At 43.8% G+C, this 72,089-nt stretch overlaps 1 protein-coding gene across 3 annotated transcripts; it reads right to left on the bottom strand.

Annotated features, from left to right (window-relative positions):
• Nucleotides 1–41,299: 41,299 nt before the first annotated feature.
• Aldh8a1 (aldehyde dehydrogenase 8 family member A1) lies at nt 41,300–63,675 on the bottom strand. 3 transcript variants are annotated; one of them, XM_004651182.2, is made up of 7 exons: nt 63,494–63,675; nt 61,182–61,329; nt 58,167–58,322; nt 55,494–55,643; nt 49,876–50,132; nt 45,498–45,659; nt 41,300–42,432 (listed from the first exon to the last, which is right to left on the bottom strand). In XM_004651182.2, the coding sequence occupies exons 1-7, from the start codon at nt 63,629–63,631 to the stop codon at nt 41,980–41,982; spliced, it is 1,464 nt and encodes a 487-aa protein (XP_004651239.2). In that variant the 5' UTR covers nt 63,632–63,675; the 3' UTR covers nt 41,300–41,979. The 3 variants fall into 3 exon arrangements, with proteins under 3 accessions (XP_004651239.2, XP_004651240.2, XP_045014912.1); XM_004651183.2 differs by lacking the exon at nt 45,498–45,659; XM_045158977.1 differs by lacking the exon at nt 58,167–58,322.
• Between the last annotated feature and the right edge of the window lie 8,414 nt (nt 63,676–72,089).

Genomic DNA, 72,089 nt, shown 5'->3' with positions numbered 1-72,089 from the left:
GATTGGCTTGTGGATTTGGAGGGCAGACCCCAGAGCCAGCCTTCTTGGTAGTATGCCTGACTGTGAGCAGCAGGGGCAACTGTGGCCAGTTGTAGATGAGTCTTGACCAGACACTAGTTCCACTCCTGCCAAGGAGGGTTGAGATGCGAGGTGTCATCTCCTGGTTCTCTCTGGGCCTCAAGCTCTAACTGAAGCAGCCTAAACTAAGCTAACTTTCTTTTATTTCTCTTTCACTTCTTCCACAGGGTTCCATGAGCAGATGTTTCTGTATCAGAGTCTGCTGTACCTATGATCTCACAATTATGCTCACAATAGGTGATTTTCCTTTAAACAATGTATGTATGCAACACTATAATCACAAAGAAGGAACAGTATGGGGTGATGATATAAAATAATTCACCACGGATACCTCAAATTATTGTAACTATCTACCTAGAGTTTTGCCCAGCTCACATAGCCACAATCTAGCTTTAAATAAAACAGTGAAATGGGACTGGGGAGATGGTCCAGCAGTTGACAGCGCTTGTTGCCTAAGCATGAAGGCCTCTTGGGGTGTAAATAGCCAAGTTCAACTCCCTAGAACCCACATAAAAACCTGGCCCTGGTGTCCATGCACATCTGTATCTATAACCCCAGCCCATGGGAATGTGTGTGGAGACCAGAGAATCACTGAGGCTCACTGATGGACAGCAGCTCTGGGTTGAGGGAATGACTCTGTCTTAAGGAAAGAAATACACTGACAGTGATAAGAGAAGGACACCCAATGATTCCTCTACACACACACACACACACACACACAGGCCACACATCATACACACCACATAATGCTCTATATGCACACATGTGCATGCCAAAAAATGAAATGAGGTAAATAATAACAGAAATAAATCCAGGCAGTTAAACTTGAATAAGAGAATTTAATATATAAGAGTTAAATATCTATAAGAGTTAAAATTTAGGTGACTTCTAACTCATACAATTAATGTAATATTTTATTTTATTTTTTTAGTTTTAAGACAATTAACAAAAGAATCATTTCTATTTGAAAGAGTGAATCAAATTTGGAAATTGTGATTGTGTAGAAATTAGATTATACTAAAAGCATTGTTTTCATTATTTTTAATCTAAACACAAAAGTGTTCACAAAAAGTGAAGAATGAACTTAACTCAAGTTCTTTTTATCAATTTTATAATCTTGGTACTGTCTTGCTTATTTCAAATCTACTACTTAAATGCACGAATGTCTATTATCTCAAAGTTTGGCAATATAAATATCTTGTTGTAGAGATATAAATGTTGTCCAAACTGAGCTTGAGTGTTCTATTATGAACTTGTCCTGACTATAAGTTTATGTGGTAAATCCCTGTGGGTTGGGAGACAATTGGATAATTGAGAATTTTCCAAATTAACTTCTGCATAGAATACAATGTTTATTAAATGACTTAGTAATAACCATAAAACTTGTTTGGCGCTTAAACAAATAGCAGATTTTCATCAAAAACTATTTCATTCCTGACATGGTTTAAGATTGCCAGTGCCAGGCTGGAGAGATGGCTTAGCAGTTAAGGCACTTGCCTACAAAGCCAAAGGACCATGTTCTACTCTTCAAATTCCATGTAAGCCAGACACACAAAAGTGAGGCAGGTGCAAGGTCATAAATGCCCACTAGATGGTGGAAGCACCTGGAGTTTGAATACAGTGGCTGATGTCCTGGCATGCCAATTCTCTCTCCCTCCCCATCCTCTCTAAAATATTTTTTAGAAAGATTGCCACCAAATGAGCCAACAGGTGCAATAGTGGCACATTTGTCATGGTGGAAACCAACTGCCCTCTAATTGGACTGGAGGCCCGCTCCATGGGAGGGAAAACATCTGTGATACAGAAAACCTACAACAAGGGTAGTCATGAGCCCTAGGGGAGTAACATCTGCTGCTATCTGGCTAAATGTACATACTATGCTTATCAAACTTCCCAGTAAGCACTTCTCTCTTTTTTTTTTTTTTTTTTTAGTTTTTCGAGGTAGGGTCTCACTCTATCCCAGGCTGACCTGGAATTCACTATGAAGTCTCAGGGAGGCCTCGAAATTATGGTGATCCTGCTACCTCTGCCTCCTGAGCTCTGGGATTAAAGGTGTGCACCACCACACCCAGCCCAGTAAGCACTTCTGTTAATGTTCATACCCATATATTAATGCTACTGTCACTTTTGGTAGAGAATCTTCTCTTTTCAGATGACAGTGACCTTGGGATGACTCAGAAGGCATCATGGTGCTGGAAATAAGTGACAGAGGAGTGCTCAGCACTGTAATATTTCTATCACACCTTCCAAGGCTCAGGGTCCGTTGTAGAAGAGGTGGTGGAAAGAATGTCAGAGCCAAAGGAAGGGTAGGACTCCTTACAACATGCTTCTCCAGACACAAAATGACCTGAATATCCATGGCCTCACAGTGCCTGACACTACCTACACAAGACCGTCATAATAGGAGGAAAAGACCATGACTTCAAAATAAAAGAGAGACTGATTGAGAGGGGAAGGGGCTATGGAGAGTGGCATTTCAAAGGGGGAAGTGGGGGGAGAGAGGGAATTACCATGGGATATGTTTACAGTCATGTTTACAATTAATAAAAAAATTTAAAAATAAAATGTTTTTTTTTTAAAAAAGAAAGATTGCCAGTGCCTATTGATGATAGAAAGCAGATTGGCTTGCACTCCCTTTTTATTACTGCTTTCAAATTTGTCTCCATGACGCATCTTCATATCGCTGCACAGAGAGCCAACCCCTCCTCGAGCCCCTACCCTCTATCCACCGACACCTTCTACTAATGGACGTCCAAATACAATATGCACACAGCTTAAAATACTGGAAGGAATTCCTATCCCACTGGAGTTTGGCGGTTTCATTTGCTGCCCCTGTGCGTTTCTCTTTGCATATTCACATGATCCCGGGTAGATGCACATGTGCCACACGTGCAGGTACAGGTCAGAGGACAAACTTGGGTGCCTGTTCTCGCCTTTTCCCTTGTTTGAGGCAGGGTCTCTTGTTCATCACTACCTATTCCAGGCTAGCTGGCCTGTGAGCTAGTCTCCTGCCTCTGCACGCCCCTCAGTGCACTGGGCTTACAGATGTGTGCTGCATACATCTGTATGTCTGGCTTTATGTGGGTTCTGGTGACCCTAACTCAGATTATCACACTTGCACAAAAGGAGCTTTTACTCACTGAGCCATCTCTCAGCTCAATAGCTTCATTTAAATATACAGCATTACAGGGCTGGAGAGATGGCTTAGTGGTTAAGCGCTTGCCTATGAAGCCTAAGGACCCCGGTTCGAGGCTCGGTTCCCCAGGTCCCACATTAGCCAGATGCACAAGGGGGCGCACGCGTCTGGAGTTCGTTTGCAGAGGCTGGAAGCCCTGGCACGCCCATTCTCTCTCTCTCCCTCTATCTGTCTTTCTCTCTGTGTCTGTTGCTCTCAAATAAATAAATAAATAATTTAAAAAATATATACAGCATTACGGGATTATAGTCAACACATTCCACTTCAGAACATTTGCTATTATTTTGAACTTTAACTACTTTGCCATAAAAAAACTTCCAATGCTCCTTCTAGTCATACCTTCTCTGACCAATTTTGTAATATGTGTGTGTGTTTGTGTGTGTGCGTGTGTGTGTGTGTGTGTGTGTGTGTGTGTGTGTATAAATAGTATTTTTTATGAGTGAGAGAGAGAGAGAGAATTGGCATGCCAGGGTCTATAGCCACTGCCATTGAACTCCAGATCATCTGTCACCTTGTATGTCTGGCTTGCGTGGGATCATTTTTCTTTCAAGCATTAAAGGCTCCAATTGCCAGATTCTACATTTTAGATAACTAACTTTGGTCCCATTTCATAAATATATTCAGAACACTTCAATGGTACCAAGTTGTTGTTCTATTGCATTTCACTAATATAGTCAACCCTGCCTCAGAGTTGCTAATTAGATATAAAACTGATTTAAGCACAGCAAAAATAAGCCTTCAGCTCTAACTGAAACTTTATTTGCACGTTACAAAACAACACACCCAGTAGTTGAGCAACTGTGGGCCTGTGGTGTGTACAAGGACTCTAGAGTCACAAGGTTGCCTTCGTTCTGCCTTTGAGAGCTGGAATGACTAACAGCCGGACGGCCACCCATCAAGAACACAAACACACCTGTGTTTCCTACTCCCAGGCACCTGCCGACTAAGTATTACCCCATGCTACGCCATGGCGACCAACAGATGACTTTACTGTAATGTTTTATCTCAATCTGTTCAATCCTCACGGTGGTATAAATGCCTGCGTTTCAACCTGTTGTATATTCCTGTAAGCAGTGGTGCTCTGGAACCAGCTTGTACCAGCTTTCAAGAGCTGGTGCTTAGGTAGCCTGTCTTCTCATGTGTATTTAACAGTGTCATATCCATGATTTGAAATCAGCATTATAAAAACATTTGCTCCATAGAGAATGACCAATGTCACAATGCAGGATTTCCCGCCCCATTCCGCTATACAACTGGCACTTACACATTGTCCAGAGAGCCACTGGAAATGCATATCTGATCTCACCTCACATCCACACTCTTTTCTCTCCCAGCTCGAGTGCTGGGAATGCCACAACACACACACATCTGGATCATCCAGGAGGTACAAGGGTTCACTTAGAGATCTGGGATGGAGACCTAACCTATATTCTTTCTGTATAAAGTGGACAGAAGGAAAAAGGTGTCCAAGTACTAGGCCAAACAATAACTGCCTTCAATGTCTAGGATATGAGAGTAAATGTCCTTTGAGCCTTGAATCAATACATGTCAGAATCCCAACAGTTCAACTCAAAGTTTAAAGTGAGAGGAATGTCATGAAAGATGTGCGCAGACATGAGAGAGACAAGGATCGTGAACTAGCAACAGAGCAGCCATTCCAGCCGTGGTCCTGCAGGGCTAAAGGTGCTGTTCATGGAGTCAAACGTCAGGAGCTCAGGCTATGGAGAGATATCCAGAAGGAAAGCAGGACATGCAGGAGGAGGGCAAGATAAAGACCCAGAAGTTTTTCTCTGCCTCCCTCACCCCACTGGTACCTCCCTTGGGCCAGCTAACCAGAAGCAAGAGTTCAGGTGATGGGGACATTGTGATCAGCTCTCAGGGTGCATGACAGGGCACCCCAGTGAGGAGAGATGGAGCTGGGCAACAGAGAAAAAAAGAACCCACCCGAGTTTGTACACTTTCCTTCCCCTTCAGTCTTATTCTGTCTCCACATAGTCTTAAGAACAGATGGAGAACCGAATCACTGATATTAACACGAAAAAAAAAACAGATTGCTTGAGTCTGAGGAAAAGGAGGGTTATGAGATAGGAACATAGTACTTGGTGGAGGTTAGCCTGTTGTGACTCAGGTTGTAAGCAGAGCTAAAATTGCAAGGCATTTTTCATAGTTTATGTAAAAATCCATCTATATGTAAAAATAGAAGAATGGTACAAGTGTACTCTGGAATTATCTTTAACAGGCAAAAAGGAAGCTGAGACCTACCTTTGTTTTGACACAGAAAGGTAGGGTCATTCTAACAATTTTGTCAGCCTGCCAAATGGATAATTAAGCCAAAGATTCTCAGCCACTTGCTTGAGCGTGTTCAGGCGGCTTTCTTACACACATCACTCTGCAGCCCTTCCACGTTTCAGCTTCCATGTTCCCTCTACATGCACAGAGATAAAGGAAGTGCATTTGGATGCAGTAAAAGTTGCTCCAATGCCATAGCCTTAATGTACTCAGTCAAGTTATAATAGCTACTAACTCCTGCCCAGAGAATCACTGTGTAATAGGCATCTCGTCTCAGGCTTTGGCAAGATGCCACAGGCTGGATGGCTTAAGCAGCAGGAAATCATTTCTGTATGGTTCTGAAGACCATAAGTCCAAGGCCAAGGCTCAAGGGTTTCCCGACGCTCCCCACTTGGCTGGTTACAGTAGCTTAGGTATGGTCAACATGATCCCAAGTATGGCGGTGTTAACAGGTGGTAGAACCGTGTTGCCTTTACTTTCATGTTGCTGGTGTGAAACCCCTGACAAGAGCAGCTGATGGGGGGAAAGGTGTTTGTTTGAGCTTCCAGTCTCAAAGGGAAGAGCCATGAGGTAAGGGAAAGCATGGCATGAGCAGAGGCTGGACATCACCTCTGCAGGTGGAAATAACAGCAGAAGAGCAAGCTAAGATCCGGCAATGGGAAGCTGCCTATCATATCCTTAAACCCAACCCCCCCCCAACAACACACCTCCTCCAGTAGGCCCTACCTGCCAAATTACCATCAGCTATGGATCAAACATTCAAAACACATGAGTTTACAGGGGACCCAATTCAAAGCACCACAGAATCTTTAAGATGTGGGGTCTAGTGGAAGCCTACTAGGTCACTGGAAGATGACTTGGCATAGTTCTCTTTACAAGGTCCCATCTCACCATGTCATCTTTCTGTCTCACACACTCCTACCTCTGTGATACTATCAACAATGAAAACATCACTGAGCCAAACAGAAGATAAGACCATGCCTGTAAGACTCCAGAACTCTGAGCTAAGTATACCAAGTCTCTCTTCTCTCTCTCTCCCTTTCTCTCTCTCCCTCTCTCCCTCTCTCCCTCTCTCTCTCTCTCTCTCTCTCTCTCTCTCTCTCTCTCTCTCTCTCTCTCTCTCGGTATGATTTCACTCTAGACCAGTAGTCTCAGACTGGCCTTAATATGACAGCAGCCCTCCTATCTCTGCCTCCAAATGCTGGGATTGAAGGCATGCACCATTATGCCCGGCCCCAAATCTCTTTTTTAAAGAGTCCAGCCTTAAGCATTTTGCTATAGTAACTGAACATAGGCCAATGTACTGGTAGCTGGTTGCTTCCTCCCTGGATCTTCACACACTCTTTCCCATGTACTAATATTCTCATCTCCAATGCTTACATTGGCATCAGTCATTTTAGATTAGGGTCCACCCTTTGAACTCATAAATTTATCACTTCTTAAAAGACCATGCCAGGATTATTAATATGGAAATTATTAATGGGAGAAGAGTTTCAGGAAAAATCAACATTAAGCAAACTTGGAACTTAATGTGTATTTAAGCATGGGCCTTAAGGGTGAGAGACATGCAGGAAAAGCACCTGTGGATCCTAGAGTGGTGTGGGCTTCTCTAGAGAAAGTTGGATTTAAGTATCTTAGCCATAATACACAATTTTGGCAGCTTTTGAAGTTATATTGTTCAAAAGATTAAAGCATTTTGATATACTCACTGTTATGTAAAGAACTTTTATTTAGTAAATGAGACTATAAGGTGGTTTATGAAGTACACTATATAGGCTTATAAGGCTGATAAGATAAAAACATAGGGAAAAAAGATCAAAGGAATTCCTATTCTACCCAGGTCACAAGGAAGTCAAGGTGTATGATTTGACTGGAACTTGGAAGTTTTGGATTTGAGAGGAAGAAGAATGATACAGGCAGCTTCTTGAGCTCAAGATTTTGATTTAACACTGGGAGAAAATGGTAGGATCCGGAGAGCAAGGGAATGAAGCTTTGGAATACTGGGTAAGGGGCTGGGAGGTCCTTAAAGGTTTTGGAGAGGGGAGAAGAGGGAAACGCTCTTTGACGGAAAGGCCTTGCATGGGATGTGTGGGGCTCTAGAAGGGGATTGTTGACCCATGACTCACGCCTACATGATCAGGTTATCTGGACCACCTATTGATCTTCTTTGGGGAAGTTGACTTGGAGTGTCCTCTCCTTCCTGGGCCTGAGATGGGGCAGTAGGACTTTATCAATTTCCTTACTAGTACGTATCTGGTCTTGAGCACAGCTGTTGGGGCAGGGATAAGAAAGGCAGCTTTCTTGAAATTTAATAGAAACATGCTTCATAATCTTGTTTGTGAGATTCTCTTGATTCTTGGCCAGAAGGGTAATAAACTCTTTTTCCCTTCCATGTCCCCTTCATTTCCCCTGTCTTTCTCTCCTACCTTACACTGAATAGAGATCTACCCTGCTTCTGACCTCACTTGCTTACTTAGCTGACCACATAACCTCCAGTAGGCATCAAGTTCTTCACTTAAAACAGTAGAGAAGTTGATACTATTAAAGTCTTTCCCATAAACCCAGGAACGTGTCCCAAATAACAACAGTGATGAACTAGAAGTTGTAAACCTGACTAGAATGCATGGTGAGGTTTGAGAGCCATGACTTACTCCAATCTTTAGAGTTTAAACTTCAGGAAAATGCACCCCAGTGATGTGGCCTGGCTTTTCTAGAAGCCTAGCCACAAAGTCAGGACTAGAATACAGCCCATTACCACCTGACCCATCAAGAATGGACATCTCCTGGGTGTACAACTTCTGTTGGGCTCCTGGAGATGAAGAGTCCAGAAGGCTAAGCAAAGACTACCCTGAGCCTCTCTTGATCTTAGATCACAAGACCAGATGTTTTTGCAAACACTCTCACCCCACCACTACACCAGTATGTACACAGCTTTTCCACAGTGCCATCCTTGCTACTGGTACCAAGAGGCAGCTATTGTAGGATGGTTTACAAATGCAAATAGAGATCACTCTGGGAAAAAGGTAAGAAGAGGGCAGGATTGCTACATTCTGGTGGAAAGCTCCAAGGAATCCCAAACTGAAATTGAATCTTGTCCTTCAAGATCATTCTGATGGTATACATCTGATGCAAAAAGAGAATATAATAATACAATACAATATACTCTATTTAGCAATTGTCCTGACTAACAATTTTTAAAACTTACAACAAAGCCATGTCAGTCTCCAAATACGTACCTTTCCCTGGGCTTTCAATGAATCAGAAGTCAGCCTGTCTAGAAGGCTGAATTTCATTGTAACAGGAACTGGGCTTTGCTAGACATCATTCATGTCTGTCATATCCTGAGACTAGACTATCTTGCAGTGGATTAAAGCAGTAGAACATCTTCTAACAATGATATATTGTTATATATACCACTGGTTCTTACATACTTGACGTGGCTTCAGAGTTTCTTTTAATGGATTGCTTTTTATCTTACTATGTGTTCTTATAAGGTACTATTGTCCAAATAATTTTATCTCCTCAAATTTTCATATACTAATATCTAATCCCAAATGCAATAATATTAAGAGGTAGAATCATGCAACTATGAATGGATCATAAGGCTGCAGCCCTCATAAATTGGATCAGTGTCCTACAAAAAGAGGCTTAAGGAAGCTTTTACATCCCTTCTACCATGTGAGGATGCCACAAGAAAATCCAACTTCGTTTTGCTTTTTGAATGAGAACATGACAGGGCCTTGCCACATAGTCCAGGCTGGCCTTGAACTTGTGTCGCTCTTGCCTTAGCCTCCAGGGTGCTAGGATTACAAACATACACAAATCAAATATCCACCAAAAAGGTGACATCAAACAAACAGCAAGTGGTTACTGCTGCTCTCAGTGTTCAGAAGTCAGTGGACACTAAGAATGGCATATAGCCTGAACCAGCCAGAAAAAGGAGGGAAGGAAGGAAGGGAGTGAGAAAGGGAGAAAGGAAGGAGGAGAAAAGCATCATCTCTGAAGCAGACAGCAAGTGCTCACCAGTCTGCTAGAATCTGCTCTAGCTTTGATCGACTTTCCTGCTTCCAGAAATGTGAGTGATAAATTTCTGTAATTCTTGTATCATCTTGTCTAAGGCATTATGTTTTAACAATCCAAACACTCTAGGGCACAAGACAAACACAATATTTAGAATTTTGTTTCTAGGTCTTCCTTTAGATCAGGGCTGAGCAGTAGGTTCTGAAATGTGATGCCTGGTGATCACTCAGCAATCCAACAAAGCTATGTGAAGAACATACGTGCCTTGCTATGCAATGTAACTATCAGTTGAATTGCTCCATTTATTTCTTCTTGGGTGATGTTTATACAGTGAAGGCCTTTGTCTTAAGTAAAAGAGAAATTAAAGGCACAAGCATGTTCCAAACTTTGATTCAATTGTAAATACACATCATTCCTACAAATTCCTTCTTAGTAATATGCTGCACTCTTCACTAAAAGAGGAGCACTCTAAAACAGGGGCAGGACCCCAGAAATTCTACTTTGACTCCATTGTCATCATTAATGAGTCCCAGAGTAAGTTGCTGGAAAGACTGTTGAAGGATGATCACTCTGAATCATGTTGCATGCAGTACAGACCAAGAGCATTTGAGAATAGCTAAATACCACCTACTATCTCTCATTCAGGTGTCCAGTGCAATACAATACAACCTGGGGAACACCAAGAGCTCAGTTTTGCTGATCATCACTTTTGCTTGCTTGCTTTTGTATTTAGTTCAGCATAAGGTTGGGGACTATTGAGAAGTTTACAGCTCTTATATGCTCTGCACAGAGTCCGTTGAATCCAGACAGATGGCAATGTTGACAATAATAATAGTCTTCCAGTTCCAATACCTCCAAATGCTCATCAGTCTTGAAGATTTATCAGAACAGGAATGCCATGGGGCTTGTTGGAAGATTATATCTGTAGATGTCACAGAAAATGATGTGAGGCTCAATCTGGACCCTAAGAGGTATGAGTGAATTTCATTTCTTGCCTGCTTGGTTATAGAAATTCAGTGATGAGGATGATTGAGGAAGGTGCCACTGAGATTTTTCTCATAGTACAAGTTACTCTGTTTATGCTATCTGTGTGTTTAGATGTCTATATGGTCCTTATCTGTATAGTTTTCCATAGTCATAAGAGCTTGAAAGGCAAGGACTCTTGCATACTGTATGAACAGAAAACCAAGACTGCAGTAATTGGAATTTTACGACTATGTTAAGACATTAGCGTGTGCTCAATTCTTAGCAGGTATCAATGAGATCTGGTAAGGCTTATGTTCACATAGCAGTTACTTTCTTGTTTCTTATATAAAACATTCACCCAAAAGCAGATGATGGAAGTATAGAATTTACTTTGGCTTACAGTCTCAAGGGGAAACTTCATCACGGTAAGGAAAGCATGGCAGAGCAGGCAAGTGGCATCACATCTTGTCATGGCAGCAGCAAGAAGTAGTCTGAGTAGACTAGCTTCCAAACATCCACTGAAGCTGGACTAATAAACTTCAATACCCACCTCCAATGACATACCTCCCCCAGCAATGCTCCACTTCCCAAAGGCTCTATCAGCTGGAGATTGAGTATGAAGCTTAATCATAAACACATGAGACTATTGGGGACATTTTACATTCAAACTACCACAACCTCTTTAAGCTCAAAGTCATTGTAGTTCCCCAAACTAAGTCCTATACCTGTCCCCCAGCACACTCAAATCTTCATGTACAACCATATAATGCTCACACCCCATTTACTTAGAGATTATACTTTAATCTACTCAGCTGGTTTCCAAAGCAAACTTTCTTTCTTTCCTCTGCCTCTCCATCAGGATTGGGAGCCACCATCTGCAGCAGTCACCCTCCTTAAAAACCATGATACCCCCCTTCCTCCCTCAGTATCACCTGCTATTCTGTTGTAACCTTCATCCCTCTCTCTCCTTAAAATCACAAACCTCTCTTCTCATATCTTTAGGCACTAGCTCACACAGTGCCTGGGCAATTTGTAGGACCTCGACTGAATTTGTTATATGAATGCCATTCTTATACAACTTCTTATTTAATTTGCAAGAACATATTGCTGCCCAGGTGTAGTATTGATGGCAGGCAACCAAGTGGAGTATGAAGTGACTCATACATGCAGCCCTCTCAATGATATTATGCCAGGAATCTCCACTGACAGAATGGATTTAACTCCTGAGCTAAAGCTCTATGTTTCCAGGAGGACTGTGATGAATAACAACTATATTCTCTAAGAGTTATCACTCCCATTCATATCATTGTACTTGATCAATTCTTGACATCATAATGAAATGGAGCATGACAGGTGAAGTTTTTAGCAGATGAGGTTAAGTGAGATTTCCTAGCACAGGATACTGCCCCATAAAGGGAAGAAGGCTGAAGGAATATAAAAAAATATAACTTGGGGCATTTAGGCCAAACCTCTAGAATCAGATGTATCACAGTGAATGAAAAAAAACAAACAAACAGTAATCTGAACTTAAGTCAGAAATAGGAGGGGCTATCCTTCCTCACTGTTCCATAGCCCCTTCCCTCAACTTCCACTTTGAGTGATAATTCTCATTCTAAACATGGCTCTACTAAACCCATGTGTTTGGATTTCCTGGAATTTTCTGACTGTGTATATGGATGTGTTCCCCAAAACTTCCATCCCCCATCTGCTTTTGGGATGGGCATTTTCAGGATGTCAGAGGAAGAAACACAGGTTCCTTGTGTGATGTCTGCGGGTGGCTGCCAGATTTGACACAGGGACAGGTGAAAATTTATCCTCATTAAGATATATGAACCATGGGCTGGAGAGATGGCTTAGTGGTTAAGCGCTTGCCTGTGAAGCCTAAGGACCCCGGTTCGAGGCTCAGTTCCTCAGGTCCCACGTTAGCCAGATGCACAAGGGGGCGCACGCGTCTGGAGTTCGTTTGCAGAGGCTGGAAGCCCTGGCGCGCCCATTCTCTCTCTCTCCCTCTATCTGTCTTTCTCTGTGTCTGTCGCTCTCAAATAAATAAAAAAAAAAAAATTAAAAAAAAAAGATATATGAACCACCCAGCTGATGGTATAATTGATTGTCTGAGTCAAAACAGGATAAAATAAGAGATAATAAAATAATCCACCTGGCTAAAAATTGTTCTACATCTTATTGCTAATATTACTGAAAGCTGAGAGGAACCATTGAGGATCTGCCAGATGCCACTGACTACTAAGAGTTATGACAAATCACTGAACCACCCCCTCTTTCTTTCTTCCTTGCCTGCTTGCCTGCTTGCTTGCTTGCTTGCTTGCTTGCTTTCTTTCTTTCTTTCTTTCTTTCTTTCTTTCTTTCTTTCTTTCTTTCTTTCTTTCATTCTTTCTTCTTTGTCTCTTCCTTTATTCTTCTTTGTCTTCCTTCCTTTTCTCTTTCTTCCTTTCTTCTCCCTACCTATATTACTTTCTATTACAGATCAACTATGAAATGTTCTCCCACAGGCTCATGTTTGGAAGGTTTCCACGTTATTGACCGTTTTGAAGGCTGTGGAGTGTTTAGGAGGTGGGACCTGGCTAGAGAAGTAGGTCACTAGGGGTGGGATTTTGACGATCATACCCAGCGCTGGCTCTGATTCTATTCTTTCAATTTCTATGTGAGTTCCCCTCCACCACACACTCTTGCTGCCATGAGCTGAGCCACACTCCAACATGTCTTCTCCATTATGATGGAGTGAGATTCCCGATACCATGAGACAAGATAAATCCTTCCCAACTTAAAGTTTTTCTAGCAAGTATTTTTGTCAAATCAATAAGAACAATAACTACTACAGAAAACTGGTGCCCAAGAAGTAGGTTCATTGCTACAAATGATCCTGCGGTTTTTAGGCCTCCAGAATTGGTCTGTGAAATGACATTGAAAGAGTTTGGAAATGTGGCCTTCAGAGGTGCTAAAATGCTGCAATCACCACTTAATGAGCAATTCTAATAGGAGTTCAGAAGACCAGAATGCCAATAGAGGCCAATGCAGGCAGTAAAGGCCATACTTCCATGGTTTCATATGGGAACAAGGTCTCTATTGAGAATTGGACCAGAAGCCACTCACGTTACATTCTGACAAAGAAGTTGGCTATATTTTGCTCATGTCTTAACAATTTGAGTGAAGATGATGTCCAAACTAATAGACTCATTTATTTGGTGGAGAACATTTCAATATCACTTCTTTCAGGCTGTAGTATGGTTATTTCTCTCTGCTTTTAGTCTTGTTTCTCAGAGGAATAAGGATTAAAGGTGGCAAAAACCTAAGGATTGGAAAAACACACAGTGTGGTGAGGAATCAATTACACATTCACACTCAGTGGAAGTTGTGAACAGTTAGTGGTAGTTGTTAAAGAAATTAGCTCCGTTAGAGAAACTGTGTACTTTAAACTGGGACAATAGGAAAAGTTTCTTGAGGGTCAGATCCCAGTCATCAAAGGCTCTTGTTTGTGAAAATGCAGACCCATGTGGGCTCATCTGGAGCTTCCCACCAACAGTCAGACTTGGCTACATATCACCACCATACTAGAGTTATTTTAAACTTAATTGTATTTTTAAAACTCAACACCTCTGCAATAGTGAGCATTTGGATTCTCATATGTGAAGAGGCTAGTGATAAATCAGCTCACGATATTCCCTCCACTTACTTTCCTTCATGTCTTTCTTTATTTCACTCCATCTTTATCCATTCAGTAAATACTTGCTGGGGACATACAGATATAACAAAGTAGAGTGAGGCAAAAAAATTTCTATACAATCCTTTTTGTACAGACACATATGTGCACATACACATGCACACACAAACACACACAAAGGTATCCATAAATCTCTCCTGTTGAGGGACTTCTCTAGCATCATCTAAGACAGAGACCTAACTTGCTGTTGTCACATCACAGTTAGTGGCACATATACTTGGCTAAGTAGCAGGGTAAGAACGAAGACACAATGGGACAGTGAAGGCTGAAGGAACTAGGCTTGGTATTTGCCTTTGACTTTCTGAATGGCTTTGACAAGACATCTGATCTATAAAAGCCTTACTTGTAGAAAAGGGAAAGGGACAGGAATCAATACTTGTTCATGTCTTCTCAGTACCTGCCAGTTCCAATATCCAAAAGACACTCTGGATGTGAGGCAGGTTCTTGATGATGGGTAGAATCAAGCTTGGGAAGTCAGAATTGTTAAAGTGAAAGTGGAAAACAAGCAGCCACCTGGTTCTTTGGACCACTTGTCTAACAAGGGATGGAATACACATTCTATCTCTCCTAAATTTAAATGGATTTTTGTAGAAACCAAGTAAATAAGAGTGGGGAAAACTACCATTAAAAGTAGAAGGAAGTAAATTACAAAGGAGAGAGCAACAAAGGGAGAAAGAAAATTTTTGCGAAGAAGTACTGCCACCTGCTGGGATGATCTGATGCTAAATCTGAGGTGAAAAATTCACACACACACACACAAAAAAAAAAGGTCAATGGAAAGTTTGACTGAACAGGGAATAAAGAGCACATCTTACCCCACCACACACACCTTTACCCTCTATTTCCCAGTGATGATGATACTGCCTAGGTCTTCTCACATGCTAGGAAAAGATTCCTTACTGCTAAACTATATCTCTGGCTCTCATGACTGTTTTCTTTTTTTAAATTTGAGATAGGGTCTCCTTACATTGCCCAGGCTGGCCTTGAACACGCTATCCTCCTGTCTCAGCCTCCAAAGTCACTGGCATTACAGGTCTACACTGCTACACACACAAAGGGAGTGTCACTTGTCTTAATCAGAAGTTTGAAAACTGATGCGACCTTGAGACTAAACTTTCCCATAGGTCAAGTATAGCTTATGTTTCATACTCACTTCTGTAATACACCATTCATCTCTGCTACATATCATTCTCATGGGTCAGTCTTCATGGTCTATAAGGCCAATTTAGTAAAAAAATACCTTATGTGGGGCACATTTCTGGTCTTACAGGCAAAAATATGAAGCATAGATAGTAGTCCTTGGGATGACAGGGCAACAGTGCAAGCATAGAAAACAGATTAAATAATATTTTTGATAAGAAAAGAATGAAATGTGTTTGAGAAGTCACCAGGAAGAGTGATTTAACCTGAGTAGGACTTTTTAAGAGAATAGTTTGAGATAAGGCAGGAAAGGGAAGTTGAGACATGATTAGACAATTCAGTAAGTGCCAAGATAAGGCCTTGAAGCTCATTCCTGTAAGCCAGTGAAAGACACTGAAGATTCTGGGAAGGAAAGTAAAATGGAAAGGAATGGGTTTTAGGCAGACTTACCTTGCAATCACACACAGGATGAAGTGATGGCTGCATGTGAAAAGATATCTGAATATGTAAGAGACAGAAATGGAAAGAGGTTCTCTGAGGTCACAAATACATACATAAAGTCAGGCCAGAAATCTGACTCTTCGATATATTTCTGCATCAGTGAATACATTATAGATTCAAACAGCTATGAATAATAAACCAAGAGAATGCTTACATATAAGGCAAGAAAAAGAAGAGAGGTTAAAAAAAAAGAACCTGAGAAAGATGATAGTAGAGTTAAAGATCCCAGAAATTTCTAGAAAAATAATTAAGACTTGGTTAGACATCATGGTACATTGGAAATAATCAATAAAGAATAAATTAATTGATTGGTTATTTGATTTTTGCCCTTTAATTTATTTGATAGGAAGATATTTAGGATCCATCTCCCTCTTAAGACAGTAACTATTTGTACAATATCTTTATAAAGAACCCACTTGCCTCAGTTTTATGTCTTATGCAAGGCTGAGCAAATGAGACAATGATTTGCTAACACTCAAAGGAAGATCTCAAATCTCATTACACTATCTTTTTGTTATTATTATAGTAGGATCTCTCTCTAGCCCAGGATAACCTGGAATTCACAATGTAGTCTTAGTCTAGCTTCAAACTCACAGCCATTCCCCTACATCTGCCTCCTGAGTGCTGAGATTAAAAGCATGTTCCACCATGTCTGATTCATTATATCATCTTCTGACACTAATTTCCCCCCAGATTCTATCACTGTATTCATTCTATGTTATGTATTCACCAATGTCTGCCTACAAATGAAGATGTTGGCTCTAAGCACAATGTTCTACAAGTGTCCTAAGAATCAGAGCTTCAAACAGATAACATCTCCCTGCTTTGGATCATAGAGCAGAGCCTGGGAATGGTACAGTTTGGACCCATGCTAAACTGAATGCAAGACCACTTTTATTAGATATTCAAGTACACAGGACCCTTCACTCTTGTACTTGCACACATGAGTGCACATTCACAAAAAGAAACAACAATCTTCAAGAAGTTCCAAGAAGATATGAGAATCTCAAAGGAGGGCAAGTTCTGAATGTGAGACCAGTTGTTTGAGGAGCATATGCAACCCCTAGGTAAATCTTTATGGGACCCTCTGTGTTATACCTAGATTTACATTTTGAACATCAAACTGTAAGTGTGCCTTTTTTTTTTTTAATGTTTTATTTATTTATTTGTGAGAGAGAAAGAGAGAATGGGCCCTCCAGGGCCTCTTGCCACTGCAAACAAACTCCAGACACACGTGCCCCCTTGTGTATTTGGCTCTCGTGAGTCATGGGGAATTATGAACCCAGGTCCTTAGGCTTTGCAGGAAAATGCCATAATCACTAAGCCATTTCCCCAATCCCCTAAGCGATCCATTTATTTTTTTTTTAAATTTTTTTTTAAATTTTTTTATTTATTTTTATTTATTTGAGAGCGACAGACACAGAGAGAAAGACAGATAGAGGGAGAGAGAGAGAATGGGCGCGCCAGGGCTTCCAGCCTCTGCAAACGAACTCCAGACGCGTGCGCCCCCTTGTGCATCTGGCTAACGTGGGACCTGGGGAACCGAGCCTCGAACCGGGGTCCTTAGGCTTCACAGGCAAGCGCTTAACCGCTAAGCCATCTCTCCAGCCCCTAAGCGATCCATTTCTATAAGACTCACCTGAAATGTACCACATTTGCCCCTCTTCCCCTGCTCCACACTGGCCCGCTCACCCTATAGCAACTGTATACTTAGGACAGATTTGCTAATGCCATGGACCCCAAAGGAGTGAAATACTGTAGTCTTAGCTCTTATACTTTTTTTTTCTATACTGAGGGTGACCCGTAGGGCCTCAAGCATGCTACACAAGAACTTTCTCATTGAGCTGCACCCGGATCCAAGTTCTGACAACTAACTTAAATTAATGTACATCAACCACAACAACACAGGAGGGAGAACTCCTTGGGGCTGGGGAGGTGGCTCATCAGGTAAAGGCGCTTTCTTATAAAGCTTGCTGACCTGGGTTCTATTCCACAGTACCCAAGTAAAGCCAGATACTAAAAGTGGTGCATGTGTCTGGAGTTCATTTGTACTAGCAAGAGTTCCTGGTCCTTTACATGCATACACAGACACATACACATGTGCAAACATATATATATTTTTTTAATTTTAAAAGCTCTTTTACTCTGCTAAACATAACTTCTCTTTAATATAACACCTTCTTGCTATTTAAGGTTGATAATCTCGCTCAGGCTACTTGAGCTTTAAAGATTGTTTCAGTAGTAGTACACTTGCCTAGTATGTGCAAGGCTCTGGGTTAATTTCCTGCTAGTACAAAAATAAAACCTCTCTATCTTTAATTTTTTATATTTTATTTTTATTTACTTATTTGGGAGAGGGAAAGAAGGAGAGAGAGAGAGAGAGAGCAAGCAATGGGTGTGCCAGAGCCTCCAGCCACTGCAAACAAACTCCAGACGCATGTGCCGTTGTTGCAGTCCGGTTCGCCTTGCTGGTAGAAATCACCCAACAAAGAGCAGCTTCTGGGAAAAAGAGGTTTATTTTGGCTTATAGGCTCGAGGGGAAGCTCCACAATGGCAGGGGAAAACGATGGCATGAGCAGAGGGTGGACATCACCCCCTGGCCAACAGAAGGTGGACCACAGCAACAGGAGGGTGTGCCAAACATTGGCATGGGGAAACTGGCTATAAAGCCCATAAGCCCGCCCCCAACACTACACTCCCTCCAGGAAGCATTAATTCCCAAATATCCATCAGCTGGGAATCTAGCATTCAGAACATCTAAGTTTATGGGGGACACCTGAATCAAACCACCACAGCCATCTTGTGCACCTGGCTTACTTGGGTCCTGAGGAATTGAACCTGGGTCCTTTAGCTTTGCAGGCAAGCACATTAACCACTAACCTATCTCTCCAGTGCCATGTGTTTCATTTTAAGTACTCCTCTGTTGTTCTTTGCATGGGCACTACAAAGAGAAAACATACTTCAGGGAGAGAACATCGAGGAGGATTGCTGATCCCAGAAGTACACGCTTCATGTGTTCATGCTGCCTCACTGCCCTCTCCTTCCTCATGGTCCAACACTGATATGCTTCCTTGTACTCCGAGTCCTGCCTTCCTTCAGGTAGTGCTCGCACTGAGCCTGTGGCCAGCTGGAGAGAAACCCGGAGGCTGGGGTGTCTGCTCTCCCCCTCTGTCTATACACACATCCTCAACCTCCCTGGGATGGCTGCATGAGACCCCTGGAGCTCTGTGAAATATAGTCGGAGTAGAAACCATCCACAACACCCATCTTAATGCCCTGGGAGCATTTTGTTTACAGCTGCACCGCAATTTTTCAATCATATTCTCTTTGCTGCATACCTGATTCAGGTCCAGTTTTCCATTATTTTTAAGTTGGACTTCAGAAAGCAGCATGTACCTAAATCATTGTTGCATCTTCCTGATATTAGCTGAAATCAATGTGTGCACAGACTGGAAAATTATACCCTAAGAAATATTTACCAATTAACTACTAGCAGAAGGATTATGAGTGTTTAAGTTTTAATACTTTGGTATTGCTTTTAAAAATTATCAAGCTGATAGTTTAAAAATGTGTTCATCAAGCTGGGTGTGGTGGCCCATGCCTTTAATCCAAGCACTCAGGAGGCAGAGGTAGGAGGATCACCATGAGTTCGAGGCCACCCTGAGACTAAATAGTGAATTCCAGGTCAGCCTGGACCAAAGTGAGACTGTACCTTGAAAAACCAAAAAAAGGAAACCAATGTGTTAATCCTTCAAATGATTCTTAGGACACTTTTTCAGCTGTTATGCCACTTTGTTCTCATTAGCACTTGACTTGTTAACTTGGAACACTCTGAGAAGTGAGCTCCATGTCAGCTCCCTTAGGCCAGGCCCAGAGTAAGATTTGGAACCCAAGGACCAAACAGAGGCACAGACTCTATTGCATTGCAGTGGGAATTCACAGAGTTCTAAGTCCCTCTCCACAGGCACTTGGCCAGTGCTTGAAGCATAATCATAGCTCTTGGGCAAGAGTCTCTGGGCACAGGATTTAATTGGAAAACTTTGAAGGAGTTGTGGGCGCCATCTCTGCATAGGCAGCTCCAAAGTCATGCAGGCAACAATCAGGTGAGCGGAACTGAGAGCTGGATTACAATAGACTTTTTCCTGGATGATTTAAATAACAATGAGCCCTTGTGTACTGTTAAAGAAGGGTGTGAGACTATGACAGCCCAGCTTCTGCTCACTGTCTTCAAGGTTCCCATTGCCTTGGCTTAGTTCATTCATGTGTCAAGCTTCCTTCTCCCCACACACCCCCACATCTCTGTCCCTCTTCCCTTCCTCCCTGTGTACTTCTCCCTTCCTTCCTGCCTGCCCGCCTTGTCTTCCTACTCTCGTGCTTTCTATTTTGGGAATGGCTATAAAAGGTGTAGTGGTATTTCAAGCGAGAAAGTAACTCAAGAGAATGCTCAGCAAAGGTGAGTTAACAGTGTTTAATTTTCTATACAAACTACACGGGACAAGGTGGCCAAGAGGCTAAGGCAATGAACTGCTAATTTTTGGATATGCAAAAGTAGTCGATGTGTGTTTGAAAGGTCCAAGCAACATCACATGCGCCTATGGTGCACAGGGCAGCAAAACCCTTCGCGAATCATTTCCCTTGATGTTGATATTTTGGCCAGTGTTCTCCACAGAAGGTCACGTACCAAGTATGGTACCAAGGAGCTGCCCCCAGTACGCTCAGCCTGATAAACAGTCAAACTGAGGCAGGTAAGCATAGGAAATAGCTTAGCAACCTAGGACAGTGTTTGGCTTGGTCAACAAACACACACGTTTCCTAAAAATGTACCCAGTTGGTGCTAACTTTAATCTCCGTCAGAGAATCTGCTTCTCTTTTGCAGATAGATGCAGATCCTAAGGAGAGAACCACCCCATCATACCTCAAAAGGGCTCAAGCTGAAACTAAGAATAATTCGCAAAACAAGCAAGAGTGTTATTTTCTTTGTGAACCTCGAACCACCAGCACAAGGCTGAAGAAGATAGATACAGAAAACAATCAACCCCTACCAAATCAGATATCCAGAGACACAGAGGCTCCCAAGACCTCATCAGTGAAGCAGACCTAAAATGAACCCAACATGGCTCAGGGAAATTTGCGGAAGAGGAGGCAGAAAGAATGTCAGAGCCACACGTTGGGACACGATACACAGAGATATTTCCTCCTAACCATAACTGATGGCTAACTCCACAATGCATGACCCATACACCCTAACAAGGAGAGTCCATGTGGAGGAGGGAGGACAGGAGGAGGCTAACAATGATACCAACTTGACTGTATTCAGAGTACAAAACTAATAAAAAATATTTTTAAAAAAGGTGCCTAGTGACTTGGAGCAGCAACCTGGGGTCCCCACTTGCATCAACCTGCATCAGTAACACACACCCCACTTCAAACAATGGAATACGTGTCTCCTCCCCTAGTGACTGATAGTAACGCCCTTTTTGTGGTCAGTTTCTATTCAAATATTCCAAAATATATCTGTGTTCAGGATCCAGGATCAAGAAATGGAAGCCAGGCCGGAGAGATGGTTAAGGTGCTTGCCTGCAAAGCCTAAGGACTTATGTTTCACTCTCCAGGTCCCACATATAAGCTAGACGCAGTGATGCAAGCACACAAGGTCACACATGTGCACAAGGGGGCACATGTGTCTGGAGTTCAATTTCAGTGGCTGGAGGCCCTGGTATGCCAATTCTCTCTGTCTTCCTCTCCCTCTTTCACTTTTGCATAAAAAAAGGCAGTCTGTTGGACTTGCCTCAAAAATAAAATAAAACAAAATAAAGTAAAATAAAATAAAATAAAAAGAGCCAGGCATGGTGGCGCATGCCTTTAATCCCAGCACTCAGGAGGTAGAGGTAGGAGGATTGCCGTGAGGTCAAGGCCACCCTGAGACTACATGGTGAATTCCAGGTCAGTGTGGGCCAGAGTGAGACCCTACCTTAGAAACCAAAAAAAGAAAGAAAGAAAGAAAGAAAGAAAGAAAGAAAGAAAGAAAGAAAGAAAGAAAAAGAAAAATGGAAGCCATTGAGGTGCATGCAGTCAGGCAAACTGCATCCCCTGAGTGAACTTTTAGGAAAGATTTCCTGCTTACCACTGAAAGGCCCAAGAATTCAGAAGCCCAGAAATACTATCACGCTCCAAAGGGAGCTTAAGCGGGCCCCTGCATACCTCAAACTCCAGGCTTTACTCTCTGTTGGAAGCAAGTAAAGAATCCCTCTTCGCATTATATCAGAGCCCACTCCTAATATAAAACTAGGTAAAAAGGGCATGAGATAGCCCTCAAGGATGGGAAATGAGTAATGAAGTAAACCACTTATTTGGTTTCTGTAAATAGCCTGCACCATAAGCCTTAATAGCCCACACTGTAAGCCTTAGTAGCCCGCACCATAAGCTGTAGCAGCCTGCCTCAGACCACCAAGGTCATAGGAGACTGGTACCACACTCTGCTACCCCCACCCAAGGACCTGCGCAAATGCTGACCACCAAGGTCATGAGAGACTGATTGGTCCACGAGGGGCTTGAACAAATTAAACTAATTGGCTTAGAAACTATGGGGTGGCACAAACTGACTGGCTCGCACCCCGCGGGCTCCTGATATTAAAAAAATGATTGGTCTAATGCACAGGCTTTGTTAGAAACCCTATAAAAACTGTCCTGTTCCTGCATTCGGGGCTCTGCAGTCCTCTACCCCTGTGCGGTGTACGACTGTGGGCCCCAGCGCGCTTGGAATAAAATCCTCTTGCAGTTTGCATCAAGATCGCTTCTCGTGAGTGATTTGGGGTGTTGCCATATCCAGGCAGAGCGTGGGGTCCTCCTTTTGGGGGTCTTACACCACCTTGTGCCTATGCATAAGTGGGCGTACATATGATTAAAACCAGCTGCATCATGGGAATGGACATGTAGCAAAAAGGTCCTGTAGCTCACGTCTGCCAATCAAAATAGAGTGAAACAGAAACTACACTCCTGAGCCACGGCCCACCCCTTCACACGGGCTCCTTGAACGAAATCCCCAGGCAATAACTCAGGACCCTGGAGTACTTTTCCCTCTCGGGTGGCCCACTGCCCCTCTTGGCAGTGTATTCAAGCTTGAACTACTGCTACGGCTATGCTCCTAATGAAGTTCCTCACTGCTGTGCCTTCTGGGTCTTTCCGAGTTCTGTGAGTAAAATGCCAAGAATCTGGAAACATTCCAACCAAGAACACGGTAACACAACGGGATCTCCTGCCAGCCGGTCTCCAAAGGAGAGGGTCTGACTCACAAATTAGAAAGGAAATTATCCAGGTAGCGGGGTGAAGGCTCCGGGTGGGATGGGAAGTACATCGATAGGACGTAGGCTTTTCCCTTTGGGTCCCCTGGCCCAGTCCAAGCCAAGAGAGGGCTACAGACACAATCGGAGAGATGGAGCTGTGTCAAGAGCGTCTGGGTTTTGCTGCTGGCCTACCGCCCTGTGGGACTTTGTCAAGGAGCCGGCAGTGGGTCCCTTCCCTCTTGTCTGAGGGTCCTGAAAGTGTTAAGACTGCGAGGTGAAAACAATGGCAGGACCAGACTGCAAGCTGCCTCACAACGCTGCTCGGACCTGAGCTCAGAGTCATCGGAGACTGGAGAAACACAAAGGCGACGTTGAAATGCCACACTTGGCCATAAGGTAAATATTTAGAAGACTAACAAAATCTTGTGCTGTCAAGAATATGCAGAAAAGGAAACTTGTGTACAATATATGTAAGACTATAGGTTCTAATTTTTTCTCTTTGCGAGACAATTGGCAGTATCCATCAAAATTTAAAAACATGTCTTTTCAGCTAATAATTATACTTCTAAAATGCATTTTTTGTTTTTTTTTTCACTCTAGCCCAAGGTAATCTGGAATTCACTATGTAGTCTCATGGTGGCCTCCAACTCATGGCAATCCTCCTACCTCCGCCTCCCAAGTATTGGTTTAAAGGAGTGCGCCACCATGCCCAACTCTAAAAATACTATTTTTAAAAAATACCACAGGGCTGGAGGGATTGCCTAGTGGTTAAGGCACTTGCCTGCAAAGCCAAAGGACCCAAGTTCAGTTCCCTAAGACCCATGTAAAGCTAGATGCACAAAGTGACACATGTGCCTGGAATTTGTTGGCAGGGCTAAAGGCCCTGGCTCGCCCATTCTCTCCCTCCCTTTCTCCCTCTCAAATGAATAGAAAGCTAAAATATTTTTTAAAGATACCATAATCTCTCCAGGCTGCCATCATGTGGAGGAAGAATAATGGTGGGAAGCTTTGGACAAATCAAGACAAAGACTGGAAGAACTTGAACAAATAGACTGAAAGGGAGGATGGAAAGAAGAAGATGGGGAGAAGTTCACAGGTGTGCAGGACTTTGGGGCTCATGTGAATTAATCGGTGTCCCTTACAAAGTTATGGTGAAGTCCTTACCTCTTATGCCTGTGAGTCTGATCTCATTTCAAATTAGAGTCTTTGCAGATACTCAGGATAAGCCCTGAAGACCATATAAAAAGAGAAGAGAGACCAGAGGAGTCACGGAGAGACTGGCACAGGATGGCAGGGGCAGAGGCTAGAGTAATGCTACAAGCCAAGTCCTGACGGCCACAACTAAGAGAGAGACACGAAAGGATCCTCCCTGTGCCTTCAGAGACCATCTGACCTTGATGACACCCTCAGTTTGGACTTCTGACCTCCGGAAGTGTGAGGGAATCCATCTTAGTTGTTTTGAATAAACAATTTGGGGACAAAATCTAGTTTTGACAGTACTAGGAAACGACCAGGGGTCACGAGTGGTCAGTGGAGGGGCATCAAAGATGACCTAGATGTGCCCGGATAATGGATACAGGAAAGCTAGGAAGAGGAACGGTAGGGTAGGACCAGGCATGCGTGATGAGTTCGGTGTCTGACATTGCAGGTCACGGCCCCGTGGTCCTCCTCTTCAGAGAAGTCCAGTAGGCACAAGAAGTCTTGCCAGGAGAGAGGCTGCAGCAGCCTGGAGTTCTAGGTGAGTGAGTCTGGAGAGACAGCTTGTTCAATTTTGAAAAGCGTGTTAATATTCAAATAGGAAAGTGTCACTGCTATTCTCTCTAAGATGAAAAAGACCATGCGCGTGGCACAGGCACTAGGCTCTCACAGCAGGAATATGCCAAGAAGGAAAGAAGGTGAACTCTGGGAGCGAGGTCCATGTGCCAGTAAGCAAAGACCCCATCCTGGCTACCTCTCCACAGCTGCTGGGCACTAGCCCTGCCCTCTGAGCAGTGGGAACTGGCTAGCTCCATGCCCCACAGTATGTAAGGAACTTCTGCTCAGGGGAAAAGCAGAAGGGTGTGGACTGGTGGAACTGACCCTCACAGGGTGCAGCCCTGCCCATGAACTTAGCCACTCAGACCTTCGATTCTCACTAGGAAACATAAGAGAATGTAAAATAGCTTCACAGTCAGTTCAAGCATTTTCTTTCACAGAGAAGTTAAGTGGTTTACTCAAGGTCACGGATAATTGGGTTTCGGAGCTCGACTTGGAAAGCACTCTTTTCATTACAGCCTTTCTAAGGTATCCTTTGGTCTTTAAGTCCTGTGGTTATAAAAGCAATTTATAGGTAGAATGGGAGGTTAGAAGTTTCTAAATAGCACCACACGCTCCAAAAAATTGCTGTATAAAGAGAGAGCTAATTGGAATTCATCAACCTCACATTTCAGAGGCTTCATATGAATGCCTGGCACTGGAGCAAAACCATGGTAGGTTATTGGAATATAAGAGGTCACATAATGGATGGCTTCTTCAAGAACATTCAAGAACTCTGATGGTACGAATCATCTCTCTCACATCCATAAGGAACACTGCAGGGAAAGGTGTGGATTAAATGTGAGTGCTGCACCCACTGCTCTGGGGAGATGGTTGTGGACCCCGAGGAGACGACTCATACCTTGTCAAAGCAGGGACTACAGGAAGCTCAAAACTCAAAGAGGCTTCTAGCATGGCCTTCAAGGCTCATGAACACTGCGGAAGAGGGAGAAGGGAGAATGTAAAAGCCACAGGGTGGAAAGGTATACTGAGAGACATTGTCCTCCCCACAAGAACTGCCTGGTGCAGTTCATGACCCCACAGTGATTACCTATAACCCCACTGAGGAGGGCTCTCAGTGGAATGGGGGTTGCAGAGAGGTGACAAGGAAGTACAAAGCGATGGGACTATAACCAGTTTGGGTGGAATGTGTTCACATATTAAAATTGCCCGACACTACCTACACAAGACCATCATAAGAGGAGGAAAAGATGATGACATTAAAATAAAAGAGACTGATTGAGAGGGGGAGGGGATATGATGGAGGGAGGAGTTTCAAAGGGGAAAGTGGGGAGGAAGGAGGGAATTACCATAGGATATTGCTTACAATCATGGAAGTTGTTAATTATAAAAAAAACTAAATAAATAAATTCCTAATAATTTTTTAAAGTAGAAATACAGAGGGGAAAAAAAAAACTGTCAAAACCTCTCACTATAAACACTTTAGGATGTCACTAACATTCCCTACCACACAGAAATTGGGTTTGTTAAAAGCTTTCCCCTACATGCCCCAACCCTAGCTTGACTGCATAAACAAATGTGATTGTAGCATTCTTTCCCTCAAGCAAACATCCATTAATTGTGAAAAAAATAAAAACAACAATTGGTTGTTTTCCCAGGTGCCGTGTTCACTGAAAATGAGCTTCCCTGTGAGGCAGGCTCCAGGCCCTCAGCTGGATTTAGAGTGTGTCTGGCTGGTGAAGCGAGTGGTCAACACAGATCTTGCTCTGCCCCTCTCACAGCCTGGGATAGTTACATTTAGAAGCCAGTTGTGGCTTGAAGCTGACAACTGTTAACTATGAAGCTACTCTCCTGTGAGAGAAAACAGGAGGGAAGAAAGTATCATGTACCCACCGTAGTGGTATGGCCCCTTCTCTCCTCTCCTGGACCATTCCATTTCCCACTAAGCCTCTTTTCCTTTATGTCTTCATTCTTGTTTTTCCCTCTCTTCTCCTCTTTCTGCCTCTATCAGACTTTCTTCTGTCATATATGTTTTCTTAATTCATAACTACAAAGCCAGTGTTTTTACTGGAGAATATATGCATATGTGTGTGTATATGTGTTAAAATGAAATGATACTAACTCAAAACAAGTAAATAATTTCAATACACTCACTGGACATGAGGCTGGCTCAGGGGGAGAGAATTCATACCTAGTACTGGAAATCAAGTGAGATTCCCATAGTCAGAGAACTCGTACTTCAAGGAGAAGCCCCCATTGCTGTCTGGAGAAGAGTGGGCTTGCACACCAAAATCTCTCAAATCACTTTGCATGCCCCCTTTAACCCAAGGGGCTCCCACTCTTGGTTGGAGAATCTGCTTTATTTTACAGATGGCAGAGAAAATGGAGGAGGGTCGAGATCCATCAATAAGACAAGAAGATCACTGACTGCCCACCACATCTTCCACACCTGCCAGGGCCCAGGAGAACTTGCAGTGGAAGCAGCGCCATGAACGCTGCTCTTACTGCTGGCCTGACTACCAGCTCCAGGGTGATGGTGACAGACACGGTGATGAAGCAAAAATTGTCAAAGAGAAATCCAGGAACTACAAGAACCCAACACTAAATCAGACTGCCAACAGACCTGCCATGGCTCAGGGAACGTTGTGCCTGGAGTTTGTTTGCAGTGGCTGCAGGCCCTGGCGCACTCATTCTCTCTGCCTCTTTCTCTATCTATCTGTCACTCTCAAATAAACCAATAAAAATAAACAAAAAATATAATTAACATTTACCACTGCAGTGCACAATTCGGAGGCATCAAGTATATTCATATTTTGTGCTACCATCACAACTTCTCCAGAACTCTTTCCTCATCTCGGTTGAAACTCCTGTAAATAATAGCTCTTCTTCTACTAAGAGTAGCTTCTAGGGGCCGGAGAGATGGCTTAGCGATTAAGTGCTTGCCTGTGAAGCCTAAGGACCCCGGTTCGAGGCTCGATTCCCCAGGAACCACATTAGCCAGATGCACAAGGGGGCGCAGGCGTCTGGAGTTCATTTGCAGTGGCTGGAGGCCCTGGCGTGCCCATTCTCTCTCTATCTCTGCATCTTTCTCTCTCTGTCTGTCGCTCTAAAATAAATAAAATAACAACAAAAAATTTTTTAAAAAAAGAGTAGCTTCTAAAACCCATTCTAGTTTCTCTCTCTATGGATTTGACTACTCTGGGATAAATTATGGTAAAAGTGTTAAACAAGTCAAGCAGCTACTCTCTCCTGGGATGAGAAACAATGACAATGACAAATAGAATAAAACCAAAATAAATGTTAGGAAATACACACAACTAACTACACCCAGGCCTGACTAACTAATAGTTTTGGCTACATTGGGAAGGTCCGGTTATGATTCGTTCCCATACCTGGTTTTTCCACTTCCCTTTGAGAAGAGCATGATTGAGAGAAGCCCTGCCTCAAGTGAGGTAGAACAGCGATAAGACCCTCGAAAGTCGTCCTCTGACCTCCATATGCACACCAGGGCATGCCTGCTCCACACAGGAACACAGAATTATCCAATTTCTTAAGTCCTATAGTTACAAAATGCCAAATCTTTCCCCTGTTTGTTTGAGTTTTTTTCCTACAGAAAAAAAAAAAAAAGCCTTTCAAAGTATTTGTGAATTTACCAAGTAAACAATGGACACAAAACAATGAACTAGGATCCAGGAACGAGTAACGAGAAGGAAGATGCAGACATGTGCAGTCCGTCCATCCTCACAAAGCATGACTGCTAGAGGCCAACTGCAATGAAATGCTCAGAGAAGAGTATGAGAATTTGGGGGCTGGAGAGATGACTCAATGGTTAAGGCATTTGCCTGCAAAGCCAAAGGACCCAGGTTTGATTTCGCCGGTACCCACATAAAGCCAGATGCACAGGGTGGCGCATGCGGCTGGAGTTCCTTTGCAGTGGCTGGAGGCCCTGGTGTGCCCATTCTTTATCTGCCTCTCCTTTTGCACTTAAATGAACAAACAAATAAATAAGCTAATAAAAAAGAATATGTGAAGTCTAACCTGGCTGAATGCTGAGAAGCTTTGAAGGGGAGTGTCACCCAGTCACAGGTGTGGGAAGAGCTTCCTTGGGCAAAGGCAACTGAAAGCTTTACAAGACAGCAGACCAAGCAGGAGCTACCAGAGTGGACACGCGTGGGAGGCGAAGGATGGGCCAGAACATAGACAGAGCTCACTGACTGACGACGACCCAACATCCGTCTCCTGAGATTTCAGTGCTTCCATTTTTTTTTTTTTTCATTTAACAGTTTCCTGAAATGGTTGTGACATGTCTTAGCTAATGTCAAACTCACTACGAGAGCTATTGGGCTTGGGAGATTCTCAATTCCTGCAGTCCATTGCTTGCCCTACCTCCTTCCCTTCCTCTGGACACCCGCCGTCCACTTCTCCTCCATATACACCTTCAGTCCAGCTGTGTGGTCCTCAGTAAAGGAAGGAGTTAAAGGAGCTCTAGGCCCAAGTCAATAGAGTGGCTGTCTTATCCCCGGCCTTGGGCTTCAGATCTGATCATCGAGTGGCCAAGGTGAGACTCCGTTACCCAGGCTCAGCCCCCCTCTGGGCAGCCTTCCTTCTGTGTTCTCATTACAGGGGAACACTGGTGCTCAGCCTGTCTAGCATCGGCTTCTTCCTCTGATTGCACTGGGAGGCAGAGCCCCACTCTGGATTTCCACAGACTCCAGCTGACTCCACCAGACGTCCCAAGCCCAGACTGCTGAGTGGAGCTTAAGAAGCTCTCCTGCTCCTTTCCCTTCTTAGTGTTTTATAACTGCTAGCGCAGAAAGTGCTAGCTAGTCTCCAGCTGCATGTAAGCGTCCAGTCACCTGCTGGTCACAGCCATCCTCATGCTATCATTTCCTGTCATAGCTTTGCTGGGTATCTGGCCCTTAAGAACCTGTGCTATGGCTGGAGGGATGGCTTAGTGGTTAAGGCATTCACCTGCAAAGCCAAAGGATACCGGTTCGATTCTCTAGGACCCATGTAAGCCAGATGCACAAGGGGGCGCATATGTCTGGAGTTCGTTTGCAGTGGCTGGAGGCTTTGGCGTGCCCATTCTCTCCCCCTCTCTCACTCAAATAAATAAAATATACTAAAAGAATGTAAATTTAAAAAAAAAAAAAACATGCATTAGTCCTTTGGGGACATCCAGTACAGATTCCTGGTACTTAGTAGTTGGCTAAACAAGCCACAGCCCAGTCCTGTAAGTCCTGGACGGTGGTGCCACTTCAACCAACGCCCAATCTAGAGCTCTTTCATAATTCAGGCAGGTCTCATAACTAGCAAATAAGCCAGTGCTATTAACTGGGATTTGTGAGCTCTAATTGAGACATGAAAAATAATTCATGAAGAGACAGGAGTTTTATTTTCATTACTTGAAACATCTTGTCAACCTCACTGTGACATTTTCCTGGCTGGTCAAAAATTCTGTCACGAAGCCATATTCTCCTAGTGAAACTCAGACTGCCTGCTGACAGATTCACACCAACAGTCACAGGCCAAGCGGCCTAGAACTCATGGGGATTAAGTCAGTGTATGCATACAGATCTAACCAGATCTCACCTGCTGCCCTTCCCCTTGGCCAGCCAGGATTCCAGGAGACTAGGCTATAAATGACTACAGGCTTTCTCTGATAAATTCTCACAATCCAGGGTGCTTTATGCAGTAGAAAGGCACCCCAGTTTTCCCCAAGTGAGCATCTCTGTGCAGATCAACACTAGCTACAGGACAATCTACACCTGCCCTTTCAGAAATCTTTGCACCAAGAAGGGCAGTTCAGGGCTGGAGAGATGGCTTAGTGGTTAAGCACTTGCCTATGAAGCCTAAGGGCCCCGGTTCGAGGCTCGATTCCTCAGGACCCACGTTAGCCAGATGCACAAGGGGGCGCAGGCGTCTGGAGTTCGTTTGCAGTGGCTGGAGGCCCTGGCGCGCCCATTCTCTCTCTTTTTTTCTCTCTCTCTCTGCCTCTTTCTCTCTCTCTCTCTGTCGTTCTCAAATAAACAACAACAACAACATGAAAAAGAAGGGCATTTCAGCATGACATGTGTAAGAGGGCATTGGTACGAACACCAGCCAGCCAAGCTGAGTTTATCTTTTCTCTCTTTCTGTTCTTCCGCACAATTTTCAGAGAAGATAAGAAGGGTGTCTCCTAACATATCCCCATTCCCTGGCACCCAACTAGAACAAAACCACTCAGCCATGCCCTTAAGAAAACCACACAGGTGGCAGAAAGGTCATGCTTGGAAAAGGTGCCAAGGAATGTTAGCCATCACGCTACCTCACATGATGTCTCAGAATCAGTAACTTAATACAACTCTCCATAATCTTTACACTTGATCTCATTTCTTCATAGTGACACAATGCATGTGCAGAGCTGTGAAGTGCCCAAGATAGGGGCTCTGAGGACAGGATGTTCTGACATTTAGAAATACCGAAGGCAGGGGAGTCCAGGAGGCTGGGAGATGTTTGTTGGTCCAGATTTTCTTTTATTTCATTTTTTGAGGTAGGGCTTTACTCTAGCTCAGGCTGACCTGGAATTCACTATGTAGTCTCAGGGTGGCCTCAAACTCGTGGCGATCCTCCTACCTCTGCCTCCTGAATCCTGACATTAAAGGCATGCACCACCAAGCCCTACAGATTTGCACACTAATAAAAGTACTCTGTACAACATACAAAAAATGAAAACAAAAAGAAGAGGAGGAGGGAAAGAAATGCAAAAAGTAGTAAAGAAAGAAGGCCTCCCCTATCCATTGTCTCCCAGAGAAGTCACCCACCCCAGAGTAACACACACCACCGCAGAGAGTTGTCTCAGTAGACCCCCTACCTGAGTCTTCAGAGAGAGAAAGAGAGACAGAGAGAGTGTGTGGAATCATGTTTTTAAAATGACTGGCCCATGGGCTGGAGAGATGGCTTAGCGGTTTAGCGCTTGCCTGTGAAGCCTAAGGACCCTGGTTCAAGGCTCGATTCCCCAGGACCCACGTTAGCCAGATGCACAAGGGGGCGCCAGCATCTGGAGTTCATTTGTAGTGGCTGGAAGCCCTGGCATGCCCGTCTTCTCTCTCTCTCTCTCTCTCTCTCTCTCTCTCTCTCTGTCTCTTTCTCTCTCTGTCTGTCGCTCTCAAATAATTAAATAAAAATAAACCAAAAATAATTTTTTAAATAAAATAAAACGACTGGCCCATATCTCCTTAACTTTGGTGGATAGATGCTACCAGAGTAGCAAACAAAAAATTATCTTCAAACAAAAGGAAGCTCTGAACAGAAATGAAGGTGAGAGCTATGTCCCAGTTTCTTGAGCACTTGGGGAAGAAAAGGGTTTCAGTTGGAGAGATCCAGCCCAACTTGGGATTCTGTTTCCTCATCAGCTTGCCAGTGGCCATAGCACTGTACAGACTTCAGTAAAGGAACGCCCCCTAAGAGGACCCCCTCACAGGCAGTCAGTCCCTCCCTCTTACATGTTCCATCCATGGGACAGGCTGAGGAGCCACCAAGAATCTCATGCTGACATAGTTAAGGTAAGCCTTGCCCCAGAATAGAACAATTTTGGAAACCTAGACTATGACGGGCTTACAAGAAAATTAAAGGACTTGTTTTTGCAAAACATATACCTTTAGGTAAGTGTTTAATCCAGGAAAGCCATTTTCAAGTTAAAAATCTGATTAAAAAATGTAAATGAGTTGGGAAATTCCCAGCTAAAAAAATGAATATCTAATAGACCATGCAAAGATTAGAGGGGATCAAAAAACTGATAGAAATGAGACTAATGTTTACTGTAAATCAAATCTTTCCATAGACAGTTGTCCCCAGGTTAACCAGAAATTTGGGGGAGGAAACTGAGTCATTGTTAGCTTTTATGGGGACACATATATTGAGCATAAGTAATTTACTCACATTACCTCAGACTGGGCAAAGAGATAAAAGTTATTGCCATTTAGAAGAAATCTTTTATACATGCCCATCAATTTGCCATTTCCTGAAGGACAGACTCTACCAGAAAAGGGTGTAGTAATCACATTAATGCTACATAAGACTATCTCCATAGAAGACCCATCCTCCTCTCCATTCTCCTCCTAATACTAGCCAACCAATCCTGTGATTTCCAGACTGTTCTAATATTTTCACATGAGGCTTATATCAGTTTGTGACAAAGGCCACCTTGTTTGATGTATTTTATGTATTGGTTCATATGTGTTCATATTAATTTTGCTTCTGATTGGTAGTGACTTTCTCCTTCTCCCTAAATTAAAAGCTCTATGAAGCCAAAATGGGTACAGTCTATATTCTTGTAGTCTCCATTATATGATCCTGTAGCTATTCAAGGGACATCAAAATAGTCTCATTGACTATTGATAAATAGTACATTAAGAGTAAAATCCTTAGCCAGGCGTGGTGGCACACGCCTTTCATCCCAGCACTTGGGAGGCAGAGGTAGGAGGATCGCTGTGAGTTCGAGGCCACCCTGAGACTACACAGTAAATTCCAGGTCAACCTGAGCTAGAGTGAAACCCTACCTGCAAAAACCAACAACAAGATAAAGTGCTTGCTGTGCAAGTGTGAGGACTTGAGTTTGGACCCAGCACCCATATAAGTGCCGACGGGTGGTACTGGCCTGCTTTTAACCCCAGTACTCAGAAGGCAGAGACAGCAGATCCCCAGGGTTGCTGAGCCAGGCTAGCCACATCAGCAAGCTCTGAGGGAATTTCTGCCTCGGTTGATAGAGTGATAGGAGAAGTCACCAGAGGTCAAATTCTGCCCCTCACATGTGTGCCCACTGGCATACAAACACACATATACACTCGCATAGTACACTCATATACGTGTGCAAAAATAAATATCATAAAATAAACATCCTTGATGAAATCTCTGCTTTATTGCTGAAAAGATTAATTCCAGATGTAAAATTGTGAGGGAAAAAAGTACTCAAGTCCCTAGAGGGAAATGGAAAAATGTCCATTTCATTCAATTCTGGTGACTTGAATTCATCATCATCCACTTCCTGATGATTGATGACTGAGAGTTGGGTAACTGAGTCCTTGTGCATGAATTCATCATCTTTTCGTAAAACGTTACCCGGGTGGCACTCACTTTCTTTGCTTCAGTCCTAGGGTATGCTCAGAAACCAGACCATGCAGAATGCCTACCAGCCTTGGCACCGTATTCTTTCCACTCTGCTGAGGGAAAACTCCACCGTCCACAGTACCTATATCACTGGCTCTGACAGGCATGATTTTTTTTTTCCAAGAACATATTTACACAGCCATTGTACATATTTCTTTACTTAGACTTTATTATTTATGTGGCTTCTTCTTTGTGAGATAACAGATATACATGAAATGAATGAGACCAGAAGATGCTGCCCCCAAGTATATTGCTTTAGCATAAGAATTAATTTGGACTGAAAGCAGCAGAGGACAAGCAGGCAGAGAAAGATGCCCTCCACCTTACTCTCTTTATATAGATGTCACCTCATGTTCCATACCAGGAAGAGAACAACCCTATCTACAGACAGAAACAGTGCCGGGATGAGTCAACCTAAACAGACCTTATTTTAACCCTTATCTACCATTCATTTCCCCATCTATCTACCATCCCATAATTTACCAGCAGCCCTTCTCCTTTGCTTGGCCATTTTCTTTTTCTTTTCTTTTTTTGTTTGTTTGTTTGTTTGAGGTAGGTTCTCAACTCTCAACTCTAGTCCAGGTGACCTGGAATTCACTATGGAGTCTCAGGGTGGCCTCAAACTCATGGCAATCCTCCTACCTCTGCCTCCCAAGTGCGTCACCACGCCCGGCTACTTGGCCATTTTCCCTGAAGCTGAAGTTGACATTGAACTTGTGACCTTCCTGCTTCCTCTACCTCCTGAAAGCTGAGACTGCAGGCATGTGCCAGCGCAGGAGCTAGATTCATGGCTTTTAGAAGCTTAAAGTAGTGACAGACCCAGGGACAGCTTCCAAAGGCGTTTCTGGCCCAGTATGTCTTTTCCTCATCCGTTGGCCAGATCATTTTCTAGAAAGCTTTGCTCAATAAAAGATAAAATCAATGATGACTTTACTCCAGAAATATTTTGTCTTTAAGTTTCAAGTTTCTGATTTAAATTCCTATAAGATGTTAATATCATGTTAGTTTTACTCCCCAGTTCAGCTCTTTTCTTACTAGGTTGATTTATTGGTACCTGCTCCTCCCTTCACCCCCACAACAAGTTTTCATCTCCAAAGTGATTTATTTTTCTCACGTAGATCCCAGGCACATAAGTTGGACAGCATTGAAAAAACGCTGTGATTCACTGTAAAAGCTGCGAGGCATTAGGGACACAAATCATAGCCTCTTGCTCTCCAGAGGGAGCACAACCGTGTCTTAAGAGGGTCGCACCTAAGGAACCTAAGGAACAAGGGGCCTGTAAACACATTGAACAATGGGGCTGGGCCAAGCCATGCCTTTGTGGACTAGTAAATTGAGGGTCATGGCCCCATTCCCTAAGACTTAAGTCCTAGTTCTCCATCCACCAAACAAGTGTCTGGCATAAGGTTTTGCACTGTCTGATGAGCCAAGACTCCTGTCCAGTTTTCTCACACGCGGCATCTACAGGCTCTACTTAGAAGTCAGTGAAAAATGAATTAAGGACTAAAAGTTAGTTCCAGGCTCATCATAAGCAAGACTGTTAATTCTCCAGGACACAAGTTCATACGGGGATTTTGACTTTTATGAAACATAATGCAGCAAAGTCTTGTGTAATCTCTCCTCTGTTTGATGCATTGATGTGAGATCTGTGGCCATGAACTCAATCTACATCAGCAGTCCCTGCCTTCAGGGAGCTTGCACTCTATGGAGATTGGAGGGATGCGGGAACTCACTTTCAGCACTCTGAATGGGAAGCTCAGAGATGAAGCTTGTATATGTTTCAAAATCCACACACCACAAAGAGGCAAAGATCGAGCCCAAAACATTAAGATCCTTCAGAATATGGAAATGAAGTGTTGCTGTCTGCATTGTTGACTTCTAATGCAATCAAAATAGGACAGAAAAAAGACTTTCTACTGCTGCCAAGGCTTAAATTATTTTCTCAAAATGTCAAGACGAAGAGTCACTTTCTGCTACCAAGGAGAGGTGAATGAGAGGGTATGGTGAACCTTATTGCCTTTATTTAGGTAACTACCAGGCCTTTGCTTATGATAGCAATTCATAATAGTGCAGTCAAAGGCAGAAATAGCAACATCTTATCACGTTGTGAGGGTGTTCTATTCTTTCTGTAAACAATACAGTGCAAAGGTGCAGAGAGAGTGAGAAATCTGACCTGAAGCTGTTTCCTCATTCTTGACAGTTAAATGAAATCCAGAGAAGAGATTTCTTTGTCTAATTACGTCTAACCTTCAAGTTCCAAGAGTCGGTCTTTCTCAAGATTAGGATGCACTAACTACATCCTGAGGAAAGGGTGCCGTACATTTTCTGCAAACCCTATCAGGAGATGTGAACTTTCTCTGCCTTTATTGGGAGAGGGTGAGAGAGGTCAGGAGTCTCCGCTAGGAGGAAGAGCTTCAGTAAGCATCTCAGTATCACTTTGTTGGGGTCAGTAGAGACCATGTCACTTCCATCCTGAGGCAGAACTTGGCCTGAACACAGACCAATAACTCAGCCCAAGTCCCAGCCAGTGGCCCCAGAAGCCCAGAAAGTTCTAAATAACCCCTCAGAACTGCTGTCTGGTGGTTTTTCACTGTTCCAAGGGAGAGCACATTCCTCCAAAGATGCCTGAAATCAGTGCAAAAAGGGACTTCGAAAGCATCCATTTTGCTGAACTTGAAACATCAGTGGAATAGTTCACAAATCTCCCTGAAGAGTTAACTATGCTGATCTCCACATTTTACCTATCTCTGATTCTCACGTGCTTTGATTTCTCAAGAATGGTGCTTGAAAATCAGATTTCTCCTGCTTGGAAACTCATGAGCTTCTGCTGTTATTTGCCGGCGGTCGGTCTGATCGCGCCCATGGGCACTTAACGTGATGCTGAAATGAGAAAGCCGCCTGCCCCAGGGGGGATCCGCTCCCACACAGGCAGGCAACACCTGGAGCCATAGGGTCCCACAGCTCTCTGGATGTCATATAAATGATATAGAATTGAAAAGGCCTCCCACTGGGCAGTCCAATTACCCCTACAGAGGCACCACCCAGCCATAGAGTTCTCCAGAAAGGTTGTTTCAGCTCTGTGCTACAATTCACTGCCTCTGAGATCCAAACATTCAAATTAAGTACTTTTTGCTTCCTATATAAATTCAATTCCAGCAGCTGTAATTAAGCCCATCTTGGCCTCCATAACTTGCCCTCAGTAGAGATGGAGGCCAGCTGCTTACTATATGGGGGTGGGAACTCTAAAATACTTCTCAGAATTTATAATTATTTTCTCATTGTCCTCAGAAGACCTCTAGCTCTCTGCTGCCTGTGGATTTCTGGATGTCTTCCTGTATATTCCATGTCCCAGTTCCTCTTAGGGGGATATTTGCTGTAAGATCTTTAGCAAGACAGCAGAGCTCAGTTGTAGCTCAGTTGTACAGTTAGCGGAGGGGAATGGCTACTCGGGGAGACATCAAGATGTCCGGCAATCTAATTTGTTATAATTCAGCCCCCTAATAATAGCCAGTCCTTAATATTCCAGTGGATGATTTTCAATGTCTTGTGGGACATTGTCGAGTCATACTGGAATTCATTGCAATTATAAGACGAGATTGAAGTATAATGATATATTTATAAGACTGGACTGAGGAATGTACAGCAGGATGGGAGGAGGCATGGGATAAAAAAAGCCATAATCAAATGTGAGGAGATACACATTTTTGGCTAATGGGCAAAATTAGACAAATTCCCAACACTTGATGCATGGCCAGCTGCAGTTATAAACCTGATTCTTCCCAGAACTGCCTATCATTTGTTTGGCAGAAGGCTCAGCATATTGCACAGGACTTTGAGTGAGTCAGCACTGTGTCCGAGTGCAGTTCCAATTTGCAGCCAAGACCAATGACAGTCCTGTTCACGACTGTGTAACTGATGAAGGTCAGGATGCATTACAGAATGCTTCCTCTAGACACCCACGAGCAGAAAGGTTTTCTAACCCTTCACTGGTAGACCTGAAGTGGGAGGCTTGGTCCTGAAACATCTACCTACTGTTAATGCAGTCCCAGTCAGCTGTGGGGGTGGGGAGCTGGAGGCTGGAAATTCCCAGATGATAAACGGACCCAAAGCAAAAGAGGGCTAGGGCTTTTGGAAGTTTTCTTGTAAATCCCGAGCTCCTGCCTAGGGGACTAGCCAGAGAAGCCTCTGCCTCACTGTGCCAGGCACTGAGGAAGGGAGGTAGGCAGGAGTTCACAGCCAAAGTCCTCTGCTGGGTTGGCAGTGCTGGGCCACTAAAGGACATTGTCCTCTTTTCACCTAACCTGGGCAGGCTGCCCAAGGTATCCCTAGAGGAAAGGGTTCTCTCCACTTACGCTGCACTGGGTCTCCCAAGACACCGGGTAATGGCAGATCTCTTAAAATAGGTTGGATTAGAGAGCCAGGGGCCTGGTATACCCTTGGAGAACGTGGAGTGTATGCCCGCAATTCCAGCAGCCTGAAAAAGCATCCCTAGGGGAGTGCGGAAATATATTTGCGATTTTCTTTAAAAGGCTCTTCCCAATACAGTGGAAAATGAACGAAAGCAGCTCAGAGTACATACTGAATACAGATGAAAGTAAACTTCTCTCTCCATTAAGCTAAGCATCCCCTTTCCCATTTATAGTTCCCCTTCCTAGGAATATTTTTTTTTAATTTTTTTGAGACATGTACTCGCTCTACAGCCCAGGCTGGCCTTTAATTTTTGGCACTCCTTTTGCCTCAGTTTCCCAAGTGCTGGGATTACAGGTGTGTGCCACCACACCTGGCTCCAGAAGTAATCTTTTTAAAAATTTATTTATTTATTTATAAGGAGAGAGAGTGAGAATGCATGTTCCAGGGCTTCTAGCTGCTGCAATCAAACTTCAGACACATGCACCACTTTTGTGCATCCGGCTTTATGTGGGGTACTGGGAAATTGAACCCAGGTCATCAAGCTTTGCAGGCAAGTGCCTTAGCCACTGAGCAATCTCTCCAGCCCAGAAGTAATCATTTTAAGTAGCTCTAGTTTTAGGTCTTCAGTAGCATAAAATTAGCCCATATGTGCCTGGATTTCTAGCTTCCATCAGTTTCAACTAGCAGGCCCTTTGCTTCCTACCATGAAAGACATGATGCTCTTTCTCTCCCTTGTAGCAGCTGCTTCTCTGATGTCCCAACTTTTGGGGTTACATTAATATTTTTAAAGGGTTTAATGGTTAAATGTATGACTTTAAATAATACGCATTAAATTCCTATGTCTTTTTTACATCTTTAAAACTTTATTTTAAATATTTTCTTTTTATTTATTTAACAGAGAAAGAGGGAGAGAGAGAAAAAATGGATGTGCCAGGGCCTCCAACCACTGCAAATGAACTCCATACAAGTGTGCCCCCTTGGGCATCTGGCTAACATGGGTCCTGGGGAATTGAACCTGGGTCCTTTGGCTTTGCAGGTAAGCACCTTAAACCACCAAGCCATCCTTCCAGCCCTAAGTTTTTATTTCTTTATTTGAGGACAGAGAGATAACAGGAACACCAAGGCCTCTTGGCACTGAAAGTGAACTCCAGATGCATGTACTACTTCTTGCATCTGACTTTACACAGGTACTGGAGAATCAAACCCAGGCCAGCAGGCTTTGTAAGCAAGTGCCTTGCAACATTAAATCATCTCCCCAGCCCAAATTCCTATTGCTTGTTGATTCATCAATGTTTTGCTTCCTCCCCTCCCCCAAGGCAGGATCTCACTCTAGCTCAAGCTGACCTGGAATTCACTATATAGTCTCAGGGTGGCCTCGAACTCTTGGCAATCCTCCTACCTCTGCCTCCCAAATGCTGGGATTAAAGGCGTGCACCACCACGCCTGGCTTGACATTTTTTTTAATATTTTTATTTATTTATTTGAGAGCGACAGACAGAGAAAGAGGCAGATAGAGATAAGGAGAGAGAATGGGCACGCCAGGGCCTCCAGCCACTGCAAACGAATTCCAGATGTGTGCACCCCCTTGTGCATCTAGCTAACGTGGGTCCTGGGGAGTTGAGCCTCGAACCGGGGTCATTAGGCTTCACAGGCAAGCGTTTAACCGCTAAGCCATCTCTCCAGCCCTGGCTTGACATTTTTAACCTACTTTTATTCTATAAGATGAGAAGTATTACAAAGCCATGACTCTCAGCTTTATCTTGTTACCCCTTCCAGTCTGCTGATGGTTAACATCTGCTAGCCAAGAGGAAGATTGTTAAAGACGACAGCTGTTCAAATTCTTTGTGCTCTGTTCCGGACTGATCCTCGACTTACCTAATGAAAGTTAGGGGCTTCAGCTGGGGTAAAGAAATAGTAAAGCAAAAAGGAGGAGGAGGAGTTAACCCCAGCACTCAGGAGGCAGAGGTAGGAGAATTACTGTGAGTTCAAGGTCAGCCTGGACTACAGCAAGACCCAGCTTGAAAAAAAATACAACCAAAAAAAGCTAGGAACCAGTATAACCCCAAGTTATCACTTAAAGATCTTAAAAAGGCAGGCCAAAATTTCTCAGCATTTGTAAACCACTCGATATATCTGAATTCCCAAGCACAAGTATACAGCTCACTTTCCCCCCTGCCATCAACCCCTGCCTCACACCATAAACACTGATAACCCAGAGCACCAGGGAGCTCTCTTTCCGTCCTTGGAGCTCATGTTGAGCTGCTTCTGTACACAGTACAGTGGGCTATAGATCAAGATAAGGAGGGAGTAAATGAGCCGGGGCCATCAACATTTCAGTACGTCTAAGGAATCAGACAGTCAATCAATTTGTTAATTGATTAAGTCAGTGAGGAGAGGCCAGGGTATAGAATGAGTTCTTGAATTGTACAGTTCTGAATTCTGGGGAGACCCACCCACCTGTGCAGAAAGAGGACTTGGTGGGGAGACCCAGCACAATGCTGGAACCATGAGAACCTCACTGCTGTGGGAACAAAACCCAAGACCTGTGAGAGGCTGTCCGAAATCCTGAGCCTGGGGTTCAAATCCCACCTCTGCCCAGTGTCCTTGGTGTGTGACCTTCAATGTGCTCCTTCTATAAACCTCAGTATTTGCCTTAAATTACTTAGAGGATACAGAAAAGAAAAAAGTCATTAGCCATGCTTTTACTAGTAAAAAAGGCCATTCTTCCAAGAGGATGTGGATAAAGAAACAATGGATAACTCAAGGCATATGCCAGACTTGTTACTAAAACTTAAACATTTATTGCTTCTTTCAAAAAGAATTAGCATTGGTTAGACTTAACAATGGAAATGGACCAAGCTCTTTTGTTAGTGTTCCGAAAATTCCTCCTTAAAGTAACAGCTACGCCAGGGTTGTCCTTCTACAGATATATTTGGCACAGCCTACTTGGTAAGTTGCTAAATCTCTGTGCATTTTTGCCCTTATAGTTTCAGGCAGTCAATGATCAATTAACCATGCCAGTGGTTAGGGAGCCAGCAACCTCCACAGCTCTCATGTGGTAGAAAATGATAGTTGCTTCTCTTCAGCCCCTCAGGAATTCTTTTAAGCCCTGTATTTGCAAATAAACCCATTTGATTATTGAGAATTTTCAAGAATCCAATCGTGAAACTACAGAAAATCTGTAAATGTATCTCGTGGGAGGAGACTGGTCGCTGGCTGGTTTCTTTGTCAATTCTCCATACTTAGAAGTCTTTCCTGATCTGATTCCACAGTGAAAGTAGACAGCAGCTCCTCACCAGATGATGAAAATACTAACTACTACTAAGATCAGCTAGAGCCAGCCCCTTGCAGGTAAGTCAAGACGCAGCTGGAACTTAGGATTCCTGTTCTCTGCTCAGGAGGCACATTCTCTGCTGCTAGCCTCACAGTCACCGCAGCGGCTTTTCCGTGGGGGAAGGTCAGTGCTTAACGGTAATGGTTTTGATTTCTGTAAAGAAGTCATATGAGTCCTTGGCTCCTTCTCTTCCTATCCCAGAACTCTTCATACCTCCAAATGGCAGGTTCAGCTCCCGGATGAGCCAGCAGTTGGTCCAGACCAAGCCTGACTGCAGCTTCTTAGCCACCCGGTGGACACGCCCCACGTTGCTTGACCACACTGTAGCTGCCAACCCATACTTGACACTGTTGGCCCTCTGAATCACTTCCTCTTCATTATCAAAGGGAACCACACATGTCACTGGACCAAATATCTCTTCCTTCATGCAGCAGGAGTCATCCTTGATGTCGGTTATCACTGTGGGAAGCATGAAGTAGCCTGCTTGGTTCCTAGGAGGCAAGCTCAGCTGGTCCACCCCCTCACCACACAAAACCTGAGCTCCTTCAGCCCGAGCTTTCTTCACATAACTTCTGACCTGAGAAGAGAAAATGTGTAATTAGAAACCTCTTAGGCTGGAGAGATGACTCAGTGATTAAGCCACTTGCTTGCAAAGCCTAAAGACCCAGGTTCAATTCCCCAGTACCCGCATAAGCCAGACGCACTAGATGGTGCATGCATCTGGAGTTTGTTTGCAGTGGGTAGAGGCCCTGGAGCACCCATTCTCTTTCTCTCTCTATCTATTTCTTTCTCTCCTTCTCCCTCTGTCTCTTGTTCTCTCTCATAAATTAAAAGAATATATTTTTTAATAAAACAAACCTCTTGTCATTTGGCTTCACATACATCAGTAAATTAGAACATCAGTATTTTCTAATGATCACAAAACCATCTAAGGTCATTGCTAAGATCTAAGGTTGTTATCTATTCAGTTACTAAGCCTGAGGGCAAAGGTGTTTCAAGCACAGCTTGCATGTTTGGGGCTCATGTAAAGAGCAGGGGAATAATCTAACTCATGGCTAAGTGCTCAGTATTCAGATAAGAGCCTTCATGAATTCTCAATTAACTCTTTCAAAACTCTATCAACTAAGTTGGGCATGGTGGCGCACACCTTTAATCCCAGCACTTGGGAGGCAGAGGTAGGAGGATTGCCATGAGTTTGAGGCCACCCTGGGACTCCTTAGTGAATTCCAGGTCAGCCTGGGATAGAGTGAGAACCTACTTCCAAAAAACAAAAAACAAAAAAAGCTTCTATCAACTATTTTCATCCATTATTGTCCCACCCCGCTGATGGTGTGATTGAACCTCAGAAGCCATACAAGTTTCATGCAGGTGATGAACAGCAATGCTCCAGTCACACTCAGGCCTGGAAGAGGATATTTGTGTGCTTGGGGAGGAATGACATGGGCATTGTGGAAAAAAAAGAGGTAAGTGATGCTTAAAATTTAAAGGCCAGGATGCTTCCAGATCAAATGATTTCTATCTTGTCACATTCTGCCTCTACCCTGAAAATGTGTGTTGGTAGGATAGTACAGCTAAGTATAATAGAAAATCAATCATGCCATAAGTTAACCCACTAACTCAGAGATAATGATGGATGTACATTCATACAAAGAGGCTGGGTGGGCTACAGAGATGGCTCAGTGGTTAAAGGCACTTGCTTGCAAAGACTGCTGGCCAGGGTTTGATTCCCCAGTACCCATGTAAAGCCAGAAAGCACACAGTGGTGCATGTGTCTGGAGTCTATGTGCAATGGCAGGAGGCCCTGGTATGCCCATATGCACTCTCTTTCTGCTACCTCTTTCTCTCTGACTCTTCCTCATATTTTACCTTATGAGAGAGAGGGAGAGAGAGAGAATTGGCATGCCAGGGTCTCCAGCCTGTCAAACTCCAGGTGTGTGTATCACCTTAAGCACATGTATGGCTTGGCATGTTTGCATTACCCTGTGGGTCTGGCTTATCTGGGATCTGCAGAGTCAAACATGGGTCCTTAGGCTTCTCAGGCGAGTGCCTTAACCACTAAGCCATCTCTCCAGCCCTAAATAACTTTTTTTAAAGTGGCTGGGTATTGGTGTTTGCTTTTCATTTGGAGTCTACACTGAGTCCTGTGGGCAAGAGAGATGTCCAGGACTTAAACAATTCCAAGTAGCTTAAGCCAAGCACCAAAAAGAATTCAAGGAAAATGGGCACCTCACATTTGGGACATATATTTCTAAAACACAAAATCTGATGTGTGTGAGCTTAATCTTTCTCCCTATGAATACTGGACACCTACTACAACTCATGTGCCTTTTTAGGGTCTGAGGGCAGGAGAGTGATAAAAAGAAACTTGTCCATGGAGGTCACTTTCAGGGAAGATGGTCGATAAGGGAAGAAATAAACAGATTGTGTGTCAGATGGTGTAAAGAATTGTGAAGGCCATTGCACTTTGAACTCACAACCGCTGTGGTTAGCTGCACAAGGCCTGCACAAGCCTGCCCCACTGCTCCCTGAGGAGCTATGGCAGTTACTGGATGCTGGAGGAGGACATATTTTGCTCAGTGATGTGGCCACTCAGAAGTTGTCCGTGCTTGGGTAAATAACAGCATACCCACACTCAAGCAACCATTCAAATGAAAATGGGCAGAATGTGGTGGTTTGATTCAGGTGTCCCCCATAAACTTAGGTGTTCTGAATGCTAGGTTCCCAGCTGATGGAGTTTTGGGGATTAATGTCTCCTGGAGGGAGTGTATTGTTGGGGGCGGGCTTATGGGTGTTATAGCCAGTTTCCCCATGCCAATGTTGGGCACACTCTCCTGTTGCTATTGTCCCCCATGGAGCCTCCCCCTCAAGCCTGTAAGCCAAAATAAACCTCTTTTTTTTCCCCACAAGTTGCTCTTGGTTGGGTAATTTCTACCAGCAATGTGAACCTAACTGCAACAGAAGGTTACAAGAAAGAAGGAAAGAAAGAAAGAAAGAAAGAAAGAAAGAAAGAAAGAAAGAAAGAAAGAAAGAAAGAAAGAAAGGAAGGAAGGAAGGAAGGAAGGAAGGAAGGAAGGAAGGAAGGAGAGAAGGAGACATCAAAGTGGAAGGGGAACTAGTTGGGGAGAAACAGTTCAGCAGGAGGAGGAAGTGTACAAGAGAAAGCAGTAGAGGTGAATATGATCAAAATACAATGTATAAAATGATCAATAAATAGGTAAGTTTAAGAACAAGCAAAGAAGGATTATGGAGAAAATAAGACACTAAAGAGGTAAGGAAAGTTCTAGGGGGTACAGTTTTTGGATGGGTTTGAGAGCCCTTGTAAGAAGGTAGGGTGTGCTCTAAGGAAGCAGAGGAGAGCGCCTAGCTAACATCAGGTCTGGCTTGGCTGTTGTCTCATGGCATTCTCCTCAGCCCACGACCATGTCCTTGCTGCACTGCAAAGCTCCCTTCAAGGTTCATGTGTGCCACACAGGTGCTGGGTGCTTTGTAGACACTGTATCTCGAGACATTGTCACATAACTCATAATTTTTCAAAAGTAATTAGCAACATTTCAAAGCCTGATTATGTGCTCCACTTGCACTGAGCTTCTCAGCTCAATTAAGTAGGAAGTTTATGCAATCACATGGTGGAGGCTTACTTACTTTCTCCAAATGTGTCTTACTTATCAAAGCGCCCATGCTGGCTGATGGATCAGAAGGAATGCCAACTTTCCACTTTCTGGTGGCTTCGACAAACCTCTTTACAAACTCATGATAGATGCTGTTCTGCACAAAAATCCGGCTGGTGCAGAGGCAGATCTCACCCTGCCAAGAAAAAAGATAGGGACAAAAAGAAATGAGTGGGCTGGAGGAATGGCTTAGTGGTTAAGGCATTTGCCTGCAAAGCCAAAGGACCCCAGTTCAATTCCCCAGGACCCATGTTAGTCAGATGCACAAGGGGGCACACATGTCTGGAGTTTGTTTGGAGGCCCTGGTGCACCCATTCTCTCTCTCTCTCTTTCTTTCTCTGTCAAATAAATAATTAAATAAAAATAAAATATTTTTAAAAAAGAAAGGAGTGATAAAACTGTGGTTTTCTTCAAGGATCGAACCCCTGTGCTTTTGAGACCCTGCCCTGTATTACTCACTGGTCCAGGCAATAGTAAACCAGACCAAGTCTCCACCAAGGGGGACCCGCAGTCTCACAGGGAAGACATCAAAAATGAACCACTCGGTACATGACACGCCTTCAGATAGTGATGAAGGCAGTAAGGGAAAAGGAGGCAGGGGAGGGCACTAGAAAGTGACTTCAGGAAAGGCCATTACAGGTGGTTTGTGTGGAGGGAGTATCTGAATGACTCCTGGATGATGTGAAGATAAGCAAAGACCAGCAGGAGGGATTTTCAGCCATAAGCATGGGGAACCTGCAGCAGAGGTGAGCTTGGTGTGTGTGACAGAGGCAACAGGAAGGTGGGCTAACTATGGGAGTGGACATAGTAACAGGAAGTAAGTGGCAGAAGATGAAATCAGGAGGGAAACAAAATCATCTCATAGGCTCATAATGAACTTATGCTTTAATCTCAGTATCATAAAAAGGCAATGGGAGGTCTTAAGCAACAGTGAAATGATCAGATTTTTGGGGGTTTTTTGATTTAGAGTTTCACTCTAGCTCAGGCTGACCTGAAATTCACTCTGTAGTCTCAGGCTGGCCTTGAACTCACAGCAATCCTCCTACCTTGGTCTTCCAGTGTTGGGATTAAAGGTGTGCACCATCATGCCCAGCCAGGTTTACATTTTAAATGATTATTCTGGTGACTATGTATAAAACAGAATGGATAAAGAGAATATTCTCAAAACACAGTTAAGTGGCATTTAGCTTGGACTAGGGAGCCCCAGTGGAGATGGAGAGAGGAGATAGGGGTCTACTGAGCTCAATCTTCTTAAGTGTAGGAGCCTGGAATATATGCAATGGAGAAGTAACAAGTATTGGAATAAATGTTAAAGGTAGAACCAACAAGGTCTGCTCATGCATGTGACATGGGGGGCAAAACACCAGAAGCCTGAGTCCTAAGGTCTGGGGCCTATACCACACTAAATAAAGATGGTGTCACTGCTCCCTAGAATGGAACACAGGTTAACAGACAGAAGGGTCCTATTCTGTGATGGAGAGGGAGGGAAATCAAAGTTCTGTGGTGGATGTGTTAAATTCAGATGCATAATAGACACCTACATAGAGATGCTGTGTGTCCAGAGTAAAGCTCTAACAGGTTTCAGAGAGGAAAACAGTCCTGACTACCATTTGAATGCAACTTGACAAGCCACATTTTAGACATGTCAAAACATAATGTATGCATGACAAGTATATAAATTCATAAATAAATATTTCCTTCCCATTTATATTTGGTCTTCACAACAACACTAGGGATCAGAATGCTTCTAATTATCTTTGTTTTTTTTTTGTACAAAGGTTCAGTGTCCAAATTAAGCAGTTAATGTTTTGAAATAATAAATTCTTTCTTTAACAGGTTCCCTATCAAAGCCATCTGTATATGTGGCTTGGAAAATGGCCAAACACCTGTTGGATTCATTTGCATAGGTATCCCTCGCATAGGGAGGGCATGATAAACAGATCTGAGGTTCTTACCAAGTTTTCCATTGTTCAGTGTCAGGAAAACAAAGGTGACACTGAGGTCCCAGGGCAGGGAGGTGACTTGGAAGGGAGTGAGCTATGCCAGGCTCTGCACCACAGAGTGGGCAGCCTCAGTTCAAAGCTGCAAATGGAGTTTGCATTCACATATGGCTAAGGCTCCACAGAGATAGCTACTACCCTACAAACATAATTACCTTCAATTAATGAAGGGATGTGTCCTAAATGGAAGTCACTGGTCAGCTTTAAAAGAAAAAAGTCAAACTACTTTATTTTGCCTAAAGTCCATTTGTTGACTTGGATTGGCCATGTCTCTTTTCCTGTTGGTATTATAAAACATGCCTAAGAAAAAGGTTCTCTGGGGCTGGAGGGATGGCTTAGCAGCTAAGGCATTTGCCTGCAAAGCCAAGGGACCCAGGTTCGATTCCCCAAGACCCACAGCCAGATCCACAAGGGAGCACATGTGTCTGGAGTTTGTTTGCTGTGGCTAGAGGCCCTGGCACGCCCATTCTCTCTCTCTCTCACTCTCTCTCTCTCTGTCTCTCTCTCTCTTTCTCTGTCAAATACATAAATACAACTTTTTTTAAAAAAAAAGGTTCTCTGGGCAAACCCACCCCTAGCATGGTCTGGAAGATGAGTAACTTATGCTCCAGATTTCCCTGCTCACCATGAAGTTTCAGTTCACCTTTTAGGGCTGGAGAGATGGCTCAGTGGTTAAAGGGGCTTATTTTCAAAGCCTGACAACTGGAGATCGATTGCCCAGTACTCATACAAAGCCAGATACACAAAATGGCACATGTGTCTTGAGTTCACTTGTAGTGGTAGGAGGCCCTGGCATGACCACTCTCTCTTTTCCTCTCTTCTACTTCTCTCTCTCTCTCTCTCATAAATGTATAAGTAAATGAACTTTAAAAAATAAGAGTTCACCTTTCTTTCATCTTTTCAGAGTTTATCTCTCGACGCCAAAACATTTAGCTTGATTGTTCCCTTGATATTTTCTTATTTGCGTAATTAAATCCATTTTGTCACATCTTTGCATTGACCCCCAAACTCTGGATTTTACCTATGTTCTTTGGGGTTTATAATAAAGGAAATCATGGTTGTTATACTTATAATGGAATAGAGGTGTAGGTTGAAAGGCTGTGTGACAACCAGTGTAACTCATAAGGAAAATGCAGATCTACCTCATCTCACTCATCCTCTTACTTTCTAGGGAATTCGTAACGCTTTGGCAGAAGTCTTCATTCTCTTCTCTCATAGAACCATTCTTGGGAGCACACTTCGCCTGTAGATTGGGCACACTTGGTAGTCCCATGCATTTGTTGACTCCGGCATTTATGCTAACATGACTGCACAAAGACAGACATTGTTCTAATCTTTGAGAAGCTGATGTCGAGTTAATCTGTTCTAGTATCCTTGTATTTGGGGTTTTCTTGTGTGTGTTTTTGAGTTAGGTTCTCACTCTAGCCCAGGCTGACATGGAATTCACTATGTAGTCTCAGGCTAGCCATGGACTCACAGCGATCTTCCTACCTCTGCCTTGTGTGTGCTGCAATTAAAGGTGTGCGCCACCACATCTAGCTGTCCTTCTATTTTTAACCCTTTTGGAGACTATGAACTTGAAGAATCTGACAAAATCTATGGAGCCCACAGAATCGCCTGTGATGCAATTTCAGGAGCTGCAAGGGTGTCCTGAAGTTCTCCGTGACTCCAAGCTGAGAACCCTGGCAAAAAAGTGTGACCCTGTTGGGGACACTCTTAGAAGAGAATCAGATATACAGGGAATGGGACATGTGGGTAGCAAGAAGAGGCAAGGCAATCATGTGGATACAAAAATGGGGATGCGGGGCTGAGAAGGTAGCTTGGTGGGTAAAGTGTTTGCTGCGTAAGTGTGAGAACCTGAGCTTGGGTCCCTAGCACCCATGTAAACGCCAGGTGTGGTGGTTCATCCTCAGAATCCCAGCACTGGATACAGAGAATCGCTGGGCCTCACTTGCTAGCTGCTCCTCTAACCTAATTGGTAAGCTCTAGGTTCATCAAGAGACCCTGCCTCAAAGACTAAGGCAGAAAGTGATGGGTAAGACACCACTGTCCACATGGATGCACACACACATGCCCACATACCTGAGCATACATACATGGATGCACAGAGCTCACATGTATGCAAATGGGACAAGGAAAGAATAGAAAAAGAAAAGGAGAAGCTTAGAGAAAATTAACATTTTTGCCCCTAACTGGTACGTAATAGAAGTTGTGACTCTTTCAGGCCACTGACTGATGTTGAGGTAACTCACTCTATTGATGCTACTTTCACAGAAATAGGACTACTCCAGAACCCCCTGGACTTTGTTCTGGGATGAAGCAGGTCTGAGTTAACGGGGGTCAGGGCCATACCTGATTGGCAAAGCTGGACCTGACCGTTGCAGGAATGCACTCTTCGAGGACAGCGTCCTCAAAGACGATGGCAGGATTCTTGCCCCCCAGCTCCAGGGAGAGCTTCTTGCAGTGAGGAGCACTCAGCATGGTGATCCGCTCCGCAGTGGGCTGGCTCCCAGTGAAAGAGATCAACGGCACCTCTGGGTGGGACACCAGGGCCTCCCCTACCCTAGGTCCTGTTCCAAACACAATATTGACCACACCTGGTGGGACACCTGGATGGGAAACAAGATCAGTGGTAGCAATTCTTCTTGGTGTGTGGAGGACTTCTGGTGCTCTGAAGCCTCTCCTTGAGAGTCCAATGTCTTGAAACAGATGCATCTAGTGCATATACAACACCTGGAGCTTTTACAAGTGGCTCCAGTTTAATAGGAAAGCAAAGACTATAGTCGCCTCTGCCTGTAGAATCTACCCAGAAGGTAATTCCCTGGGAGATCTGGCCTGGAGAGACACAGAGTTGAACACATTCTAGTAAGTACATTTCATAACACTGACCAAGCTTTGCGATGTAAAGATACCCTCAGACAATTCAAGCCCTGTGGGAAGCAGAGGCCTTATTCCAACCTGGTACTCAGGAGCCACTCCAGGGTGACAGTGTTAAGCATATGTGTGTGTGTGTGTGAATCTGCAAAGATGCAGAGAAGAGATTGACATGTTGACATAGGGGGGCCAGGAGTTGGCTCCCCAGAGAAAGTGAGGCTTGAGTTGAGGTTCTGTGCCCCTGATTGTGGATAGCACCAATGCTCTTTGAGAAACAACTGGCAAGTACAAAAATTTTCTCCTGAAAGACGCTCTTAGCCAAAATTATTATAGTTACATATATGCACTTACATGTTTTATGGATTTGCTTGTTTGTACTTGCCTGCCATTAGAAGGTTTGCTGGCTAACGGCAGAGAGGCTTCTTTTAATTTTTTATTTATTTTTTATTTTAAAGAGAGATAGAGGGAGGGAGGGAGAAAGAACTGGTGTGCCAGGGCCTTAGCCACTGAAATCAGACTCCAGATGCTTGTGCCACCTAGTGGGTATGTGCAACCTTGTTCTTTGCCTCACGCTTGTGTGTCTGGCTAATGCGGGACCTGGAGACTAGAAAATGAATCTTTAGGCTTTGTCAGCAAGCACCTTAAGCGCTAAGCCATCTCTCCAGCCCTGACAAGCTTTTTGAGTTTTGTTCTCCACTGTATCTCCTCTGGCACCATGACTGGTGGCATTTATTGGGTAATTTTTCTATAGTTCCCTCTGATCTTGGGACTCACTTCTGGAAGTTTCTGTTATCCAACATCACTCACTCTGGAAATGCTGCTTATCTTTACCATTTCAAAAGAGAGAGACCACTTGTGCATAGTTTTTATTATGCTATTGCTCATTTCTCACTGTGCCTAATTTGTACATGAAACTTTAGCATAGTTATATATTATAGGAAAAACATAACACATAGAAGTTCTAATACACACAGCTTGAGATATCAGCTGGTATTTTTGAAATACATCTTGAACTGATAAGAGGAGATTACTATACCATTTTGGAACCTACCAAAATCTTGGTATGATTATATTCACTTTAATGGTGAGATAATTTAGGCAAAGTAAGGTTGAATAAACACCAGTAATTAGTAAAGCTAATAAGAGCAGGTGATAATGAATGTGAGAACAAATTCTTAGTGTCTAGTATCTAAATGAGAATTTGAGAAGCTTTAAGTGTCTTCCTGTAAAAAAAAAGCTATACATTCAAAACCATTGTATCTAAGAAGTCCTTAGGCCTTGCCTGAGGTAGCTGGGTTTAGTCTCTCTGTTGGTCAGGTGACCATAGCAGGGGCAGATTTGCCTCACAGCTCCTGGTCTTCTTCATCTGGCCCATGTTAGGCACTCTATCCTCATGAGAAACATATTCAAACACTTCAAGAACACACTCTCATATTAACAGTGGTTTCACAGCAATGATCCAGTATCATCCAAAGTGCCCTTGCAAGCAGCCCACGCCCATCACCTCGAGGGGACAGTGGGAGCCCCGCCATTGGTTCCTCTAAAGATACAGGTGGGAACAGTCTGGGTGGTGACAGTGTCTGAGAGCCTCATTTCTAACCACCCCCACACCCACCACTCCATCCATTTGTGCATTTGTTGAATCTAGCTTAGGTCAGACCTGGGGCAGAGGTCACTGCTACGGAGTCCTGTGCAGGAGCACCTGGACCCCCAGGTGAGGCAGAGCATGGTCTGAAAGGACAGTAACAGCCAGGGAGAAAACAAGGACAAGTTTCCCACCATTCCGTGACAGGACCTTCCTGTCCATCAAATATGGGACATGTGCATGGGTAGATGGGGAGGTTAAGGGCAGGAAAGGGGGACAGTTCATAAATCCTGAGGTCAAAAATAAATTAAATCACTTTTAATGTTTGTGGTGACATTTTAACAGAGAGTGAGGGAAAACACCGGAACACGTTACAATTCTTACTACAGGCCAACGAGCTCATCCCAGCAGGCCGATGGCTGTACACAAGCCACATTAACATTTTGATTATGTTGCCTTCGGCTCCGACGTTAGTTAGTATGTTAAGAGCTATCTTGCTGCCCGTGGTTTCTCAGTACCTCGCTGCCATCTGATTCAAACACTAATGAACTTTTGTGCATGTTCCTGTCTTCTAACTCTTAAGAGATTCTGGTTATAAGAGAAAGGAAACAGTTTAATAGGCAAACAGGAATTCCACAAAATTCAGAGGAAATGGCTAGCAAATAATTTAGGCACACACAAGAATGAAGCCTCTCAAATGTTAGGACTTGGTGAGGAGGTAAAAAGAATTTTATATTTAATAGGGCAGGAAAAAAGCTAAATGGGAAGGGCCACAGATCTCTAAGCAGTCAACCCTCCAGAAATGAGATTTGGTGACCCAAAGGGAAAAAGTAAAGAATGCTCTAGAGCTCCCAAAGAGGTTATTCATTGTATTCCTCCTTAAAGATCTTACTCTGCAGAAAGGTCATCTATGCAGCTTGCATAAATGCCAGGGACTACATGAGCTGGTTCTGTGAACAAGATGTATTGGTGGTCATTTTACTCCCCCGTACACCCTTGTGTTCAGTAAAGTAGGATACATGACTCGTACGCCCTCACCGTCTCAGTGGAGAAATGAAGGGCCCACGAGATCAGCATCATCAGGCTCACCAGGAGCAGGGGGCTGCCAAAGCCAATGCAGGGAGAGGAAAAGGGCTACTTGGGTTTAATGGCAATATCAGTTCCCCAAAAAATGAGAGCAACACTGAGAAAATGGAAAGAAATGGAAAACCCATGCAGATTAGGTTCTGGAGAGAATGGTTAAGAAATGAAATTTATCCCAGATCAAGGGCCTGTTTGATTTTGAAAGAAAGTGCCTAAGGAGAATTGACTTCACACCCATCTCTCTACCTAAGGTCAAAGTAGAGTGACAGATCTTGCTACATTTGGATCTAGAATGTTCCCCCAAAGCCCATCTGTTGAAGACTTAGTTCTTAAGCCATAGGAAGTAATGGCACCTTTAAAAGACAGGGATTAGAGGGAGGGAGGAATTTAAGTCTTGGGGTACTTCCTAGAAAGAAATATTGAAACCTTGGCATCTCTACTTCCTCTCTCTTGTTTCCTTCTGGTCATGAGGTGAGCAGCTTCCTGGGACACATGTCTCCTCCGAGGATGGACTACCTCACCATAGTCCTAAAAGCAATGGGGTCAATTGACCATGGATTAAGACTCCAAAAACTGTGAGCCAGGATGAACCTTTTTTTTTTTTTTTTTTTAGTTTGATTTGTCTCATTCATTTGTTCACAGAAATAGAAAGCTGACTAATGCAACCCTAATCCTGCCTACTCTAAAAGCTGGGAGTCAAGAAGCTGGAAAGAAATGGCTTTGTATCCTTGCACATGCCAGAGATTCCATTTTGAAAAGAATGAGATGAGATTAGAATGTGTTCTATTTTGTAAGGGAAGGCTAACACATTCTAGGACATGGAATAGGAGGGATCATCCCCATCCACCTCCCCTCAGAATCCAGGACATGAATGTATGTCATTCCAAAGACCCAGGTTGGGAGGCCTGAGTCCTCTTTGGGATACGAGGGCCACAGGACCAATGTTATTCTATAAACAGCCCCAGTGTAACCTACCATCTTAAAGAACTAGCTAAGTTTCACTAGAAGTTGCCTTGTGCTTTTGCCTCCTCTAGAGCAAAGGCATCCTGGAGAGAGAGAGAGAGAGAGGGAGGGAGAAGTAGAGGAAGGCTCCCTACCTACCATCTATCCCATGGATACAGAGAACCCAGTCAACACAGCAGGAATTGACACAAGCAGAAAGATGTTAAGTCTATTGCTGCCACCCAGCTGTCATTCCTTCCCACCCTGGTTGTGGGGAGACATGAGCTAAGGGTCCTTAAGAAGCTGGGGAGGGGGCTCCTGCAGGTTAGCTATGGGGATTTAAACACTGACGCAGTGTCAGGTGTCCTTGTGCAGTTATACCACAAAATGGAACCGGGAATTCACTGTCATTTAATCATTGAAGTATCAGCAAAAAGAAAACAAGGAGCAGATGTGTGCATTTTGGCATGCTAGTCAAAATCCGTGTGCTATCAGATGCCAAGTAGAAGCCCTAAATACAAGAGAAACTGAGAGATGTATATCTAAATCCTTGACTATTGCTATATCTCCACCTAGGCAGTGCATACATACATTCTCTATTTCCACAGTTAACTTGGGATTCCAACCCAAAATTTAAATTCACTTTTTATTCATTTTAATAATGAATTTAATAATGAATTTAAATTCATTTTTAAGTGATCTTCTTTTTTTAGTTTTTTTTGTTTATTTTTATTTATTTAAAAGTGACAGACAGACAGAGAAAAAGAGGCAGATAGAGAGAGAGAGAATGGGCATGCCAGGGCCTCTGGCCACTGCAAACGAACTCCAGACACGTGCGCCCCCTTGTGCATCTGGCTAACATGGGTCCTGGAGAATTGAGCCTCGAACCGGGGTCTTAGGCTTCACAGGCAAGTGCTTAACTGCTAAGCCATCTCTCCAGACCGATCTTCACTTCTTTATTCAGCATGTTCACTCTTTTCAGTACTTTTTTTTTAGAGTGAGCGAGCAAGAGAGAGAGAGAGAGAGAGAGAGATAATTGGCACACCAGGGCCTCAGCCACTGAAATGAAACTCCAGACACTTATGCCACCTAGTGGGCATGTGTGACCTTGCACTTGCCTCACCTTTGTGTGTCTGGCTTACATGGGATCTTGAGAGTCAAACATGGGTACTTAGGCTTCACAGGCAAGAGCCTTAGCCACTAAGCCATCTCACCCCCCCTAAGTTCACTATTGGTAATACCTTCTGGAGCTTGTTGGTGGGCTCCCTAAGCCAGAGACACTGTTGTGCACTTAATGTGTTGCCAAACACCACCCTGTGGGTGGCATTGTTCTATAGGGGTGCCATCTGGATGTTGCAGAGGGAAGCAGAACACTGTGTATGAAGGGACAAAATCCAAGGATGTCAGTGGAACTGATTTTGCCCTGGGTAGACCACTTCTGTATGGCATGGCCTTTGCCCCAGCTCCGTGTCCCTCCACAAGTCACCTGCTCTGTCCAGGAGTTTGCACATCATCCACGCAGTCACAGAAGTTAGCTCGCTGGGCTTGGCAATCACAGTATTCCCAGAAGCAATGGCCGGAGCGATCTTCCAGGTCAGCAGGTAGAGTGGCAAATTCCAAGGGCTGATCAGGCCAGCTGAAGGAGGAACACAGAAGCCTACCATGATCACATTCCCTCAGAGGCCAACTACTAAGGTGGGGCTCCAAGCAGAACTTGGTCATGCTGCTTTGAGACACCTAAACCCTATTTATTGGTAGCCACCTTTCATTCTAAAATACTTTTCAAGTAGTTTGCCTTTTAAAATATTTTATTTATTTGAGAGAGAGAGAGAGGCAGAAAGAGAGAAAGAGAATGGGTGCACCAGGACCTTTAGCCACTGCAAACAAACTCCAGACACATGCACCCCCTTGTGCCTCTGGCTTACATGGGTACTGGGGAATCGAAGCAGGGTCCTTAGGCGTTGCAGGCAAACGTGTTAACCACTAAGCCATTTCACCATCCCTAGTTTGTCTTTTAAACTAGGGGAACATCAATACAACTTACCAGTCTCTTGATGATTTGTGACTATCATTCCACACCACAAGCAGTTCAAGCTCCAGGGCTAAAAAGTTGTCATCAAACTGTCACTAAATTCCAGAATATAGTGTGTGTTGAGACTTACCTACTGATTTTTAATTTTGAAAGAGAAACGTCTTCCCTCTTTATGAATAAGCTATTACATTTCCTCCAGCAAGTTTCCACAATTCTGTTTCCAGCCCACTGGAGATTGATAAACACAAGCCAAGCTTTACAGAATTATTTACAAGCTAGGAGTAAAATGATTCTCACTGTTGCTTATAGGGTCCTGCCAGTGAACTTTGATGCATAGAATGTGAAATCCACCCAAGCTATTTAGATTTTTTTTTTTTTTTTTTTGAGATAGGGTCTCATGTAGCTCAGACTGGCCTAGAAAGCTCTATGTAGCTGCAATGAACTCCAGATGCATGTGCCACGGGGTATATCTGGCTTTGTGTGGGTACTAGGGAATGGAGTACTGGCCATTATGCTTTGTAAGCAAGTGTCTTAACACCTGAGCCATCTCTCCAGATTTTTAGAAGGAGATTAAGACTTTCCATAATGCCTTGAAATTATGCTCTCTAAAGGATTCAAAGAAAGCAGTGAAATGGTTCATTTGCTTTCCTTTTATAGTCATGGTAATGAGTCAAATGTTTTTCCTCATGTGAAAGGGTGACATCTCGTGGGCATTGTCAGTCATTGCAGGCGTTTATATGTTCATCAAAGGCAAAAGGCAAAGAAATTAAATGAGGCAAGCAGGAAATTCTCAGTCAAGGCTTATTTACCACATACCTGGAACTATTTTGAGTGCCATACATCCACATTTATTTACTTATTCATTGTTTGTTTATTTAATGTTTGTGTATATTTTTATTTATTATGCTTTGTTCTTTGAAACAAAGTCTCCTGTATCCCAGGCTGGCCTAGGACTCACTATGTAGCTGAGGATAACCTTGATTTCCTAACCCTCCTGCCTACATTTACCAAGTGTTGGAATTACAAGGATGCACCACCATGCCCAACTCAACCACACATTTATTCATTTACCTAATTCACTTACATTATTCAAAAGTATAAAGTTGGGCTAGAGAGATGCCTTAGCGGTTAAGATGCTCGCCTGCAAAGCTGAAGGACCCAGGTTTGACTCTCCAGAGCCCATGTAAGCCAGACATGCAAAGTGATGCATGTACACCTGGTCACACATGCACACAAGGTGGCACATGTGTCTGAAGTTCAATTGCAGTGGCTAGAGTGCATCCTCTCTCTACTTCTCTCTCTCTCAGAAAATAATAACTGGCCTGGAGAGATGGCTTAGCAGTTAAGGCACTTGCCTGCAAAGCCAAAGGACCCAGGTTCAATTCCCCAAGACCCATGTTAGCCAGATGCACAAGGGGTCACACACGTCTGGAGTTTGTTTGCAGTGGCTGGAGGCCCTGGCACACTCGTTCTCTCTCTGTCTCAAATAAATAAATAGAAATACTTAAATAATAATAACAACAAAAGTATAAAGTTTAACTTTTATCCCAGCTTTTCAGAGAATCCACTGAAGTCAAGTGACCCGTAAAACCCACAGCTGCTGCACTGTTTGAATTTGTGAATATTAGTGCTATTGTTGATCTAACTATAAGTAGCAAAAAATAAAAATAAAAAAAAAATAAAATTGCTGACATGTGAGTTTACTCTTAGCAGCACTCTTGGCCTGTGACTTGTCCAACGTGATGTTTTAGGAATAAGCAAAGAACTTGACACAAAGAGAAAAAACTGGAAAATAATTTTTAAGCGAACACATTTTCAGTAAAACCATTCAAAAGGCTGGAGAGCCGGCTCAGCAGTTAAAGCTTGACTAGCCAGGTTTGATTTCCCCAATGCTCACGTAAGGCCAGATACGCAAAGTGGTGCATGCATCTGGAGTTCGTTTGCAGCGGCAGGAGGCCCTGGAATGCCCATATCCACACTTTCCCTCGCCTTCTTCCTGCCTCTCTCAAATAAACAAAAAGATCTTTTTTAAAAAAAAAAAAAAAGCAGAAAACTATCAACTCCTTCAGTTTCTTTGTGAGCAGAATTTTCTGAGCACGAGTCAGGCTTTCTCTTGGCAGCACCTACCAATTCCCACAGGGCTGCGTACGGTGTAGTGCATGCAGCCCAGGTGGTCCATCTGAGTGCACTCGGCCGTATGGTGCAGGATGGACGAAGCAAAGAACCGGAAGTTCTGCACAGACCGGGGAATGTCCATGGTCCTCGCCAGTGTTAGGGTCTTCCCTGTGGGCAGTAGACAACATAAAACACTGCTGATGGGTCTCACGGGGAATTAGTGTTGACCTCTGCCAATCAGCTGTCACCACACAGTCACTCATACTGGCAGTGTCTCAGTGTCCCCCACCCCAGGGGACATTCCGGCAGGACAGAGTGGACTGGAGGTAGGTGAGACTGTGAACGGCTAGATGTGTGCCTATTCAATGAGGAGGGAGGCTGAGGTGGAGCCAAACCACCTTTGCCCTCCAAACAGGACACTTCACAGCTTTCACCACGAATGTGCCAAATGCTATCACTTCGCCTACAAAAGACTTTGTAAGCGCCATGAAAGACTGAATAATGGGGGTTAGGCAGGATGGCACACACCTGAATCCCAGCACTAGGGAGGCAGAGGCTGGAGAATGACTGTGAGTTGGTTCATGGCCAGCCTGTGAAACCATGGCTGGTGAGGGCTGGGAGATGGCTCAATGGCAGAGAGCTTGCGCGAGGGCCTGAAATCCCCCGCCAGAGGAAACACAGAGCCTCACGCCTCCATAATCCCATTCCCTTGGGAAGACTGGCGAGTCACTCAGGCTCAAGAAAATGGAAGTTCTGGGTGCAGTGAGAGACTCTGCCTCAAAGGAAACAAGTAGATGTGTGAAAAGAGGAAGGCACATTGCTCTGGCCTCCTCATGGGCATGAGCAGCTGCACAAACACGTGCATGTACCACACACACACACACACACACACACACACACACACACACCATACCCCTCACACCATAACACACGCACACACCCCATACCACACACATACATACCATACCACAGTAATACATACACATACCATAACACACACATACAACACACATACTACTTAGACACACAAATACACAAAAGTGGTGTGGGTTAGCCGTCTTTGTACATCACATATAAACACATGAGTTATACTGAATGTCCTTCCATTCCATGGTGGAGTCATCAGCAGGACTGGGTGAGATCTGCTGGCACAGGAACTGCCGAATGCTTCTCAGTGACATGGGGAGAGTCCACCACCAGAACCAGCAGAGAGAACACCTTTTTCTTTCCTTTCCTTTCCTTTCCTTTCCTTTCCTTTCCTTTCCTTTCCTTTCCTTTCCTTTCCTTTCCTTTCCTTTCCTTTCCTTTCCTTTCCTTTCCTTTCCTTTCCTTTCCTTTCCTTTCCTTTCCTTTCCTTTCCTTTCCTTTCCTTTCCTTTCCTTCCCTTCCCTTCCCTTCCCTTCCCTTCCCTTCCCTTCCCTTCTCTTCCCTTCCCTTCCCTTCCCTTCCCTTCCCTTCCCTTCCTTTCCTTTCCTTTCCTTTTCTTTTTTCTTTTATTCTCTTCTCTTCTCTTTCCTTTCCTTTCCTTTCTTTCTTACTTTGTTTTGCTTAGTTATATTTTTGGAGAAGATCTTACTATATATCCTAGGCTGGTCTAGAACTCACAATCTTCCTGCCTGGTCCTCAGGAGTGCTGTCATTATAAGGGTGTGCACCACATCTGGCTAGGGAAATGTCTTCCTTCCAGGACCCTGTCTTCAAGCTGGTCGGTATATAACATGCACATTTTAACAGTGTGTAGCTCTTCCCAACAGACCCTATGTACATTCACAGATATTTACTCTATCCCTGTGAGCTCTGGAAAGGTAGAGGATGCTTGGGTGATAGTGCTGGGAGTGGAATGACATTTTCTAAGTGACCTGGGTGGCACCTCTTCACATTGTGGTTACTCTTAATAGGTGGCAGATTGCATTTCTGTCCCTAGCTCCTCCTCCCTCCCCATAGCCATGCCCTTTGCTGAGGATCATAGCAGCTTCTTCCACCAATAGACAGCAAGTATTTCTCTTTGGGTTGAATCATTAACTTTGCTTCAAATGCAACAGACCAGACCCACCATACGATGTGACCTTCTCCACCCCTGCATGGTACTCCCTCCACCTGAGAAGCAGGTATGTGGGCTTGCCTAGCCCCCAGGTTGGATGATATGAATAATAAAAGGTACCCTGAGTCCCATCAATTACACCAGGTGTGGTGGTTTGAATCAGATGCCCCCCATAAACTCATGTGTTTTGAATGCTTGGTCACCTGATAGTGATTTAGGTGGTGGAGGCTTGCTGGAGGAGATATGCTGTTGAGGGGTGGGCTCATGGGTGTTATGGCCAGCTCCCCTTTGCTAGAGGTTGGCTCACTCCCCTGCTGCTGTTTTCCACCTCCTGGGGCAGAGGTGATGTCCAGCCTCTGCTCATGTCATGCTTTCTTCTGCCATCATGGTGCTTCCCCTCAAGACTGTAAGCCCAAAATAAATTTTCCTCCCACCAGCTGCTTTTGGTCAGGTGCTTTAGGCCAGAAGGAGAAGTTGACTGTAATACCAGGTATATCCAACCTGTGCACTGGGTTGAATGTGACTCAGTGTATTTAAAGATGACAATGTAATATCATAAGGTCAAAAGGTTGGACAATCCTGCAGAATATTGAGGCCACAGATCATCTGACAAATTGGAATGAGGGTACTCTGGTGGTCAATATCTACATAGTATACTGTGGTTTTGATAAACATATAGAAAGAAATCTGCCTTCAGACCCCAGCTGGGGACTGGAGAGATGGCTCAGAACTTAAGGTACTTGCCTGCAAAGACTAACAACCGGGGTTAGATTCCTCAGTATCCACATAAAGCCAGATGCACAAATGGCACATGCTTCTGGACTTTGCAGCAGCTGAAGGCCCTGGTGTGCCCATTCTCTCTCTCTCTCCCTTCCTCCCTCCCTCCCCATTCTCAGTCATTCTCTGCTTACAAATAAATAAGTAAAACCAAACCACACTGGGATACAGAAAGAGTGGAAGACAGACCATACCTGAGATGCCTCTCACCTTGGTCTTTAGATTCTGCCTGGGCGAATTCCTCCAGGGACTGCTCCAGCAAATCAGCTATCCGGTTTAGGACCTGGGAGCGGCCCTGGGGGCTCTGGGACGACCACGCAGGAAAGGCCTCTCTGGCAGCCTCTACTGCAGCTTCGATCTTTGAAGAATAAATCAGAGAGGGAACTGTTGTTCCTGAGGGGCAGGAGAGAGCCAGAATCCATGGCTCCCCTTCATACCCTGATTTTTATTCTGCCCAATTTCAATGATTTAACATGTGCCAGCATTGAACTACTTGCAAAATAGAATGCACAAGGATTTGTGCAAAAAGTGAACAGGGACAACCCCCAAAGAACACTTCATCTCAGTCCAGGTACCTGGAATGTGGCAGTCAGGTGACTAGGAAGAAGCAATCTGAATTTTAACAGACGGGCATTTTCTATCATTTCATGAAGAATGGATGTTTTTGACTCATGTAGAAGACCAAACTAGCCAGACGTACTGAATCTTTAAGTCTCTTAATTCAACTCTAGCATTTTATAAAGTCTGAAGTGTTATATGAAATCATATCCTTAGACTATTACTAACATCTCACTAGCCAATTAACTAATTTGTTAATTAATTAACTTGAATTAATTTGTATAAATTGTATATTTCACTAACTTATATATCTAAAGGAATATAACTGAAAATACAAATTATGTAACCCCTTCTTAAAATTCTGTGTACTGAATATCTTAAGCCATATTGTAAGTGAGGAGCTTTTAGCTGGGTTGAAAGGAACTGAAGATTTGCAGCGTGAGTGACTGAGGTGACAGCGGACAGTGCTAATTCCACGAGAAACACACCAGCAGGGCCTCATGTAAAGTAAAGATAAGCAAGTCTTATTCCCCGATCGTCAGAACTCGCTCCTGGGGCTGATCCTGTCCAGCAGTTTGGTGACTATCAGGCTCACCACAAAGCAGAAAAGCAGACACCACAGGAGCATTTTCTGCAACTATGTGACAAGTTTGGCATGTATGGGCGCCTTTTCTTTTAAGGAAAAAAAAAAAGTATCTATGACACCACATAGCATATTGAGAATTGGGTTGCTGGGAATTTTTTTAAAATGTTATTATAGGGCTGGAGAGATGGCTTAGCCGTTAAGCGCTTGCCTGTGAAGCCTAAGGACCCCGGTTCAAGGCTCGGTTCCCCAGGTCCCACGTTAGCCAGATGCACAAGGGGGCGCACGCGTCTGGAGTTTGTTTGCAGAGGCTGGAAGCCCTGGCGCGCCCATTCTCTCTCTCCCCCTCTATCTGTCTTTCTCTCTGTGTCTGTCACTCTCAAATAAATAAAAAAAAATTTTCTTTAAATATTATTATAATGTCCATTGTTAATATATTTTTCACTCTTCTTCCTGTGAAGGTATGAGCCATTAATATACCCATTTGAATTTAGCAAAGTTATCTTTTTTAACTTCACTTTGGAAGACATTAGGAAACATGAAGGAGTGGAGAAGATGAAGCTAGGTTTCTTATACTGGTCTTGGGTTATTTTAAGTCAACAAAATTTTAGGTTATCATTTAACCACCAAATTAGTCAATAATCACAAGCGACCAAGCACAAGTCTAAAGGTTTTGTAAATATAGGACAGACATTAAACCTCAACAACAAAGAAAATAAATTAATTCTTTAAATATCTTAGAATATATTTATATGTAAATGCTATTATTATATTTTAAATAATTTAGTTCTTTGTGCCTTAAAAACAAATTATAATTCATCAGGCATTAGATAATTGCACATATATAAACCACATTTATTACATAAGAAATACATTTTTATTTTCTCAAACATTGTCTCAAATATTTTATAAATCTCCCCAAGTAAATTTAATTCTGTATAACTAAAAAAAAAACAGGAAAGGAGGAAAAAGGAATTTATGTGTTATGAAGCATTATGAGTAAAAAAAAATTGTTCAATCTAACCAAAAAGTATGAGTTGATTTTCAGATTCACCATTCAAATGATTGATTTTATTCTACTAGATATTTTGAAGGCACGAAGAATTATTAGAGGGGAATCTAAAACAAAGACCTATGTTTTTTGTTTTACTTTTCAATTAAAACTTTCTTCATATAAATCCATAGGTCTAGTGGTAAATTTAGGTGACACCTGGTAGAGAAAAGGATGCATTTATAATAGTAATCATTCTTATGAAAAATAACTTCCTTCTTGATGTAGCTCACTGAGATTTGTCCTGTGTCTCACACCTGCCCAGGTATAAGCTAAACCTTGGAACCAACTTTCTAATACACTCAGTCATCTCTAAATGAACAGACTCACCTCTTCTTTTCCACTATTTGGCACTTTGCAATACACTTCTCCTGTTGATGGATCATAAGAATCTATATATGAGTTACAGGGTAAAAATTTTCCACCTATGAAGTTTTCCAGCATCAAAAGCTCCTTTGTTGCAGCCATGTCGAGGAGATACCACCCTTCCCCTTTAAGGCTGCTCTCTGAGATGGTCCCCAGGACTTTGATCCTACTCCGGAGTTACTCTCCTCTTTTCTAGTCCCAGTGCCCTCACTTGTTAAACAGATAAAGTGGGAGGAGTCATACTCTCCGAGAACATTCCAGACTCCAAACTTAGGAATTAGGAGAGTTATTTAATAGTTCACAGACCACTGGTACAATATGAGAAATAGCTCACAATGTATTAATTACATTAATTATGTGTCCATAGTTCTTTCAAACCATTAAATAATTTATGTGAGTGATTTTATTGGAGTCACACAGTAAATTGTTCACTGTTTAAACATCAAGTGACAAAACACAATGAAAGCCCTTTTGGTGAATTTACTCTCTGATTACTGATTATTGTGAATAATCCTATATGAAGTGAGGATCATTACTTCCCCTCTTTTATAGAGGGAACTGAAGCTGGGGGACACCAGACAGTGTGTCCAAGGTCACATTGTTTCATGATTGGTGTTTTCTTTTTTTGTTTTTTTCTGACTTGACTGGTCAGACAGACCCTGTTAGATTTTCTTTCATTTTGGCCACTTTCTCTCTGAAACCAGTCCAATCGGAACTACAGTGGCAGCTCACATATGACCAGATTTGCTATGGAAATGAAGAGGCAGGTCAAAAATGTGTGTGCCACCTATTGCTAACCATGCCCAGTTACACACAATGGCAAGAAGAATGAACAACCCACAGAAGGATAAGCAAGCTGCAGCGAAGGGAAACAGCTGGCCATGAGCTAAACCAACACTCAGACGCATCACCCAATGGTTCATCAGGATACGTGCACTATAAGAAGGCTCCTGTCGATGCAGAGGATTATGACTGGCCAAAGGCTGAAAGTAAGGAATGCTTGACTCTAAATGAGACGACTACATCATACCCTCCAGGGCTCAGGGAACATCATGGAAGAAGGGACAGAAAGAGTATAAGAGCAGCAGGATGGAGAGGAGAGCCATGGGACTCTGGCATCTGAACATGACCAGGCCATTGCACCCATGAACTCCGACCAAATGTGCTTTTCTGCACTGGACCTGCACAGGATGAGGCCAGTCAATATTCTGCTACACGCAGGCAAAGGGCCAGGGAGGCCGCTTTCCTCCTTAGAGAACTCATGACAGCTGAGAGTTCAGGGACAGTCATTGTCTTAGTGGCATAGCTACTAGTAAGAGAGTGAGTGAGAATGAGGGGGGATAAGAACGAGTAATGTGGGCTACATATGATCAAATTATATCATCTCTGAAAATGTCAAAAACAATACAAGTAAATAAATATTTAAAAGGTTCGCGGGCTGGAGAGATGGCTTAGCGGCTAGGCACTTGCCTGTGAAGCCTAAGGACCCCGGTTCGAGGCTCGATTCCCCAGGACCCACGTTAGCCAGATGCACAAGGGCGTGCACGCATCTGGAGTTCGTTGCAGTGGCTGGAAGCCCTGGCGCGCCCATTCTCTCTCTCTCTACCTCTTTCTCTCTCTGTCTGTCACTCTCAAATATATAAACAATTGAACAACAAAATATTTTTTTTTAAAAAAAGGTTCGCTGCTGGCGAATCAGACTAGAGAGCATGCTGTGCATTAATATCACTCGGTGGAGATGTGGAGAGGCACACGTGCCCCTGGCTCCTTCGGGGCAGGGTTCACAGAACACTTCTTGCGCTGATTGTCTTGTGTCGCTATGTCAATGCACCTACCTTGATCTCGCAAATTCCTTTCAACAAATCTCCTATACAATTACTTGTTCCCGTGGACAAGAAGATACATTGTAAGACATCCTTTTATATGATAATTACAAAGCTGAAAATGAACTAAATGTGCATGAGTTGGTGTGTCTTATCATTAATTATTGCCCCTGTAATAAGAAGTATCAGAAATTAGAAGGTGCAGTGCAGTGGTCCCAGGAAGCACTCCAGGAGGCTGTGCTGTGGAACAGCCTTCCACACACGACAGCCATTATCACCTCAATCGGAGCAGCTGTGGCTACCTGAAAGCGACTTTCACGATTGACTTGTTGATATTCCCACCCAGGAGGAGTTGGGGGGGGGATCAGAGCCTCGCCTGAGATTCAGCCTGTCAACTGGATCTAATTCTTCCCCAGTTGCCTGTGGTCAGGTACATGAAGTTTGGAAAACTAACTGAGGAGAGGACTCCTTCTATGCAGCTATAGGGAAGATGCTATCTCTGCTGAGGTGAAACTTTTCAGTAATGTGACTGCTCCTATAAGCAACCCCTTGATGGTACTCCATATGTAATCCCAGTAAACTCATCGGTTCCTCAAACTTTACAGTAATGTGGCTGCTCCTATAAACAACCCCTTGATGGTACTCTATATGTAAGCCCAGGAAACTTATCAGTTCCTCAAGTTGGACTTTGGCAGGATCATGAATGTGGTCTATCATTGGTGTACTATCTGGAGGACCAGATGTTTCTTCATGTTTCTCCATGGAAAAGTTCCCACAGTGGGCTGCAGTAGGAAGATCACTGAAGCTCAGAAGGAGGAGGTCAGCCTGGGCAATATGCAAGACCTCACCTCAAAAATAAATGAATAGGGGCTAGAGAGATGGATTCATGGTTAAGGCACTTGCCTACAAAGCCAAAGGACCCAGGTTTGATTCCACAGGACCCACCTAAGCCAGATGCACAAGGTGGTGCATGTGTCTGGAGTTTGTTTGCAGTGGCTGAAGGCTCTAGCACACTATTGCCTCTCTAATAAATAAATAAAATACATATGAAATAAATTAATAGGGCTGGAGAGATGGCTTAGCCGTTAAGCGCTCACCTGTGAAGCCTAAGGACCCCGGTTCGAGGCTTGATTCCCCAGGTCCCACGTTAGCCAGATGCACAAGGGGGCGCACGCGTCTGGAGTTCGTTTGCAGAGGCTGGAAGCCCTGGCGCGCCCATTCTCTCTCTCCCCCTCTATCTGTCTTTCTCTCTGTGTCTATCGCTCTCCAATAAAAAATAAATAAATAAATAAATAATTTAAAAAAAAAAAGAATGGCAGACCATAGAGACCCACAGGAGAGGAGAATAAAGCAGGGCACCGGGTAGACTTGAGGAGAATGAGGAAGGAAGGGACATCTGTGCAGGTAGAGAACAGCATGCACAAGAGAGAGCTTGGGAACAGGGACAGAATTCGAGGCAAAACCAGTTTGCACTAAGCACAGCTAGAAGCAAAACCGATTTGCAATAACCCCTCCACTCCACTGTTGCTGCGGTTTGTCTAGGGCTTCTAAGAGATTATCACACCAGCACTTCCAAGAGTTATTTTTTTTTTTTCATTTTTATTTTTTTGGTTTTTTGAGGTAGGGTCTCACTCTAGCCCAGGCTGACCTGGAATTCACTAAGGAGTCTCAGGGTGGCCTCGAACTCACAGTGATCCTCCTACCTCTGCCTCCCAAGTGCTGGGATTAAAGACGTGCGCCACCACGCCCGGCGCCAAGAGTTATTTTTTGTTTGTTTGCTTGTTTAGTTCTGTGAATGTACCATGTACACCTTGACATAACTATCCTTATGGGATGACTATTTGATAGTGATTGATTATATAAACAGCAAAGGACTCATTTATTTAATACTCTTCAAAATAAAATACTTCCTTTCCCACCCTAACAAAACACCTTACTGTCATTCTGTAAGTCCAAAAGAGCTTAAGAAAATCATGTGTGTTTAAATTTGGATATATATATCATCCAATAGTTATAAGTAGGATGGTTTTATGATGACTTCCTGACTTTTTTAAAAAATCTTTTCTTGGAGTGGGGATTCTGACTTTTTTCATCTTATACAGGGAACACTGGGGGCTCTTCTCTGGGTATTGTGATTGTCCTGACCATGGGGCGCTGACTTGGTGCCCAGTATCACTTGAGTTTTCTCCCACTGAGCAGGCCTCATGTCCAATCAGAGGACAGCTGGTTACCCACAAAGGCGGTGTGCCATCATTTCAAAAGTGTGTACATCGTGTCTGGCTGGCAGGTTGTGTGGTTTGCAGGGTCTCCTGCTCATTGATGCCATTAGAGACCGTTGTCATGCAACAGCTCCCATAGCACTTTCCAGCACCATGAGGGTTTGCCAGGTGAGGACTGGCTTTCCTCTCAGTTCCCACGTTGTCTCTTGGTGTCCTGAGATGGCAGCCCGTGGGGTTTTCAGCAATTTGGTCTTATCTTTTACCTCTGTCTGGCAACCAAGTGCTTGGCAAAGGCCTCCATTTTGGGGGAAAATCACACAAATCACACTGGCCAGCTGCTCGCTGTGGGTGTTCACCCAGAGCTGGCCATGGTTTAAGGCCATGAGCCAGAGCCCATGGTTTAAAGAGTAGCCTTTCTCCACCTTCTACTGGGCATTTCAGTCTGGCCTATCCACCTCTCTTATCCTGGGTTCTATATCATATGCTGGCTTCCAGCAATTTCCTATAGTGCTGATTGGTTTAGTCTTTGGTTTTATGTAGTTGCCCTCCTCACCCTCCCTTTCTCTGAACACCCCTTTCACCCCAGTCTTCTTTCCCTCTCCCAGTCTGTGTGTTAACCCCTCCCCTCCTCCCTCCCTGGCTCCCCTTTCTGCTGGTCTCATTCTAGTTTACACATACATAGCCCTTGTGTGCACCCCTTTTACACTATACCTCCACTGCTGTAGTTTAGGAGCTACCAGTGACAAAGAACATGTGATGTTTGTCTTTTTTAGTCTGCATGACCTCTCGTTCTTTCCTCTTTTTCTTTTAAGTTGCTTGATTGCCTAGGATGAGTCTATTTTAACATGCAACTTTTACAGTTATAGTAATGTAACTGAATGGTAGGAATCAATCCTCAAGACTCACTGATCAGAGTGGACATGGTGTGTTGTGCACCTCCTCAGGTACCCGCCTGCTTTTACCTTTATTGTCCTTTCTAGAGTTTCTACAGAATCCTGAGGCAATGCAATAGCAGAGTGTTAGCTTGTGATAAGTTTGGATGCATGGCCCCACAGACTCAGTCAGTTTTGTTTAATCAAATTTCCTACTTGAGCCCCTAGCTGGCAGATTCCTGCTTCAAGGGGGCATATCATCAGGGCAGATCTCGGGAGTCAGGCCATAGGGTGTGTTTGGGGTTGGATCTCTTCATTCCAGCCCAAAGGCATATTCCGTGCAGCTGGGCTCTGGCATTTGCGCTTTCTGGGGTTTGCTTCTCTCTCTTCAGTGCATGTTGGAGTAATCACCGTCTACTGCCATTGATGGAGTTTCCTCTGCACGTTTTAAAATTATTTATTTTATATGAATTATAGTAGGTTATGCTTTTATCCCCTCACCCTAGCTCCTGTTACCCTGGAGGCCCTCCTCAATGGGTTATGGTAGTCACTGTGGGGTCATGAAGCCCTCAGTTAGTCCCCATGGGGTAGTGGGGGACTGTGATTCAGAGTCTTCCTGCCCACTCTGTAGCTCTTAAAATCTTTCTACCCTCTTCTGCCACTTACAATGTTCCCTGAGCCATAGAAGGCCTATTGGCAGTCTGATTTAGTGTAGAGTTCTCTGTAGCCTCTGGATTTCTGCTTTGGTAGGTTTTTATTGATCACCATATCATTCACCATGTCTGTCACCACTGCCCTGGAGCTGGCTGTCAGGCTAGCAGTAAGAGCAGTATTCATGTTGGCTCAATACAGTGGCCATTCCTGAGGAATGCAAGACAGATTCAGGACAAACTATGCAGGAAATGGCCAGGGTCAAGCAAGTGGGAAAAATGATCAGAGAATGAAACTTTGTAGGTGGACAAGAGCTGTCTAAGTAGGGGAGGGAAGTTAACGGACAATGAGAGGGTAATTCCCCATCAAGAAATTACCTGGTTTGTTATTCTATATTCCTTTTATCTCCACAAGACCTTTGGTCATTGGATTATGTATCTCTGGGTTTCTCATTCCTATTTCTTGGTTCTTTACATCTCAAATTTTAAAATATATATCATATAAATAACAGAAGACCTTGCAATAAAATTATGAGAACATCCCCATTGCTTTCTGCAATGTCTAACTTTTCTCTCCCACTGAAAAATCTTATAGAATGAATAAGCATAAAAAGCCCTATCATGGGCTGGAAAGATGGCTTAGCGGTTAAGCGCTTGCCTGTGAAGCCGAAGGACCCTGGTTCGAGGCTCGGTTCCCCAGGTCCCACGTTAGCCAGATGCACAAGGGGGTGCATGCATCTGGAGTTCGTTTGCAGAGGCTGGAAGCCCTGGCGCACCCATTCTCTCTCCCTCTCCCTCTATCTGTCTTTCTCTCTGTGTCTGTCGCTCTCAAATAAAATAAATAAAAATTTTTAAAAAAAGCCCTATCATTACGGAAATAACTACCCTAACTTCTATGAGTCAAGATATTATTCATTTTCCCCTCCACCCACCTTCTTTTCAGCCTCAGCCCAAAGAGGAAGATATATTACAGCCCCACCCCACCAGAGAACCAAACTCTTAAAAGACGATTGATATGAAATACTAGTGGGCATTTTGCATGTACTCCATTCTGGGGAGTTAAGGGTGGCCTTGCACTCTGCATTGGTTTGTATATAAATTAGTCCCCACAGACTTATGTATTGGGGCATTGTCAGCTGATGGGTTTTGGTGACTGGAACTTAAGAGTGCTAATCATCAATGGATTAATGGATTCATAATGTGACAGCATTATTGGGAGGCGGGGCCTATTTGGAGGAAGTAGGTCACTGGGGTTGGGTTCTTAGAGGATGTTACCACAGCCCCTTCCTGTATCCCTTTGTCTCTGCTCTCTGCCACATGCTGTCATCACGATGTCATCCCAGGCCCCAAACCAGAGTCAAGGACTCTGGACTAAAACCTCTTATGCTAACCTTTCTTCCTGCACTCCCCCCCCCCCCGAGGTATTTGTCACAATAGAAAGTCTAACACTCCCTAAGTCAACCAGACTCTAAGGAGGTAATGCTTATGGGACCCCAACAAATAAAACTGGGGTCTAGAAAACTTAGAGGGGAGGTATGAAGGAGAAGTTCAAGAAGCATGTGTATGGAGTTGTTTCAAGAGTAAACAGGTCACCCCCTAACACATGCCATTTGGGAAAATGCTAAAGGCCCCCTACGGTGGACACATTTGACCTCTCCTTGAGACACTCCTCACCCTCACTGCAATTAGGCAAAGCCATGTGGATGGCTTTGGCCAGGAGCAGTGAATAGAAGCCCAGCCTGCTGGGAACCACCCAGCCTCTCCCACTGCCACAGAGACCACAGAGGCTTTGTGTTGGCAGACACAGGATGTTGAACTTCTACTGACTGGGAGTGCCAAGTAACTGTATGGGGTCCAATTTCAATAAATGGTGACGCTTATAGCAAATGAACAGTTTGGTAGGTCACTGTATTTGGAGGTCAATTTGTAACTGTTCAAGCAAAAATAAATAAGACAGCCTACCTTGCTCAACAGACATATAACTAGAGAACAAATATTTCAGATTTCTCATTCAGGCTCTGACAGATGTCTAGGGTCTTACAGGTGCTACATGCAAGCAGGTGTTAATGATGTAGTTCCACACCGAGACCCTAATCATACAGACATCTCAGTGGCCAGGTGGGAAGGAAGACCTGAAGCAGGGGCCAAAGGAAAGACTGAAGCTCCATGGGGTGCAGTTATGTGTCTCCTCAACTTTCATATCATAAAAGTTAAATCAGTTGTCAGTATCTGGTAGTAGTACTCGAGGCCACAAGCTGTGGAGGGCATTTAACTCCTGGTCGCCGGAGCCACATTTGTACCAGGATGCTGCGGGTCGGCCATTAGAATCAGGCAGTGCCATTGTTCTGAACCACTGGCCAGAGAAAACACGATAGTTTACAAGCATTCAGTGAAAGTAATTGCTCAGAAAAGTAGAGGACTCTGAAATGATTCTGACTCATAAGCCCTTAGGATGAACATGACTGACTCCTCCGCCCCTTTCAAAACTTGCCAATGTATCTGATACCCTCACTCCTAATTACTACAGCAGCAACGAACTCTCTAGCTTTAATTCCTGAGTCAGATCCAATTTGGCCAAGGGCATGGGTTTAATAATTAATTTTTAAAATAGAGTTTTACTTGGCCAGGGGCCATTTCCTATTATCTAAAACATTTAACAGGACACTCTAAGCATCTACGAAGTAGGACTGTGGAACCTAAAACACAAGACTTTTTCATCCACACACACAATCTACTGGGAATGATAGTACAAGTTTCACTTCTCCACTCTGGCGGGAGCTCAAGAATAAAGCAGGATTGTTGGTGGATCTGTGCCTATAGTCAAAGTAATAATAAAGGGCAGAGACTGGAATGGACCTAAACCCCAGGCACCAGTGTGCTGCATCTCAGCCTCACTCGCCACATAGCAGGTGTGCTTCAATGGGTGAAATGCAAGAAGCAGGGTCTGTGTTAGTCAGAGTTCTCTAGAGGAACAGACCTGATAGGATAAGTATGTA

Source organism: Jaculus jaculus, chromosome 9, assembly GCF_020740685.1.
Source record: "Jaculus jaculus isolate mJacJac1 chromosome 9, mJacJac1.mat.Y.cur, whole genome shotgun sequence".
Lineage (NCBI taxonomy): Eukaryota > Metazoa > Chordata > Mammalia > Rodentia > Dipodidae > Jaculus > Jaculus jaculus.
Note: the sequence above shows the minus strand (reverse complement) of the source record. Positions and strands in the feature narration are given on the sequence as shown.

What these genes read in the sequence shown, in the direction of transcription:
- Aldh8a1 (XM_004651182.2), bottom strand. Translation starts at nt 63,631, where the DNA reads ATGGCTGCAACAAAGGAGCTTTTGATGCTGGAAAACTTCATAGGTGGA. An exon ending in GGCAGAATCTAAAGACCAAG is followed by an intron (nt 58,323 to 61,181) that starts GTGAGAGGCATC and finishes TACTGCCCACAG; the next exon opens with GGAAGACCCTAACACTGGCG. An exon ending in GTAAGACACATTTGGAGAAA is followed by an intron (nt 42,433 to 45,497) that starts GTAAGTAAGCCT and finishes TTCTCTTCTCAG; the next exon opens with GTCAGAAGTTATGTGAAGAA.